The sequence below is a fragment of the Salmo salar genome, chromosome ssa01 (assembly GCF_905237065.1).
Source record: "Salmo salar chromosome ssa01, Ssal_v3.1, whole genome shotgun sequence".
Classification (NCBI taxonomy): Eukaryota; Metazoa; Chordata; class Actinopteri; order Salmoniformes; family Salmonidae; genus Salmo; species Salmo salar.
The window spans coordinates 126,041,023-126,113,111 of NC_059442.1; the positions used below are offsets into that span (position 1 = coordinate 126,041,023).

Here is a 72,089-nt window from a genome sequence, read left to right on the forward strand (position 1 = left end):
CAGGTCAAGACGATAGAATGGTTAACTGCACCCTTTCTAATTCCTCTTTTTCAATTGGCAGCGGGGGAAGAACGGCAGTGGTAGAACATCAGCAGACGAAAAAGCATAAAGCCTCTCTGATTGCCCGTGTTGGTATGTCCTCTGTCACCACATTCTTCAAGAAGGTAGAGCATTCCCAAGAAGAATATGGTTTAGCTGTGCAGGAGGGTGTCTTTGCATACAACACTATGCGACACAATCAGAGTTACAGATCTATGGACTGCACAGCACAACTGACACGGAAGCTTTATGAGCCGAAGTTTACATGTGCTAGGACAAAATGTGACGCCATAGTGAGTAACGTGTTAGCAACATGGGCAACTACTGTGGTATCACAGGACCTAGACCAGGTTGAATTTGTGTCCCTGTCCATTGATGCGTCCAATCATGGACATGTAAAGCTTCTGCCAATAGTAGTCAGATATTGTAAGATATATGATGGCAGCACATCTGTTGAAACCAAACTGCTCGATTTTGTTGAATTGAAAGGAGAAACAGCAGAGGAAATTGCAGCTGAGGTCCTGGTGGTCATCCAAAAATGTAACCTGGAAAACAAAGTCATGACATTCTCTGCCGACAACACAAGTACCAACTTTGGTGGACTGAATAGGCTGGGGAGGGTCAATGTCCATACCAAAGTTTAAAATGCTCTGCAGCGGGAGGTGATTGGCTTAGGTTGTCCTGCCCACATCATTCATAACATGGCCAGAACAGCTTTGGATATGATTCCCCTTGATGTTGAGTACCTGCTCACAAAGATATTTTCATATTTTCATATTTTCACCGTCAGAGTAGAAAGACTGAAGAGCTTTTGTGAGCTTGTTGGCCAGGAGTACCATAACATTTTAGGACAGCAATGTTCGCTGGCTGTCCATGCTCCCTGCTCTAGAAAGAGTGCTGAAAATGTATGTGCCATTGAAATCTTTTTTTCTTCTGAAGACAAATGCCTTGTTGTCCTCCGAACAATGTTCGAAGATCCACTGACTGAACTTTGGCTGGCCTTTGTCCATGGAAACCTGACCGTATTCAGTGACAAGATCAAGATGCTTGAAGGCCAGGACCGCTGTGCTGTGGAGTCAGCTGCAATTCTGAGAAACATTGAGGCAAAATTTACTGCAAGGTGTGAAGACAACTTCATTCCAGTTTTGGTCAGAGGACTTCTGAGAGAGCTAGAGGAAAATGGAGCAATGTCTAAAGAGAGCATTCTCAAAACATCACAATCATTCTTCACTACGGCTGTGAACTACTTGCAATCATGGGGAAAGCACACAGATAATCTAAAAGATTTACATGGTCTCCTTTTAAAAAGGCAACCTCAGCGTGAAGAGATCCAGAAGGCAGCAGGCACACTGCAGGAAAAATGCCCCAATGTGACCATCAATGAGGTTGCATTGTTTGACGAGGTTACTGGCCTGCAAGAGTTCCTAAAGGGGGGATTGCTTGAAGAATGGAAAACATCTGAGACAGTAGTCAGATATGGAGCACATTGGTTACCCACTTCAAAGAGAACAACATCCCACACACTAACCTAGCTAGATTAGCGTCTGTTGTCATGTGCTTACCTGAAAGTAATGCACCAGTCGACAGCGTTTTCTCCCAAATGAATGATATATGGACAGCAGCAAGAAATAGGTTCACTGTTCCTACCATCAAGGCCATGCTTATTATGAAGACAAACTTTAACTTCCCCTGCCAGGAGTTCATGGAGAAGCTGGCCAAAGACAGATCAATCCTGAAGAAGATACATTCTTCTGAGAAATATACAGATTAGGTTGGTATAAGTATATTATGTAGTTACCAACATCACCGTCTTATTTCTTTATTATGTTGTTAAGTATTTCACATATACTATTGTCTGTTTTTTCAATTTTGCTCATGTTCTCTTCTGCTCTTATTCTACCCAGACTACCAGGACCACTGAATGGCTGTTCAGATTGGACAGTTCTGTCTCGTCTGTAGTGTTTCCGTAATATACACTGCTCAAAAAAATAAAGGGAACACTTAAACAACACAATGTAACTCCAAGTCAATCACACTTCTGTGAAATCAAACTGTCCACTTAGGAAGCAACACTGATTGACAATAAATGTCACATGCTGTTGTGCAAATGGAATAGACAACAGGTGGAAATTATAGGCAATTAGCAAGACACCCCCAATAAAGGAGTGGTTCTGCAGGTGGTGACCACAGACCACTTCTCAGTTCCTATGCTTCCTGGCTGATGTTTTGGTCACTTTTGAATGCTGGCGGTGCTTTCACTCTAGTGGTAGCATGAGACGGAGTCTACAACCCACACAAGTGGCTCAGGTAGTGCAGCTCATCCAGGATGGCACATCAATGCGAACTGTGGCAAGAAGGTTTGCTGTGTCTGTCAGCGTAGTGTCCAGAGCATGGAGGCGCTACCAGGAGACAGGCCAGTACATCAGGAGACGTGGAGGAGGCTGTAGGAGGGCAACAACCCAGCAGCAGGACCACTACCTCCGCCTTTGTGCAAGGAGGAGCAGGAGGAGCAGTGCCAGAGCCCTGCAAAATGACAACCAGCAGGCCACAAATGTGCATGTGTCTGCTCAAACGGTCAGAAACAGACTCCATGAGGGTGGTATGAGGGCCCGACGTCCACAGGTGGGGGTTGTGCTTACAGCCCAACACCGTGCAGGACGTTTGGCATTTGCCAGAGAACACCAAGATTGGCAAATTCGCCACTGGCGCCCTGTGCTCTTCACAGATGAAAGCAGGTTCACACTGAGCACATGTGACAGACGTGACAGAGTCTGGAGACGCCATGGAGAACGTTCTGCTGCCTCCTCCAGCATGACCGGTTTGGCGGTGGGTCAGTCATGGTGTGGAGTGGCATTTCTTTGGGGGGCCGCACAGCCCTCCATGTGCTCGCCAGAGGTAGCCTGACTGCCATTAGGTACCGAGATGAGATCCTCAGACCCCTTGTGAGACCATATGCTGGTGCGGTTGGCCCTGGGTTCCTCCTAATGCAAGACAATGCTAGACCTCATGTGGCTGGAGTGTGTCAGCAGTTCCTGAAAGAGGAAGGCATTGATGCTATGGACTGGCCCGCCCATTCCCCAGACCTGAATCCAATTGAGCACATCTGGGACATCATGTCTCGCTCCATCCACCAATGCCACATTGCACCACAGAATGTCCAGGAGTTGGCGGATGCTTTAGTCCAGGTCTGGGAGGAGATCCCTCAGGAGACCATCTGCCACCTCATCAGGAGCATGCCCAGGCATTGTAGGGAGGTCATACAGGCACGTGGAGGCCACACACACTACTGAGCCTCATTTTGACTTGTTTTAAGGACATTACATCAAAGTTGAATCAGCCTGTGGTGTGGTTTTCCACTTTAATTTTGAGTGTGACTCCAAATCCAGACCTCCATGGGTTGATAAATTGGATTTCCATTGATTATTTTTGTGTGATTTTGTTGTCAGCACATTCAACTATGTAAAGAAAAAAGTAATTAATAAGATTATTTCATTCATTCAGATCTAGGATGGGTTATTTTAGTGTTCCCTTTATTTTTTTGAGCAGTATATTTACCGCCGAACTGGAAAGGTCCCCGGTTTTAATTTCAGAAATCTGGTCACCTTACCCCAGTGGCAATAAATTAGTAAAATCAAAAGCTTACCTTGACTTGGTAAGAGTTCCAGTGTTGTGCTGGATAGTCATAGCCAGCTAGCTAACATAGCATCCCTCTGTTTGAGCCGGGTGTTTGAGTAACTAAACTAGCCAGCTGCAAGTAAGTGAAACTGAAAGTGAAAAGAAATTACAATCTCTCTCTCTCGCTCTCTTGCTTCTTCATTTTTGAAGAAATCAATTTGTTGAAAACAGTTCAACTATTGTCTTTCTCTCTCTCCGAGTCAACTACTCACCACATTTTATGCTAACATTTAACATTTAACATTTAAGTATTTAGCAGACGCTCTTATCCAGAGCGACTTACAAATTGGTGCATTCACCTTATGATATCCAGTGGAACAACCACTTTACAATAGTGCATCTAAATCTTTAAAGGGGGGGGGATTAGAAGAATTACTTTATCCTATCCCAGGTATTCCTTAAAGAGGTGGGGTTTCAGGTGTCTCCGGAAGGTGGTGATTGACTCCGCTGTCCTGGCGTCGTGAGGGAGCTTGTTCCACCATTGGGGTGCCAGAGCAGCGAACAGTTTTGACTGGGCTGAGCGGGAACTGTGCTTCCTCAGAGGTAGGGAGGCGAGCAGGCCAGAGGTGGATGAATGCAGTGCCCTTGTTTGGTTGTAGGGCCTGATCAGGGCCTGAAGGTACGGAGGTGCCGTTCCCCTCACAGCTCCGTAGGCAAGCACCATGGTCTTGTAGCGGATGCGAGCTTCAACTGGAAGCCAGTGGAGAGAGCGGAGGAGCGGGGTGACGTGAGAGAACTTGGGAAGGTTGAACACCAGAGGGGCTGCGGCGTTCTGGATGAGTTGTAGGGGTTTAATGGCACAGGTAGGGAGCCCAGCCAACAGCGAGTTGCAGTAATCCAGACGGGAGATGACAAGTGCCTGGATTAGGACCTGCGCCGCTTCCTGTGTGAGGCAGGGTCGTACTCTGCGAATGTTGTAGAGCATGAACCTACAGGATCGGGTCACCGCCTTGATGTTAGTGGAGAACGACAGGGTGTTGTCCAGGGTCACGCCAAGGTTCTTAGCACTCTGGGAGGAGGACACAATGGAGTTGTCAACCGTGATGGCGAGATCATGGAACTGGCATGTCCTTCCCCGGGAGGAAGAGCAGCTCCGTCTTGCCGAGGTTCAGCTTGAGGTGGTGATCCGTCATCCACACTGATATGTCTGCCAGACATGCAGAGATGCGATTCGCCACCTGGTTATCAGAAGGGGGAAAGGAGAAGATTAATTGTGTGTCGTCTGCATAGCAATGATAGGAGAGACCATGTGAGGATATGACAGAGCCAAGTGACTTGGTGTATAGCGAGAATAGGAGAGGGCCTAGAACATAGCCCTGGGGGACACCAGTGGTGAGAGCACGTGGTGCGGAGACAGATTCTCGCCACGCCACCTGGTAGGAGCGACCTGTCAGGTAGGACGCAATCCAAGCGTGGGCCACGCCGGAGATGCCCAACTCGGAGAGGGTGGAGAGGAGGATCTGATGGTTCACAGTATCAAAGGCAGCCGATAGGTCTAGAAGGATGAGAGCAGAGGAGAGAGAGTTAGCTTTAGCAGTGCGGAGAGCCTCCGTGACACAGAGAAGAGCAGTCTCAGTTGAATGACCAGTCTTGAAACCTGACTGATTTGGATCAAGAAGGTCATTCTGAGAGAGATAGCAGGAGAGCTGGCCAAGGACGGCACGTTCAAGAGTTTTGGAAAGAAAAGAAAGAAGGGATACTGGTCTGTAGTTGTTGACTTCGGAGGGATCGAGTGTAGGTTTTTTCAGAAGGGGTGCAACTCTCGCTCTCTTGAAGACGGAAGGGACGTAGCCAGCGGTCAAGGATGAGTTGATGAGCGAGGTGAGGTAAGGAAGAAGGTCTCCGAAAATGGTCTGGAGAAGAGAGGAGGGGATAGGGTCAAGCGGGCAGGTTGTTGGGCGGCCGGCCGTCACAAGACGCGAGATTTCATCTGGAGAGAGAGGGGAGAAAGAGGTCAAAGCACAGGGTAGGGCAGTGTGAGCAGGACCAGCGGTGTCGTTTGACTTAGCAAACGAGGATCGGATGTCGTCGACCTTCTTTTCAAAATGGTTGACGAAGTCATCTGCAGAGAGGGAGGAGGGGGGGAGGGGGAGGAGGATTCAGGAGGGAGGAGAAGGTGGCAAAGAGGTTCCGAGGGTTAGAGGCAGATGCTTGGAATTTAGAGTGGTAGAAAGTGTCTTTAGCAGCAGAGACAGAAGAGGAAAATGTAGAGAGGAGGGAGTGAAAGGATGCCAGGTCCGCAGGGAGGCGAGTTTTCCTCCATTTCCGCTCGGCTGCCCGGAGCCCTGTTCTGTAAGCTCGCAATGAGTCGTCGAGCAACGGAGCAGGAGGGGAGGACCGAGCCGGCCTGGAGGATAGGGGACATAGAGAGTCAAAGGATGCAGAAAGGGAGGAGAGGAGGGTTGAGGAGGCAGAATCAGGAGATAGGTTGGAGAAGGTTTGACCAGAGGGAAGAGATGATAGGATGGAAGAGGAGAGAGTAGCGGGGGAGAGAGAGCGAAGGTTGGGACGGCGCAATACCATCCGAGTAGGGGCAGATTGAGAAGTGTTGGATGAGAGCGAGAGGGAAAAGGATACAAGATAGTGGTCGGAGACTTGGAGGGGAGTTGCAATGAGATTAGTGGAAGAACAGCATCTAGTAAAGATGAGGTCAAGCGTATTGCCTGCCTTGTGAGTAGGGGGGGAAGGTGAGAGGGTGAGGTCAAAAGAGGAGAGGAGTGGAAAGAAGGAGGCAAAGAGGAATGAGTGAAAGGTAGACGTGGGGAGGTTAAAGTCACCCAGAACTGTGAGAGGTGAGCCATCCTCAGGAAAGGAACTTATCAAGGCATCAAGCTCATTGATGAACTCTCCAAGGGAACCTGGAGGGCGATAAATGATAAGGATGTTTAGCTTGAAAGGGCTGGTAACTGTGACAGCATGGAATTCAAAGGAGGCGATAGACAGATGGGTCAGGGGAGAAAGAGAGAATGTCCACTTGGGAGAGATGAGGATCCCAGTGCCACCACCCCGCTGACCAGAAGCTCTCGGGGTGTGCGAGAACACGTGGGCAGACGAGGAGAGAGCAGTAGGAGTAGCAGTGTTATCTGTGGTGATCCATGTTTCCGTCAGCGCCAAGAAGTCGAGGGACTGGAGGGTAGCATAGGCTGAGGTGAACTCTACCTTGTTGGCCGCAGACCGGCAGTTCCAGAGGCTGCCGGAGACCTGGAACTCCACGTGGGTCGTGCGCGCTGGGACCACCAGGTTAGAGTGGCAGCGGCCACGCGGTGTGAAGCGTTTGTATGGCCTGTGCAGAGGGGAGAGAACAGGGATAGACAGACACATAGTTGACAGGCTACAGAAGAGGCTACGCTAATGCAAAGGAGATTGGAATGACAAGTGGACTACACGTCTCGAATGTTCAGAAAGTTAAGCTTACGTTGCAAAAATCTTATTGACTAAAATGATTAAAATGATACAGTACTGCTGGCTGGTGAAGTAGGCTAGCTAGCAGTGGCTGCGTTGTTGACTTTGTTTGAATGTGTAGCTGGCTAGGTAACCTCGATAGTTTCAGTACTACACCTTATCATGATACAAAGGCAACTATGTAGCTAGCTAACATAACACTAATCAAGACGTTCCTTTGTAATGTATTTAGTTTCTACAATGCTGCTCGTCGGTAATAGTTGGCTAGGTGTGGAAATGGCGTCGCGGGGGACGAAAATAGCTGGCCAGCTAACCTCGATAATTACTCTAAACTACACAATTATCAAACTATGACAAACTATGACAAAGACAACTTATTGACTAAAATGACTAAAATGATACAGTACTGTTGGCTGGTAAAGTAGGCTAGCTAGCAGTGGCTGCGTTGTTGACTTTGTTTGAAAGTGTAGCTGGCTAGGTAACCTCGATAGTTTCAGTGCTACACCTTATCATGATACAAAGGCAACTATGTAGCTAGCTAACACTAGCTAACCTGGCTAGCTAACCTCGATAATTACTCTAAACTACACAATTATCTTAGATACAAAGACAGCAAAGACAACTATGTAGCTAGCTAACACTACAATAATCAAATCGTTCCGTTGTAATGTATTAGTTTCTACAGTGCTGCTAGTCGGTAGAAGTTGGCTAGCTAGCTAGCAGTTGTTGACTAAGTAGGAGAACGGTGGCGCGGCGGACGAAAATAGCTGGTTAGCTAACCTCGATAATTACTCTAAACTACACAATTATCTTTGATACAAAGACAGCTAAGTAGCTAGCTAAAATTGCTTTCAGTACTAGATTTATTCTCTGATCCTTTGACTGGGTGGACAACATGTCAGTTCATGCTGCAAGAGCTCTGATAGGTTGCATTCCAGACGTCCTCCGGAAGTTGTCATAATTACTGTGTAAGTCTATGGTTTTGTATTGAAGTCAATGTACCAATAGGAGGACGGAAGCTAGCTGTCCTCCAGCGACACCATGGTGCTACCCTGCAGAGTGATGCTGAGGCTACTGTAGACCTTCTTTGCAAAACAGTGTGTTTTAATCAATTATTTGGTGTCATGTGAATATATTTAGTGTAGTTTTATCTAAAAAGGATAACTTTTTACTATTTTTATTTTAATGAAATTCACTGAGGAGGATGGTCCTCCCCTTCCTCCTCTGAGGAGCCTCCACTGACACATTTAGTGTCTCCTGGTTTCCACGCATAGCCTACAAGCCATTGATACAGAATTTTGGAACAGCTACATTTTAAAAAGTCTAATAAATCCATGTAATATAGCCTACACCATCACAATAAATCCATTATTTTAGACAGTTCTAAAGAAACATGATATGAAGAAAATGTAGTCTATTTCAGAAGAACAGAATAGCATACTCTGAGTTGTCCATAAGTTAGGCCCTGATCTGGCTATGCCATATTGCTGTGGGCTACACGAGTTCATTTAGCAGACAAGATTTGCTTAGAATTCTGTGGCATTATTATAAATTATTTTACAGTATGAAGAATACAGTTGCTCATAACTGAATGAAATAGACAGGATATTTTATCCAAATGATTTGAAGGAGTGCGCACATGCGGCTGTTCTGTGTTGAGCGGTTAACAAAGAAAAAGGTCCTCCTATATGCTTAATTTAGAGTTATTTATGCAACTTTAGTTGTGACACAATCATTGGGCTATATATTTAGATTTTTAATACATTCTAAGGCTGCATGATGCGACTCTATTGATGATTCTAAAAGTCTCATGTAAGGCATGAGACTTTTACACACTATCAGTCTCTCATTCACAATTTGACAAGCACTAGATAATGCCTCAAATTTCCCAGCGGCATCCCCTTTGTGTGGCCGTAATGCCCCCTAAAAAAATCCATGCCTTTTGCGGCCAGTGCATATCTCAGTCGCACTGCTCTCTCATATAGCTACATTTTTATTAGCCAATGCTCGTCACATGATCGGGTCCTTCTCATGGGCTTCAAGTGAAGACAGACATCGGGGATGCAGCTGCACGCATCCTTATCCAATTCCGAGGCGCATATTGAAGATGTTGGAAGAACTGCCCACAATTACTTTTCGTCAGCAAACAAGATGAGTAGGCCTAACGAACAGCAAAAATAACTAGCCTATGTCAATCTACTAACCCCATAGTACAAAAATTGACCTATTCTGTGCAATAAATAAATATTCCACAGTTGTGGGATGGGATAGATCCCAAACTAATACAACCACTAGCATCAAAAAACTGTTTTAAGCAATGAGGCTTATGCAACAGATCAGAAATAGCTTATTACCCGATCTCTTAACATTACAAGCGCAGCAATTCACACACGACAGTAGGCTATAAGCGCGAATGTTCCAAAATGCAACTAATTACTGGGAAAACACCATTCTCAGAAGTGCATTTTTATGGTCCAAATGATCTTCCCCAAACTTGAAACTGTGTATGTATGCAATTGTAAAGCAAATGTATGTGCTTAATTTTAAGAGGTTATTTGGCCACTTTAGATGTGATACAAACCTTCATTCACAAGTGATAATATATCATTCATACGTGGTAGGCTAATATTGTCCCCCATCAGACTATTCTTCATTTAATCTTGTCTTTACATACACTAAATAATATATGTGTGAAATTTGTTTTGATTTAGATTGGACCCTTATCATGCATCTGTCTTGAAACATACATGTCATCTATACACTTAAATAGCAAAAGGAGCACATTTTTCCCGTGGTACATTTTCATGACACCCAGGTAGGCTATACTCCTGTTGTAAAGAGAAGCAATGTGCTTTAATATTAGGAAAGTTGAGTAATAAATATTTTATGCCTAGCCTATAGAAGCTGATGGGAACCCCCTCTTTTTAGTAGAGGCCATCGAAACTCTGTTTTCTCACGCAATTGCATAGACAATAGAAATGTTGTGCAACATGAGCTCATGGGCTCTCATGAAGTGTTTGATTCGATTTTCAATTACATTTGCATTGATGTCAGAGTGATTAGAGGGACAAAAGAGTGTTGAGTACCAGGCAGTTAGCCAGTTTGGTAGGCTACTAATGACCAGCAGCAGCATCAGAGCTTGGAGAAGCCTAATTACCGTGACTAAATGGTCATGTGGAATTTGACTGCCATCATGACTCGTGACCTCCGGTCTGGCGGTAATATGGTCACAGTAACAACTCTAGCTATTGTAATTATTTCCCTTTCACATGGGAGATGGGACTTGTAGATTAAGAATCTTAATGATATTTGTCATAACTCTAATTTGTTGACTGGAGCTACTGATAAAACAACAATAGTTCTCCTGACCCACGGTGAAATGCCACTGTGGCAGATGGACGGATGGACAGACGGCCAGACAGAGCAACTTAGCTATCATGTGTTGTTCAACCCCACCATAACGATAATTAGAGGCATTACCAAACATTAGTACACAGTCATTACACAGGGCTTCATCTGTTCCATCAATAAGGTCCCACCGGCTTTTGTCTTGATGCATCAGGCGTCTTTCCAGGACAGGTGTGTGTGACACAGCCAGGTAGCATGTACATGTTTATAATGCCTTCCGGGAATACACCTGTCCGTCTGTCTGTGTGAGATGGTTTCATAGGCTTATGGATGAGAGTAGGGCGGAATCTATACTGTACTACAGTATGTCTAGCTGACATGACACACTAGTCTCCGTCTCCCAGTCTAACTCAGCTCGAGCCATGCCAATAAAAGAGTTCGACAGGTCTCTGAAAGTGTCCGTTACTAAGGACAGAAGGAGAGACTAGTGTGGCATCCACCCTCATCCGTCAGCCCCCCCTCCCCCCACACACACACACACACATGCACACCCTGGTCTTCTCAGCCTGTGGGGATGTGTCTGGTTGAGAATGGTACAGTGCAGGAAAGAGACCTAGCAGACACCACTCATATTTCCAGTAACTGTTCATTGTGACAGTGATTAGTGTCTGTAGAGACAGTCACCCCCCAAGAAGGGCTTAATGTCTGACTGGGAACCCTCCCCCGACTTCATGTATGCCTTTGAAGAAACACGTACATGACCATACAAGCATATGTGCAGACTGGCAGGGAGGGACACACAGACCCAACCCACATACCGCGACGCAACCAACAGAACCACACAGACCCGGACAGAAACAGCAACACAATCCAAACACTTACTGCAAATACTTATACAAATACACGCACTTACATTGCATATTGCATTCTCCCACCACATATGTACACCCATTTCCACTGTTTGCTTTTCACAGATTAACTAACCATCAGTAACTGATGCCAAGGTGACAGCATAATGGGTTTTGCAGGTAATGGTTATGTCATTATGTTTGTGTAGCAACAGCAAGTGACGCCGGAGACCATGATGATTTACATTATGTACAATGTATTTCAGCTTTACACAGTTTTTTGACTCAGTTGACTTTCAGTTGGTGGAGGTTGTGAACTTAGTAAAAGTTATCTGTCTGCCTGTCTGTCAGTCAGTCCTTTTGTAAAACATCTCAGATTTGTGAAAGAGACAGTCCAAACCCATAAATAACACCCTATGTGTCTGAGTTGTCAGACACAAAGGTAACCTAGCATTGTTGTAGACTACATGCCTACCTACATAGCAGTCATCACACACGCATATGAACAGGCGTAATGATCTGCTCTGACATGCCATTATGCTCATGCTCATGCTTTGTAGTGGACAGGGGAGCTTCATAGTTTTACAAAATGTGTTAAGTATTTTGTGACTATTTATTTTTTACTCTTGAAGTGTGTTAGATAGTTACTGAATGTGTGTGCTGTATTTGAGGTAAAACAAAAAAGAGAAAATTATGACTAACCTTTATTTCAGTCCTTACAGAAGTTCATAGAATACAAACAGACACATGTCGGAAAACAAAACAGAAGAAATGCAATTCAAATGAGAGAGAGATCTACTGTATGGACAACTTGTTCCCTAAATCTAGAAATACATAGTTTCATACACAAAGCAAAACCTTTTATTAAACAACAACCATGACAGAGGAGGGGACACAACCGAGGGACTTCTTAAAATGGATGCTGTAGCAGACATCCCATTCACTTACAGTACACCTCATTATCTCCAGACATGGGGATGAGGTAATGCAGGATACTCCAGAGAGAAACAGAGAAGACTAAGACTCTGATGGGAATAAAACAGACGTCCATGTTAGTGTGAGCCCTTTACGGCCAGTGGGTTGGCTGGCCCTTGTGTCTGACGAAGGCTTGTCAGGTGTTAGGAGTGATGAGGAGGATGAAGATGATTGTGTCCATCTCACTTCTTCTTCACTTGTTCCTCTATCTGCTCCACCTCGCTGGACTCATCCACCACCTTGCCGTTGATCATGGTCTGTGTCACCACCTTCACTATCTTCCTGGTCCACACCTCTGGCTCTTCTGCAACGCAACGAGAGGTAGCGGATGAAGAAGAAGAAGGGGATGGGTTACCGAATGTCACAGGGTCACACTAACACTGTGACACAGGCTCTGGTTTGTAACACAGCCTATGAACTTGCTAGCTTGCCGTTGTTGACTTACCTACTGCTTACGAATGAGTTACGGAGTCCATAGTCTATCAAATAAAGTGTTACCGAAGGGATTGAGTGAGTCACAGGCTTACATTAAGACGTAGTTACAACATTGCGGCTTACAGTATATTTGTACCTACTGTGGTTGCTAGGGACAGATGTGTTTTGGGCGTTTGCTTTGTTTGCAGGTTTATGAAACAAACTGTCATTAGTCTGTAGCCACGGCTCTTGACTTCAAATCAAAGTTTATTTGTCACGTGCGCCGAATACAACAGGTGTAGACCTTACAGTGAAATGCTTACTTACAGGCTCTAACCAATAGTGCGAAAAAAAAGGTGTGTGTGTGTAGGTAAGTAAAGAAATAAAACAACAGTAAAAAGACATTTGAAAATAACAGTAGCAAGGCTATATACAGATGTCGGTTAGTCAGGCTTACTCAGGTAGTATGTACATGTAGGTATGGTTAAAGTGACTATGCATATATGATAAACAGAGAGTAGCAGTAGCGTAAAAAGAGGGGGTTGGCGGGTGGTGGGTGGGACACAATGCAGATAGCCCGGTTAGCCAATGTGCGGGAGCACTGGTTGGTCGGGCCAATTGAGGTAGTATGTACATGAATGTATAGTTAAAGTGACTATGCATATATGATCAACAGAGAGTAGCAGCAGCATAAAAGAGGGGTTGGGGGGGGCACACAATGCAAATAGTCCGGGTAACCATTTACCTGTTCAGGAGTCTTATGGCTTGGGGGTAAAAACTGTTGATGCCAGGGTGGTGGAAGCAGCACAGAATCGAAGTTGTACATTTGATTCTGACATAAGGGAACGCCGCTGACCCTGCTTTGAACGTGTAGTGTAAATAGCAGTTTGCTTTTGTCAGCGAGCAACTTGGCCTGGAGTACCTTACCTTCACTCTATACAAGTCACCAACAGTATCTACACACGCTAGCCTAGGGACGTTTCCTTGCGTAACCGCTCAGAGTATGGTAAAGTTGCTCGTAGACGCTGATCTTGGGTTAGTTTAGCAGTCCCATACGTTAAAGTAATATATGGCCTTATCCACCACACTACCAAAAGTATGTGGACACCCGCTCGTCGAACATCTCATTCCCAAATCATAGGCATTAATATGGAGTTCGTCCCCCCTTTGCTGCTATAACAGCCTCCATTCTTCTGGGAAGGCTTTCCACTAGCTGTTGGAACATTGCTGCGGGGACTTGCTTACATTCAGCCACAAGACCATTAGTGAGGTTGGGCGCTGATGTTGGGCAATTAGGCCTGGCTCGCTTTGTGCGTGGGGTCATTGTCATGTTGAAACAGGAAAGGGCCTTCCCCAAACTGTTGCCACAAAGTTGGAAGCACAGAATCGTCTACAATGTCATCATATGCTGTAGCGTTAAGATTTCCCTTCACTGGAACTAAGGGGCCTAGCCCGAACCATGAAAAACAGCCCCACATCATTCCTCCTCCACCAAACTTTCCAGTTGGCATTATGCATTGGGGCAAGTAGCGTTGACCTGGCATCCGCCAAATCCAGATTTGACCGTCGGACTGCCAGATGGTGAAGCGTGATTCATCACTTCAGAGAACGTGCTTCCACAGCTCGAGTCCAATGGCGGCGAGCTTTACACCACTACAGCCGATGCTTGGCATTGAGCATGGTGATCTTACGCTTCTGTGTGGCTGCTCGGCCATGGAAATCCATTTCATGAAGCTCCCGACGAACAGTTCTTGTGCTGACATTTGTGTGTGTGTTGCAACTGAGGAAAGATGATTTTTACGCACTTTAGTACTCTGTGATCCCGTTCTGTGAGCTTGTGTGGCCTACCACTTCGTGGCTGAGCCATTGTTGCTCCTAGACGTTTCCACTTCACAATAACATCAGTTACAGTTGACCGGGCCAGCTCTAGCAGGGCAGAAATTTGACGAACTGACTGAGCTCTTCATTAAGGCCATACTACCACCAATGTTTGTCTATGGAGATTGCATGACTGTGTGCTCGCTTTTATACACCTGTCAGCAACAGGTGTGGCTGAAATAGCAAGATCCACTAATTTGAAGCAGTGTCTACATACTTTTGTATATATAGTGTATGTGTATTCCTTTTCTATTGAAACATAGTACATGATTGTTAACTTTTATATCATCTGAGGTTAAGATAAATGCTGAGAAGGTATATTTTTTAAATACAAGTCAATATATTAGTTAGCATGACTATTCAAATACAGAGGATGTATTATGTTACTGTACTTAGTTACAGTACTTTATAGTTTTTTACAGCATCTGAGTGAAATATTGATGTTTTGCAGATCGAAATTCACCCAGGCTCGAATGTTACTGGCCCAAAGAAGGTCTGTTTGGCGGAGTTGTCAACCATGATGGAGAGGTCTTGGAGTGGGCAGGCCTTCCCCAGGAGGAAGAGCAGCTCCGTTTTGTTGAGATCATGGCTAGGAGGGGCTCGGCCTTGGGGGTGAGGAAGTAGCTTTCTCAGGCTCAATAGAATTGAGTCTCCAAGTTCGAAGAAGATCCAATCACATTGAGTCATTTTTTGGGGATCTCCAACTCAGAATGCACATATAAGGATATGCACATATAAGGATAACAATGTAGAAAATATTAAAAATAAAGAAAAACCCTTGAATCAGTAGGTGTCCAAACTTTTGACAAGTACTGTATGTATTATTTGTAGCATTGTGCAGCTAAGCCAGAGTCATCTTCAGACCTAACTCAAATTTAAATATCTAGCTGTCCTTATGACTTTGGATAATTATTTGACACATTTAACTTATTTCATTTGAACAATTGTTGGAGGCAAAGCTAAAATGGGAGAATATGGGGAGAAAAAAGAAGTGACCGCCGTAATTGGTGAGTAGGTTTTTGTTCATCGATTGCAAATAGGCATTTTGACAGTGTGAGGGCATCGTCATGACATTGTTTTAAAAATAATATGACTTATAAGTGACTCATGGCAGAAAGAATGGTGAATATGATTCCAGACACAGACATGGTTTAATAAAGGGATACTGAGAGATTTAGAGATTTAGATTGTTTTTCTACTTACCCAGAGTCAGACGAACTCATGGAAACCATTTTTTTGTCTTTCCATGCAGTTTGGAGATTTTTGAAGTTAGCTCACCACAATTACTAGAAGTCTCCCACGGTAGCCAGCTCCTCTTAAAGACCTTCTAACGACTCCAAAGCTGGGTGGTTGGTCATTTATAGTCTTACAAAGCTATACGTAGTAATCGATATTTTACAAATGTGTTAATTTTACTGATAATCATAAGCAACGAGATTCTATCCACTCCCTCATTCCCTGTCCTGTTTTCTCTGTCCCATGGTCGCATAGAAATCGCAGCGTTGTATCTATCTTATTATGGTGTCTGTGTGCGCATGGGCAGAACCATTGAGACAGATACAACGTTGCGATCTGCTGGCAACTGTACCAGCAGACTTTCAGCAATTGTGCTAAGCTAACGATATGCTAACTTCAATCATCTCCAAACTGCAGAGACATAAAAATCGTATTCATGAGATCATCTGACTCTGGGTAGAAAAGTAGAAAAACAACCGAAATCTCAAAATCTCGCAGTATCCCATTAAAAATGAATACAACATAACAGGGTTGGGGTCAATTTCAATTCATAAATTGAGGATGTTAAAGGGATAGTTCCCCTTTTTACACCTTATTGTCAGATGGCTAACAAAAAAACTATGGGGTGATGGGGCAATTAGTCAAAGTTCAATGTTTGTGGCCAAATTCCCTCAAGTTAATAGCGGCTATTTAAACAACTCTGAATCATGAATTACAGTTTCTCTTGGCCCTTGGACTACTTTCAGGGTAAGCCTTTTACTGAGGAGTGGCTTCCGTCTGGCCACTCTACCATAAATGCCAGATTTTTATTTTCTTTTATTTTCTTAACTAAGCAAGTCAGTTAAGAACAAATTCTTATTTACAATGACGGCCTACCCCCCGGCCAAACCCTCCCCTAACCCGGACAATGCTGTGCCAATTGTGCTCCGCCCTATGGGACTCCCGATCACGGCCGGTTGTGACACAGCCTGGGAATGAACCAGGGTGTGTAGTGACGCCTCAAGCACTGCAATGCAGTGCTTAGACCGTAGGTGTCACTTGGGAGTATAGCTCCTGATTGGGGGAGTGCTACAAAGATGGTTGTCCTTCAGGAAGGTTCTCCCATCACCACAGAGCTCTGGAGCTCTGTAAGAGTGACCATCGAGTTCTTAGTCACCTTCCTGAGAAAGGCCCTTCTCCCCCGATTGCTCAGTATTGCCGGGCGGCCATCTCTAGGAAGAGTCTTGGTGGTTCCAAACTTCTTCCATTTAAGAATGATGGAAGCCACTGTGTTCTTGGGGACCTTCAATGCTGCAGAAGTATTTTGGTACCCTTCCCCAGAACTTTGCCTCTGCACAATCCTGTCTCGGAGCACTACGGACAATTCCTTCGACCTCATGGCTTGGTTTTTGCTCTGATATGCACTGTCAACTGTGGGACCTTATATAGACAGGTGTGTGGCTTTCCAAATTATGTCCAACCAATTAAATGTACCACAGGTGGACTCCAATCAAGTTGTAAAACATCTCAAGGATGATCAATGGAAACATGATGCATCTGAGCTCAATTTCAAGTCTCATAGCAAAGGTTCTGAATACTTATGTAAATTAGGTATTTCTGTTTTTATTTTTCATACATTAGCAAAAATGTCTAAAACCTGTTTTTGCTTTGTCATTATGGGGTATTGTGTGTAGATTGACGAGGGGAAAAAAACGATTTAATACATTTTAGAATAAGGCTTTAACATAACAAAATGTGGAAAAAGTCAAGCGGTCCTAATACTTTCCGTCCGAATGCACTGTATATGCCCATATAAAGCACAAGTAATATACACATAGAGATGGAGAAGGGAAAATTGGAGATTGACAAATTCTTAACCCTAAGAATTTGTTCTTAACTGACTTGCCTAGTTAAATAAATGTTTTTAAAGTTTTTAAAAAAGGGCAGAGGGAGGAGGGAAGAGAAACAAAATATTGAGTGGGTGACCAGGGTGGGTCCATGCAGTCCATTTGAGAGGTTAAGGTGAATTGAAGTCTCTCTGTGTGAGAATGAATTAATAGTATTGTTATCACATGCCATGGATGGAATCCCCTCATGTCACACTGATAAAGAAAGTCTCTCCATCCAGGTGAACGGTCACAGCTGAAATCAACCAATCAATGTGTTGCTGTGTGCTGAATGAGTAATGCCAAGCTTTGATGTTTGCTTAGGTTAGCCTGTGTCAATTAAGAAGTGAGAGTGTAGCAATGTGAAGTTAATATACTGATGATACTCACTTTTTGGTGTGGGAACTTCTTTAATCCTGAATGAATAAAGGAAAAAACAAGGTCAGAGTTAAAAAGTGCACAATTACTTGGGCTGAAACAGGCAGAAGATGTTACCATGTATGGTCATCAATTGGCTGGTTTACCAGGAAAGAGCAATTCTCTGTTAGACTCAACTCAACAAAGCAGATAATGTAGTCCTTTGAGAGGAGAACTAGCCTGTGTCACGTGTGCTCCCTCCCTCAGCTGGCTCGATAGGCTCCCACGCCTCAGCTGGTGAACAGCTTCCCGTGCCTCGACAGAGGCAACCGGGGAGGTCTCAGCCGGCTCATCAGGCTCTCGCGCTTCAGCCGGTTCGTCAGGCTGATCCCCGGGATCGTCCCTTTGGTTGGCGTCCTACGGCACACCTGTCACCATCGTTACGCGCACCTGTGCGTCATCAGATTCACCTGGACTCCATCACCTCCTTGATTACCTGCCCTATATATGTCACTCCCTTTGGTTCCTTCCCCAGGTGTCATTGTTTCTGTTTCCTGTCTGTGCGTTGTTCGTGTTTCATGTTTTGTTTATTAAATGATGCACTCCCTGAACTTGCTTCCCGACTCCCAGCGTACACGTTACAGCCTGGATATACAGTACTCACTAAGTATCCCTTAATGTCTTCTTACTGTAGCACAATCATGTTCTGTTACTCAGTTGGTAGAGAGAGCATGGGTCTCTTGCAACTCCAGGATAGTGGGTTCGATTCCAAGGACCAGCTATATGTAAAAATGCATCCACCCATAACTGCAAGTCGCTTTGGATAAAAGCGTCTGCTAAATGGCATATATTATCATGGTGACTCACATCTCCTCTCCCTCCAGTAGTCTTCTGTATGTTGCAATCTCCATCTCCAGGTTCTGCTTGATGCGGAGCAGCTGTTCGTAGTCTGTCTTGTTGCGCTGCAATAAAACACAATACAATAGGATACAATACAACTCGATTGGTCCTTTTGTTCCAGTAAACAGCATAAATATATACAGGTCCGCCTCCTTAGCCGCTGGGCTACCAGTAAGTACCTGCATGTCCAGACGCAGCTGAGACAGGTCCTCCTCCAGCTGGGACAGCGTGGCCTGCAGGCGCTCCATCTCCAGGCTGTACTTCTGACCTGTCTCACTGAGGTTACCCTCCAGAGCTGCCACCTGAGGGGGAGATGTTGTTGATGTCCGCGTGCACATTGTTCAACTAAGGTCTTTGTTGACCTCTGAATATGACTGTTAGAGAGCTACTGCATTTCAGGGCTCTTTACGTAACAAATTCTTCTCCCACCCAAGGTTAGGGGAGGTGAGTGATATTTGCTGTCAACGTTAAGGTTAACATGGGTGGGAACAAAGGGTGAGATCTTAGTGATACTGTATCTTTGAGTGCCATTGTATTTTTTAAGTTCCCCAGTGGAACATAACCCATAGAGGAAAGGTTCCTTCTTGCTATGTGTCACCTACTTATACAGGCTCTCAAACTGTATATTTAAGTTCCCCAGTGAAACAACCCCACAGATGAAAGGTTCCTACCTGTTTGTACAGACTCTCCAGCTCTACCTCCAGGGTCTGTAGGAAGCGTCGTCTCTCTACCAGCTCACTCTGAACTCCCCTCAGAGCCTCGTTAGACTCCTTCACCTCGTTTTGCACCGTGTCCAGCTGTAACACACCACACACACGTTCCTGAACGCTGTAGGCCATGTTACTAGATACCAGACCTGCATTCAAATACCTGGGTTCACCTGGATATAATATCTATGATACGCCTGAATCGTAACTTGAGATACATATGCAATGTCAATGGGAGATTTGCATGAAAATTCTAGTCACACGCACACATCTCAAGTTACAAATAATCAGCCTTGAGAGACAGTAGTGGCTGGTTTCTGGCATGCTGATGCACCCAACAAGCCAGTCCCCAACTGACCTTCTTGAGGTACCACTGCTCAGCCTGGTCCTTGTTCTTCTTGACGATGCCCTCGTACTGAGTCCTGAGCTCTGACATAACTGTGCCCAGGTCAGGTCCACCACGGCCTGAGTCCACCTCCACGTTAACAGTTTGAGCAGCAATATGGCCCTTCATAGACTCCACCTCCTTCAGAGAGACAATCAATCAATTACAGTGAGGGGAAAAAATATTTGATCCCCTGCTGACTTTGTACGTTTGCCCACTGACAAGGAAATGATCAGTCTATAATTTTAATGGTAGGTTTATTTGAACAATGAGAGACAAAATAACAACAAATAAATCCAGAAAAACGCATGTCAAAAATGTTATAAATTGATTTGCATTTTAATGAGGGAAATAAGTATTTGACCCCTCTGCAAAACATGACTTAGTACTTGGTGGCAAAACCCTTGTTGGCAATCACAGAGGTCAGACGTTTCTTGTAGTTGGCCACCAGGTTTGCACACATCTCAGGAGGGATTTTGTCCCACTCCTCTTTGCAAATCTTCTCCAAGTAATTAAGGTTTCGAGGCTGACGTTTGGCAACTCGAACCTTCAGCTCCCTCCACAGATTTTCTATGGGATTAAGGTCTGGAGACTGGCTAGGCCACCCCAGGACCTTAATGTGCTTCTTCTTGAGCCATTCCTTTGTTGCCTTGGCCGTGTGTTTTGGGTCATTGTCATGCTGGAATACCCATCCACGACCCATTTTCAATGCCCTGGCTGAGGGAAGGAGGTTCTCACCCAAGATTTGACGGTACATGGCCCCGTCCATTGTCCCTTTGATGCGGTGAAGTTGTCCTGTCCCGTTAGCAGAAAAAACACCCCCAAAGCATAATGTTTCCACCTCCATGTTTGACGGTGGGGATGGTGTTCTTGGGGTCATAGGCAGCATTCCTCCTCCTCCAAACACGGCGAGTTGAGTTGATGCCAAAGAGCTCCATTTTGGTCTCATCTGACCACAACACTTTCACCCAGTTGTCCTCTGAATCATTCAGATGTTCATTGGAAAACTTCAGACGGGCATGTATATGTGCTTTCTTGAGCAGGGGGACCTTGCGGGCACTGCAGGATTTCAGTTTTTCACGGCGTAGTATGTTACCAATTGTTTTCTTGGTGACTATGGTCCCAGCTGCCTTGAGATCAATGACAAGATCCTCCTGTGTAGTTCTGGGCTGATTCCTCACCGTTCTCAGGATCATTGCAACTCCACGAGGTGAGATCTTGCATGGAGCCCCAGGCCAAGGGAGATTGACAGTTCTTTTGTGTTTCTTCCATTTGCGAATAATTGCACCAACTGTTATCACCTTCTCACCAAGATGCTTGGTGATGGTCTTGTAGCCCATTCCAGCCTTGTGTAGGTCTATAATCTTATCTCTGACATCCTTGGAGAGCTCTTTGGTCTTGGCCATGGTGGAGAGTTTGGAATCTGATTGATTGATTGCTTCTGTGGACAGGTGTCTTTTATACAGGTAACAAGCTGAGATTAGGAGCACTCCCTTTAAGAGTGTGTACCTAATCTCAGCTCGTTACCTGTATAAAAGACACCTGGGAGCCAGAAATCTTTCTGATTGAAAGGGGGTCAAATACTTATTTCCCTCATTAAAATGCAAATCAATTTATAACATTTTTGACATGCGTTTTTCTGGATTATTTTGTTGTTATTCTGTCTCTCACTGTTCAAATAAACCTACCATTAAAATTATAGACTGATAATTTCTTTGTCAGTGGGCAAACGTACAAAATCAGCAGGGGATCAAATACTTTTTTCCCCTCACTGTACATCAGTTGTCACAAAGTATTTCACAGTAACCTGGCCTAGGACCCCCAAAGAGCAAGCAAGACAGGAAATAGAAACTGTTAGGCATCCGTGTTTTATTTGTGTTTCAGTTTCTAACATATTTTTCCCCCGTGTTTTTCTCTATGTCATCGTTTGCATGATTTTTATGAATATTCTCTGTTTGTTTATTAGTCCTCCAAAGTGTGTGTTCTCCAGTGAATTCTACACCCCATAAGAGAGAAGGCGAGACCCTCTACTTTATTAACATCCTCTCCATAAATACTTGATGGAGTTGAACTCATGTTACTCCTAGTGTGTGCCTTGATCACTGTTCCCTCCCACTATGCCCTTTCTCTGTGTGTCACATACAGCCTAATAGATAGAACATATGGTACCACTGCATTGGCACCACACACCACACCCTGCTTTCCAAACATACCCAGCACTTCTGGTGCCAGTCATTGACTTAAAAGACACACACCATAGGAAAACAAGAAGGGTTGAGCCTACACACACTTGCAAGCGCCGCACTGCACACACACATGCACACACACACATACACACACACACATCATTCTACCCCTCGCCACAGACAAGTAGTACAGGTGAATTATGTCTTCACACAGGTCTGAAGTGTGCCTATTCAGAACAGAGCAACCAGTGAGCAAAGATGTTATCAGAGGGGCCTCTATGGAGACTTGAGTAAAAAAATCTAAGACCTGAGTTACTCTCTGGCTTCATGTTGCTTAACACAAAGGGACCTCCGGTGTTGGGTTTCAGACTCCGAGCAGGTTCCAAGCTTCCCAGGGCATCCCAGCTTCCCAGGGGGATGCAGAGTGATACCACCACCGGTGCAGAAAAGAACAGAGGACCACTCTATTCTCCTCCTTCATTGCTTCCCCTCTCAGACCACTTATTCTATTCTGTGGTCTTCGTGATTATCCAGCTAATGGCCAGCTAGAAGAGGAATGGTGACAGAGGACATCCTTGTGTCTCTCCAGTCAGAAATACCTCCTCATACCAGGAGACCAGGGAAAACTCTGGGTTCGAGTGATAGCGTTATGACCTGGCCTAAGGATGAACACCTGGCCCCACTATCTCAATGTGCAAAACGAGTTGAAATTACATAGTGATGACATAACGTCAACTAGTTTTGTCTGCTGGGATATCATCATCCTTAGGGGAGTTGTCCTCTTACTTTGTTACTTTCACGCTTTTGGATAAATAAAGCCCTGATCTACGGAGCTATCTCCTCTTACCTCCTCATGGTTCTTCTTCAGAAAGTAGAGCTCTTCCTTCAGGCTGTCCAGGTCTCCTCTCTGGGACATGATGATCTGCTCATGGTCCACCTTGGCCTTCTTCAGGGCCAAGCAGTCCCTCTCCACAGACTGGGACATGCACATCTCTGTCTCCCACCTGGGAGGGAGGGAAGAGATTGGGAGAGATTGCGAAGTGAGAGAATGGAAGTGAGAGAATGTGAGAGCTTGGGTGACTAAGACTTTAAAGAATTCATTACACACAGGAAGGGAACATGTAAACTTGAAAGAAGGGGTGGGGTGAAGGAAGGCGGGAGGCCGGGAGTGCAGTCACAGGACTAATCGCAGTTGCATACGCATATGCACAAGCACACACTGGCACACACGCAGTTACACATGTAAGTTCCCAAATGTTTGTCTACTAAGTGGTGTTTGCATGGTGCCAGTCAACATGTCCTGTAGACTACAAAAGACACGTACAGTACACACTGGCCTTTGCCTAAACATACACCTGCAAACCTGCTTCACGCGCTTTACCTGTTGCAGCCTTCGCCTGAAATTAAACAGAGCTACAGATGTACTGAACAACAGAAGCAAAGATGCAAAGACATGACAAACAGAGAGGTGCACGGCACCAGTCTCGACACTCACTTAATCCTGAAGTCGTCAGCTGCAAGTTTAGCATTGTCAATCTCCAGCATGAGGCGAGCGTTCTCCAGTGTCTTCCTCCTCACCTGAGAAAAGACATGGTCAGCATTCAACTTTTACATATCTACTACATACTAGTAAGATTTTACAGTTGAACGTTTCTATCATCGCTCATACTTTCACTGTCACCTATAAGGTGCATTTGCCCTCACTGACAGAAACACTGACTCCAGAAACATCCTAGAGAGACTGGGTAACACACTCCATACGTGGCCTTAGTTTGACCAATCTTTAACCCACAGTCTGCTGTGTCGGTCTAGTGTAGGTTAACTAAAAAGTAACATTTCCACTAATGTTAAACTCCTATTAAATAGAGTGTTGGAAACACGTACGTGTATGGCCACACGTGTATGTGCCATGTGACTATCCAGGCTATGTTTACAATGTATAAATCCATATCATGACTCATACATAGACACAGTGTGTCCTTGTTGTACATGCTGCAAGAGGTAAGATAAGGACATGAGGAAATTACATGGGGTGAGAGAAAGGGATCATGGGAAAGTAGGGACGTTGGGAACCCACCTCCTGTTCCACCTGGTGGGCCTGGGCCATCATGGTTTCGAAGTCGTGACCTTTAGGGATGCGCTCAATCATTATCTGCTTGATCCTCAGCTCCAGATCTGAATTGGACTTCTCCAGTGAGCGCACCTTAGAACAACAAGAAGTTTATTGTCCATCATCTTTTAATACCTGCAAGTGTCTTGCTCAAGGGCACAACAGCAGGAAATGGCATCTAGTATATTGATACCAGTAACTCTCTGGTTGCCGGCTCACTTCCCACCAGATTTCCAGCGGATCTGGGATTTGAACCAACAACCCTTCGGTTGCTGACCAGCTTTTCTAACCTCTAGGCTACCTTCTGCCTACCTTGTCCAGGTAAGTGGCCAAGCGGTTGTTGAGGCCTTGCATGGCCTCCTTCTCGTTGGTATGGTTACCCAGCTGCCCATTGAGGTTCAAGGTGACGGGCTGGCTGTTCATGTCATGGCTGACGGATGCAGAGCGGGTCAGGGGGCTGGCGGAGGCAAAGGACACAGCAGCTCTGGAGTGGGCACGGCCACTGTCTCTCAGAGATAGACTAGAGAAGGAGGGCTGGCGGCCCACAGAGAAGCTCCGCAAAGACAAACTGGAAGACATGACGGCTCTGTGTGAGAGATGACAAAGAGGAAGAAGACCTAGTTGAAACACATACAGTATTTGCTAATAACATTATAAAACGTGAACATGGAATTAAACTGAATAGGATTTGGTCTTTCACTATATCATTCAATCTGAGATGTAGGCTAGACTTAAAAAACATGACAGATGTGGCCAGTGGTGGTTCTAGCTTGTATGGCTCCCTGGGTGAACCCCCCCTTCAGCGCCTCCCCCAACAACAAAAAAAGCACCATTCTGCACTAACTGTAATTTAAAACTTTTGAAATATACAAATATATACAAAAATAAGACTCATAAATATCAAAAGAAGTAACAAAGACAAATAGAAACAAATTGTAGTATATAAATACAAATTAAAAAGATAATCAAATTATTACACTATTACCTTATTGCTAACAAAAAACACACAAATAAAACTAAATTGCACAAACCCTATATCACACAAATAGACAAATAGAATAACACACTTATAAAGAAGAGAACATGTTTGTTACACTATTGCGCTTTAAACAAGGAACACACAAACTAAATTGCACAACTAATTGCATTACTAATTTCATTAGTACTGTACAAAGTTAGAGGTGCGTTGTTTGATAGATTCTCGGGCTTCTAGTGGGGAGACCTGAGGTCAATCTACCCCCCCCCCATCTCGTACTTCTGAGTGGGAGACCTTCCCAGGCAGTAGCCTGCCTAGCTCACAAACTAGAATAAGGGTGCCCACTCCAACAAGGTTAATTAACCCACAGTCCCACATGGTGACATGATATCATTGCACGTGACGTGCAAATGAGCGATGGAAAACCGATCGCGCAAATGTCACCATTCTGAATATTTTTTTTCTCATTTTTTTTTTTTTTTGTGCGTGCGCCCCGTGCCGCCTTGGGCAGCATCTTGTGAAAGCTTTGTGTCAATTATTTATTCTTACAACATGCAAATAATTATTTTAGGCACACAAACCTTTGGCTAGGGTCCAAAATGGTAATTTTCACCCATGCAGGAGCCAAAAGAACACGCAGCCTGTGGGCCATTTTGAATGAGCCCACCGTTGTTGTCTATTCAAACTTAAAGTCAACCACAGACTGATAAAAAATGCCAATGGTTGACTGGTTACCCAGCTGCCCATTGAGGTTCAAGGTGACTGGCTGGCCATTATAACTACGAAACTGTCTGAGCTCCACTCAAGCATTACTTTATCCAAGTTCAGCGTACAATCATCAACATGTAAATGACTAATCCTCTATCAGAAGAGCTTCCCAAGAACTGTGAAGAAAACCCTCATATCTTACATTACTATTTTTAATTGTTATTGTTCATAATATATTCCTATATTTGTAGGTCTTTGTCAATAACCAATAAGAGAAATCACAAAAACAAGAACTAACACGAGGGCAGAGTTATGTGGAGGCTCTGTCTAAAACAGAGCCTTACCTAGTGACTGAGTAGTTGCCTAGTATTGTTTAGTGCCAAACAGATATTCTACACAGCCACTGGGCTGTTCAATAGGGATTAGTGGGCTCGCGAACCGCTCTCTGTCCTCTCTGTCACATAATACTCTGAGTTTCTCCCACCATCACCAGGACTAAACATTAGAAAAAATAAAACATTCCTTTGTTGTGGATGAGTAGAGAAATGTATAGAAGCAAAGTGACAACAGTATATAAAATATATCTAGAGGGGGAAAAAAAAACAAAGATGGATCATTGAAATATTATAACTTAGTTAAAAAAAAGAGATTTGAGTCATTACACATTTACAGTTTTCAAAATGTACAGTTTTCAAAATGTGTCACACAAACGTATGTATCTTTCATCTTTTTGATATTTGATTAGTGTGTTCAATAAGAAGCAATTAAATTAAAACACATACCTGGATTATGTTCTCTTCAGTGAGAGAAAGAGGGAGAGAGGGATCCTGGAGAATGGATCTTGGGGAATGGATCCTGGGGAATGGATCCTGGGGAATGGATCCTGGGGAATGGATCCTGGAGAATGCTGTCTACCTTGAGACCGATGCTACAGCTGAATTTATATGGAGACGAGACAGGGGGAGAGGCCACGTAACGTGTAAAGTAGGTGGAGCCTCTATAAGACATCGGAGTCCTTCTCTCCTGTGGGTAGGTAGGTAACCTGAACTTCACTCAGGAAAGTAACATCAAATATTCAACAATGTGTTGAAAGAAGGAAAGGGATTTGGTCTAATCAAACAACAGAAGGCTATGTACATTCTAAGGAGTTCTAATGTGTGTTATGTCAATTCTTAAGTGTACAGAAGGTGTTTGGCTGTTGATTCTGAGGAGTTATTGAGGCGTGTGATTGTATTTCAGACCTTTGAGGCTACAGAGAGTTGACTGCTTGGTTAGTCATCCTTATTTGGTGGTTTGGCATTCCCTCACTTCTTATCAATGTAGTCACCCAAAGTCACACTCCCATGAGGATCTAAAGATGCTGATCCATTTAATAAAAAATAAAAAAAATTCTACCAATGCTAAAAAATGTAACACACAACAATGAGAGAGAGAGAGAGAGAGTCAGAGAGAGAGAGTCAGAGAGAGAGAGTCAGAGAGAGAGAGTCAGAGAGAGAGAGTCAGAGAGAGAGAGTCAGAGAGAGAGAGTCAGAGAGAGAGAGTCAGAGAGAGAGTGTGGGTTTCCTGGTCTTCGTGTTGGTGTCCTTCCCCTGTCTCTCCCAGTCTCTCTGCGATGTTAATCAGGTTGATAACACCCAACACAACAGGTTGATAACAGCTAACACACCTGCTCTCCAGTAAGGTCCATCCCGACATGATGACTTGCTGCTGCCCACAACATCTCTGGCATGTCTCAGCAGCTGCCTGAGGCTCCACAGTAGCTAGTACTGGCTTCACACTGTGAGGCTGCACATTTTTCTATTGGCATAATAAACACATTCCATAAGGACTCCGCATCCAAAAAGCTCCAAACCTTAGGAAAGACAACAAACATTTCAACAAAAAGTGGTGCGACATACTCAACAAATTTTCCCCGGATCTGATAATCCACATTATTGAGGAGGTCTCACGCCAGAAAGAGGACGTCAAAGACATTTCAAACCAGAAGACTCTGAAGCAACAGAAGTTTGGAAATGATTTCACTGTAATCCACAATTCCATTAAATAGACACTTAAAACATTTGAAGAAGAATGGCTCAAAAGTTCAGGAAATACAAGAGGGACACAACTGATTACCAGCTTAACCACGTCTACATGTGGACATATGAGGACACCACGAAACAACATAACCCACGAGAGGGTGGCCATCCCCAACTCCAATCACACTTTGCAGAACGACAGTGACTTTCCAAGTGACTCAGACTCCAATCAGAGAGGCTATTATCACCAAGACCGTGGACACCAGCGATTAAAAAACGGCAGACGGGGCACAGGAAGACGAGCAGGGGCAACAGGAAACCACACTCCCGGAATCATGCCCCTCACCCGCCAACAGGCGAGGATACTGTAATCAACCTTGATTACAGCAAGGATGCTGTAATCAAGGTACTTACCACATATCAGGTGTCTGCCTTAAGTTAAGGCCTCTCTTTTGTCCCCACATATGACAGTAACTCTTTTGAGATAAAGACTGATCTTTTTTTCTTTTTGGCAGGTTTGGCAGGTCTAATGACTCCAGTGATACACAAAGGCCCAATATGCCTGTGTTCAAACCAGTGGCCATTTTAGCATGTGAATCTTGGTGGGGGGGGGGAGCCAGCAAAGCCACTACATGACAGAACACTAAACAATACAATAATTGCACTATACCGGTGACAAACAGTGCCTACAAACTGTTAGGGCCTACATAAAGCTGTCCCAACAGCAGTCCTAACATCTTACCACTGCTACACCTGGCTGTCAGCAAAGCACTGACAGAATTCAGGACATGGGCCGTTCTTACAGTGTTCTCCCTGTACACCAAGTCAGAACTGTAGGATAAATAAAGGAGGCATATAAGCAGACAATGAAAGCTCTTACAATATTCGATGATTACATTTCTCTAAAACAGGTTATCATCTTACTACACAACATACACTCAGTATTACTTTCTTAGCTACAGTATACATATCTCCCTGGCATATTACATAATTTATGCAGCAGCATACAATACATTTTTGGACTCACCTTGTTGTGCTGTACTCACTTGAACAGGAAGGTGGCGCGGTGGTCCTTCGTGGGCAAATTTTGTCATCAAAGTCTGGCATTCTCTGACTTTATGGCGCTTTCAAAACAATTGGGAACTTGGAAAAAAATATGTTTGAATCATGATGACGTCATGGATCTTCATGTCGTAGCTCTAGAAAGAGGCAGGATTTACAAATCTGAGTTGGATGACTGTTCAAAACGCATTTTCCCAGTCGGCGCTCATTTATTCTCGACTTCCCAGTTGTCTTGAACTCACTGAAGTCAAGTTTCCGCAGTTCCGATTTAACAGTTGTTTTGAGCGCGGCACAAATCATGCTTCATTGACAGCACGGCCATTGTTGAATGTTTATCATTTTAAATTTGGAAAAGAGCCCTTTAATCCCAGATTTAGGACACCACAGCTACTCCACTGAATAGCAGGCTAGTGATTGCTTGGCAATGCTTGCAGTTATCCACTGTCACTAATTCCATCAAAACCACTCATTGTTGAATTTGCGATTTCCAACTTGTTGTGTAATGTATATGTCCAATGGCCGATGAGCACCGATACGTTTTATCTACAATTTCTCTTCATTACTTCTCTTCATATGGTAAGGATTAAAAATGACTTGCCAGCATATTGTCGATTTGATGCATGATGATGACTGCTAGCTAAGATTTTGAAAGTATGATGTTGATATGATCAGTCCAATCAAAGCTACTGTACATATAACATGATTTGATGTCATTTTATCTGTGGCCAATGACCTTGAGCATTCTTGGATGGGCACTTGTAATGTAACTCTCTGGCAGCACCCAAGGGGCTAACATTTTGTAGCTCTACACTTAGACTTGGCGGTGACGTAGTGTCCCCATGAGTGACAGAACACTGAGTCAATCACGCCGCAATGCTCTGTATTTTCTTCTGGCTTGCCCCACCACCACAGAAAGCACTGAGCTAGGCTGAAACACGTGTATTTTGGAGCTGCCTTACTCAAGAAAACAAAAAAAAGACCATGTTTGTATGCGGCTTTATTAACTCAATGATATATTTTTTTCTTTACATTGTTTCTAAAATAACATTCAAAACAGGCAAGCCTTCCCCCCCACAAAAAAAATAATTGTATTACTTTTTTTGCTAAAAATGTGGGGCTCAAAGCCCCTCCTGTCCTGAATGACGGGTCGACACTGGTTCAAACCCAAGAGTATACAGTGCATTCGGAAAGTATTCAGACCCCTTGACTTTTTCCACATTTTGTTACGTTACAGCCTTATTCTAAAATGGATTAAATTGTTTTTTCCCCTAATCAATCGACACACAATACCCCATAATGACAAAGTAAAAACATGTTTTTATAGATTTTTGCAAATGTATTAAAATGTTTAAACTGAAATATCACATATACATCAGTATACAGACCCTTTACTCAGTACTTTGTTGAAGCACCTTTGGCAGCGATTACAGCCTCGTGTCTTCTTGGGTATGACGCTACAAGCTTGGCACACTTTCATTTGGGGAGTTTCTTCCATTCTTCTCTGCAGATCATCTCAAGCTCTGTCAGGTTGGATGGGGAGTGTCACTTCACAGCTATTTTCAATTTATTGGACATGTGAATAGAGGTTGCTAATGGGGAACTTATCACCACTCTAAACCTCGCCAGGATATACAAAAATAAGTGTTAAAACTTCTAAGGAGTTCTCTTACTTGCATTACTACATTCACCCTCAAAGCCTTTATGATTAAAAACATAGTGATGAAACATTGGCACATGCTCACCTCAGACCCAACACTCAGCTAGGAATTCAAGGACCCCCCCCTATTCGTCTACAAACGAGGTCCCAATATTCGCAGTAGACTAGTCCAAGGCAGCCTCAACATGGTTGCTAAACAAACCTTCCTTACTCCCCTGAGAGATGGAAACTACCCTGTGGCAATTGTGCTCAGTGCAGCGTTAAAGGTGTGATCACACACAACACAAAAAATGTGATTTAGATCCTACTCTGTGTTTGTGGGCAAGACATCCAGATGCTTGAAACAGAGAATAAGTGAACATAAGAGTTCTATAAGACGCAAGGAGGAAAATGACCCTGTTGCTTGTCACTTTGTCCAGTGCTCTCAGTGTGTCTTCTCTACAATTCCATGGCATTGAGAAGGTGGAAGTGTCACCAAGAGGAGGCGGCAATGACCGTAAACTCTGCCAGAGAGAACTCTTCGATATTCATCCTTTAGGCACCCTATTGCCATTAGGACTTTTTTTTTTATATGAGGGTCATGTTGTAATTCCTCATTTTAGCTTCACAAACACACCCTGGTATTAGGATGTCCTGTATTCATGACGGCCCTAGTGGTCTGACACTTCCCAGGTTACCTTTATCTAGTTGTTTTCTGGATTTCTCCTGGTTCTATAGTATATAGTGTTGTATACATTTTCCTTTTCTTTCTTTTCTTTGGTCAGTTTTTTACTTTATTGCTCTCTCTTTGAGAGTATGGGTCCCTTCTACTAACACCACATTCACGTGTTTTGTTCTAGTAGAAATACATCTATAACATGTTCTTTTCTATCCTGTATTTCTATCTGATATTATGACATCTAGTGGCCCTTTTGGGTACTTGAGATCATCACAAGTGTCTGCAATTACCTCTAGCTCACTAGGTGGCATTACCTGTCCCGCTATTGTTTGTGGAGATATGCTCTGATGAAGGTCAACTGACCAAAAACTCAGCTATAATTAAACTTAATTTGAATCTGACTGGAAGTGTGACTTTTTCCTGTTTCTCCAGTTTTGCCTTTTGCCTCCAGCACCAAATCAGCTTTGGGTGTGCGGTAGACTCTGGCTATTGTCTGCCCCATTGTAAAATATGTAGAATTGCAGGAAATTTGCTTTAAATCAGCACATTTTTGCTCAGCCTCATGGCAAAATGTCTAAAATAGCATGAGATGAGCTATAAAACTGAAAATGTTCATCTCTGCACCATGACAAAATTTGTAGAACTGCAGGAAGTTAGCCATTTTCCCAACAAACCAAAAAATCCCAAGGGGGGCCTGTCATGCCAAATAATGTTATGTCCCCCGGCCAAATAGTGTCCCCCTCTACGTCACAATTGGATTCGATGAGCTCTAATTTATGTTGCTAGGGCTGTTACTAGAATTTGCTATATTCTGACCGAATTACAAATGAACCAAAGCGTCCGTTGCTATGCTGTGTTGCTTGGTTACCTCGTAGCGGTAGGGCAGGAAGGAGGACGCCGGCAGTTTTAGTTATATTTCACCTCAGAAGCGCTCGCTCAGTCCGCGCAAAATTATTACCTCAGTATTGCTCTCCAAGGACAGTGTTTTTGACGGTGTCAACCTGCTGACGACCTGCTGCTTCAGAGGACCGAAAAGACTGGAAAGAGAACACTATGTCTTTACCATATATTTGTCTTTATATAAGAAAATATTGTTAAACAGGAATAAATAATTGAAGCTGTTTTTAGATGTATATTGACATTGTTAACGTTAGTTACTTATTTATCCAGTTTTATTTAGCTAACGTTATCTAACTTAGCTAGCTAACTGTTATTGTAGCTGCTTTATGTTTATCTAGCTAGCTAACTGTTATTGTACTAAGTAGTAGCTGCTTTCTGTTTGTATGTACTAGAGCTTGCACTTTAATGGCGTCCCTTATTGAACCCATGACAGAGATTTTCTTTTATCTTTCCAACCAGGCAAAGTACTATGAGGCACCACTGATCTCACTGATGTGATGTAAATGTAATGATCTCGACAAGAGGCGCAACATTCGTAGGGGGGCAGAGAAATTCACAATTCAGGGTAACGTTAAGCAGTTCATTTCTATTACTGTTAGATAACTGGAAGGATTTATGTACGACCATTTAACAACCATTTTTCATCTAGCTAACGTTAGTTGGTCATCTACATGTCGCAACGCTAGCTGGCGTTATACAGTTAGTTATTTCTGACACATTGAGGTATCTAGCTATAACTTAACCCAGATAAATCAAATGGATAGGTGTAAACAATTATGGTAACTCCAACTGCCCTTAACTAGGTGTCCCTAGGTGACAGAGAGACCCATACAGAAAGAGAGAGAGGAAGAAAGTGACAGAGGGAGAGAGAGATGGAGAGCGAGAGAAACAGAAAGAGAAAGACAGCAGTGCACATTTACTTAGACTTTAGTATTTCAACTGTTATCTTCCAACTTGTTAGGCAATCACATGTACCTACCGGGGAAGGATGGCCAGCCACACAGGAGGGTGATTTTCACTGAGGAGAAGGGGGCCGTGTTGACAGAGATGCATACTAGACATTAAATATGATTTTTAATTTTTTTTAATAATGAAAATGAAATGTATGTATTCACTACTGTAAGTCGCTCTGGATAAGAGCGTCTGCTAAATGACTAAATGACTAAAATGAAATGACCGGCTCTTTTGCAGGTGCAGCATCCAGAAGTAGGAGGCCTCCTCGTGGTGGGCGGCATCGCCATGCTGTCAGCAGTACCAACACTGGCCCAGGGGTTTGTACAGACAGTCAATCTGAAGGCTAACCACTGGGTCACGGTAAGTAACCTTCGGTGCCAGGTAGGAACTGTTAAGGTGTATGACTCCAGTGGTCATGACACCACCCCAGAGTTTCTCTCACAACTCACCTCTCTCTTATCTTTTCCAGGGATCTCTGTGACTGTGGAGTGGCTGGCAGTCCACGGCAGAAAGGGGGCACAGATTGTGGGCTGTTTGCTTAAGCAAACAGTCATACTCTCTGCAGAGATGAGGAACCCTCCATGACACGATACCATCAGAAATCCGTGAGAAAACATATTTTCTCTTGTTTTCAGGCAGGGCACCTGGCACCATTTCCCCGTCCCGATTCCAGTCTCCATCCTGGGTCCAGGCCTCCCAAGGTGTCCACACCCAACACAACAGAGGTCAGTGTCCACTGCTTCTGTCGGAAATATGTGAGAGAAGGTAAGGAGGTGACCCGGTGCAGGAGATGCGTTAAGCATTTTCATGTGTTTGTCTCATGTCGTCAATGTACGTGAATTTGTCTGTCCATCATCTGTTTTGTCTGATGTTTTCCCCACACTTGTTTTCACTGCTTGGCCGGCTCCCCACCTCAAGACGGTAGGTATTTTACTACATTGCATCTTGTTGTATATTGTATGTTATTGTAAATAACCTTAATAACCTGTTGTAATATTGTTTTACATTTGCAGACATTGGCTGTGAAGTTGGTAAGTTGTTTTGTTAGTATATGTATGTATCTGTCTTGTATTCAAAGTAAAGTTTACAAGCATGTAATATGAAACTTGCTTAAATTGGCTGTAAATGTAACATTTGCATATTAAATGTATTCATTGCAAGTAACATTTTCAATTGACTGAAATTGACAGTTCAATTGCCCAGTTCCTTACTGGTCCTTAACTTCTCTAGGGTAGGGGGCAGTATTTTGACGTCCGGATGAAAGGCGTTCCCAAATTAAACTGCCTGCTACTCAGGCTCAGAAGGTAGGATATGCATATAAAACACTCTGAAGTTTCTAAAACTGTTTGAATGATGTCTGTGAGTATAACAGAACTCATACGGCAGGCAAAAACCTGAGAAAAATCCAACCAGGAAGTGTGGAAATCTGAGGTTTGTAGTTTTTCAAGTGATTCCCCATCCAGTATACAGTGACTTAGGGTTCATTTTGCACTTCCTAAGGCTTCCACTAGATGTCAACAGTCTTTAGAACGTTGTTTCATGCTTCTACTGTGAATATGGAGCGAACAAGAGGGCCTGGAAGTTGATGAGAGAGAAAATGACATGAGCTCAGAGGTGCGCACTCACATGAGAGTTAGCTGTGTTCCTTTTCTTTTCTGAAGACATTGGAATTGTCCGGTTGGAATATTACTGAAGATTTATGTTAAAAATGTCCTAAAGATTGATGCTATACATCGTTTGACATATTTCTACGAACGTAAATAGAACTTTTTTTGACTTTTCGTCGTGACATTTGCGTAGTAGTGGACTGAACGCGCGAACAAAAAGAGGTATTTGGACATAAATTATGGACTTTATCGAACAAAACAAACATTTATTGTGGACCTGGGATTCCTGGGAGTACATTCTGATGAAGATCATCAAAGGTAAGTGAATATTTATAATATTATTTCTGAGTTTTGTTGACTCCACAAAATGGTGGGTTTGGTTTCGTGTCTGAACGCTGTACTCAGATTATTGCAAAATTTGCTTTCGCCTTAAAGCTTTTTTGAAATCTGACACAGCGGTTGCATTAAGGAGAAGTGTATCTATAATTCTTTAAATAACTGTTGAATATTTTATCAATGTTTATGATGAGTATTTCTGTAAATTGATGTGCTCATTCACCGGGAGTTTTGGGAGGCAAAACATTTCTGAACATTACACGCCAATGTAAAATGGGGTTTTTGGATATAAATATCAACTTTATCGAGCAAAACATACATGTATTGTGTAACATGAAGTCCTATGAGTGCCATCTGATGAAGATCATCAAAGGTTAGTGATTAATTTTAGCTGTATTTCTGGTTTTTGTGACGCCTCTCCTTGCTTGGAAAATGGCTGTGGGGTTTTTCTTGTTTAGGTGCTGTCCTAACATAATCTAATGTTATGCTTTCGCCGTAAAGCCTTTTTGAAATCAGACAATGTGGTTGGATTAACAAGAAGTGTATCTTTAAAATGGGATATAATAGTTGTATGTTTGAGAAATTTGAATTATGAGATTTTTGTTGTTTTGAATTTGCCGCCCTGCTATTTCACTGGCTATTGAATAGTGTGTCCCGCAGGTACCCCAGAGAGGTTAACCCCTTCTCCCTAACCATTAATATTTTGTGCCCAATTCCAAATCAAATTTTAGGCCAGGTTTGGTATGGAATTGGACATTGGTTTTTAGTTAGTGTTTGCATATCTGGAGGTTCTAGATTTGTGTATGTAATATGGGCAGAAGTCTCCTGGAGTCCATTACACAGCAAGGTTGAGTCATCACCATATTGCTACACCTATCCAAGCCCCATCAGGTCAAACACTACAAATATAGAGTAGAGGGTTAAAGGCCTTAATTAAAAACGAAATCCTTCTCGACCTGTACCTTGACGTGGTGAGAGGGCTTCCAACTAAACCAGGCCCATGTTATTGAACCCATGACTGAGACTGGGTGCCTGTTGAGGACAAGTGACAGGAAGAACTAGCTGCAGCACCTGATCAGGCATTTCTTGATTCTGCCTCTTTCCTCTCTCCTCATCTTTTAACTCTTTCTCTCTCCCTCCAGACGAAATGTTGCATCTAGCGACATCTGATTGCCCAACAAGCTGCCTGCTCATCCCATCCATCTCATTACGTCATATACAGCTACTGTTATTGTCATGTTTTCATTATCTGCTAATAAAGTTCGCTAGCCGTATCATACTGGGCATATAATATGTGAGATACACAGATGAACTAAAAACCACTAGCACTGCAAACACTCAGAACAAAGAGAGCAGCAGTGCCTGGACTTCGCAGTCTTTCCAAGTCCCTCTTCTGAGACTGCCTGTTGAGAACAAGTGACAGGCAGAACCTCCCAACCACACAGCACCCACCTCTTTATTCCACACACCAGAATTAAGTATTTCAGTCTGATTGCCATGTGAGTACAATTTTTTTGTGTGAAAATTAATTAATGACACAACTACCAAAAAAACGATCAGTTTATGTATTAAAATCTTACATATTGCCAGGTTGGTTTTCACAGCTGTTTCATAAGGTGTTAATTATTGCAAGTTGTAAGGTATCATGTGATGGTATTTATTTGTTCCACATTATTCCTTGTTGTATCCTAGGACCTGTGTTGGCATGTGGACTAATATGTTGTTGAGTTGTGTTCTTACACTGGTACAGTCATGCCCTATGAGATGTATGACTGCGCATGTGCGAAAATAAATAAAGTGCATTTTCCCCATTCTGGTTAAAACACCAATGATGAACATGTGTGTTTATTCCTCCGTTAAGTAAACCGGTATTCCTGTCCTGAAGATGTCAGCACCAACAACCTGCAAGGGTGTACCAATGAGCTATGCAAGATAGAACATTTTTTATCATACTAAACTCAGCAAAAAAAGAAAAGTCCCTTTTTCAGGACCCTGTCTTTCAAAGATAATTCGTAAAAATCCAAATTACTTCACAGATCTTCATTGTAAAGGGTTTAAACACCGTTTCCCATGCTTGTTCAATGAACCATAAACAATTAATGAACATGCACCCGTGGAACGGTCGTTAAGACACTAACAGCTTACAGACGGTAGGTCTGTAACAGTTATGAAAACTTAGAACACTAAAGAGGCCTTTCTACTCCCACGGGGGGCCAGTACAAAAGAAAATGCATGAAATGAAAAAAATGAAATGTATGTATTCACTACTGTAAGTCACTCTGGATAAGAGCGTCTGCTAAATGACTAAAATGTAAATGTAAAAATGTATTGATTTTGAAAAACACCAAAAGAAAAATGCCCAGGTTCCATGCTCATCTGTGTGAATGTGCCTTAGGCATGCTGCAAGGAGGCATGAGGACTGCAGATGTGGCCAGGGCAAAAAATTGATATGTCCGTACTGTGAGACGCCCAAGACAGCGCTACAGGGAGACAGGACGGACAGCTGATCGTCCTCGCAGTGGCAGACCACGTGTAACAACACCTGCACAGGATCGGTACATCCGAACATCACACCTGCGGGACAGGTACAGGATAGTAACATCAACTGCCCAAGTTACACCAGGAAAGCACAATCCCTCCATCAGTGCTCAGGCTGTCCGCAATAGGCTGAGAGAGGCTGGACTGAGGCCTGTAGGCCTGTTGTAAGGCAGGTCCTCACCAGACATCACCGGCAACAACGTCGCCTATGGGCATAAATCCACCGTCGCTGGACCAGACAGGACTGGCAAAAAGTGCTCTTCACTGAGGAGTCGTGGTTTTGTCTCGCCAGGGGTGATGGTCGAATTTGCGTTTATCGTCGAAGGAATGAGCGTTACACCGAGGCCTGTACTCTGGAGCGGGATCGATTTGGAGGTGGAGGGTCAGTCATGGTCTGGGGCGGTGTGTCACAGCATCATCGATCTGAGCTTGTTGTCATTGCAGGCAATCTCAACACTGTGCGTTACAGGGAAGACATCCTCCTCCCTCATGTGGTACCCTTCCTGCAGGCTCATCCTGACATGACCCTCCAGCATGACAATGCCGCCAGCCATACTGCTCGTTCTGTGAGTGATTTCCTGCAAGACAGGAATGTCAGTGTTCTACCATGGCCAGCGAAGAGCCCGGATCTCAATCCCATTGAGCACGTCTGGGACCTGTTGGATCGGAGGGTGAGGGCTAGGGCCATTCCCCCCAGACATGTCCGGGAACTTGCAGGTGCCTTGGTGGAAGAGTGGGGTAACATCTCACAGCAAGAACAGGCAAATCTGGTGCAGTCCATGAGGAGGAGATGCACTGCAGTACTAAATGCAGCTTGTGGCCTCACCAGATACTGACTGTTACTTTTGATTTTGACCCCCCCTTTGTTCAGGGACACATTATTCAATTTCTGTTAGTCACATGTCTGTGGAACTTGTTCAGTTTATGTCTCAGTTATTGAATCTTGTTATGTTCATACAAATATTTACTCATGTTAAGTTTGCTGAAAATAAACGCAGTTGACAGTGAGAGGACGTTTCTTTTTTTTTGCTGAGTTTAGAGGACTACTGAAATGATATTATTTCAGTGTAGACAAGGGAAGGGCAGGTTAAAATAAAAACATGACAGCCAGACAAGCCAGTGTATGAGTCAAACGGATGTGCATATGAATGGAGTGGAAAGTAGCTGACTTCCTGATCTGTAAGGTAAGTAACTTTAATGTGTCAAGCAGATTACACGTTTTCTTTGCCATTTCCGACATGTTAACAAAGTAGCAAAAAGTAGTTAGAATTAATGTTTTCATTTTATTAGCTAAACAAAACTTGTTTAAACAGCGAAATTGTCGCGGAAATCAGCCTTGCTTGCATAGCGATGATGAAAAGAACGTCATTTAGGCTGTAGCGATCTCCAAAATTCTATTCATTACGTCGTCACACCGTTGATAAAGCAACGGACGCTAATAGTTTATCAAATCCCATTGTGACGTAGAGGGGGACCCTATTTGGCATGACAGGCCAAAGGTAGATGCCCCTGGGACCCAGATGTGGTAGTCCGGCCCTGATAGTAGATCAAATCATCTCCTGTCATTAACTTATCTTTGTATTTTATACCGAACACTTCCGTGAGGTCATGAGTGTTTTGCATCCTACTGTAATCATCATTCTACACTGTGCAAAGGAGGAGAACCATGCATATGTTGTATTTGGCCTGAACCTGTATTTAGGTTCAGTGGTAAGATACATGTGTTAATCATCCATATAATAATAAATGCTAAAGTTTTTGGGAACAGAATTCAGGACAAACAACACACAGCATTTGTTGTACAAGCTTTGAAATGATAGAAGCCATTTAAATCAAATGTTCAAAAATGGCAAAAAAATGAGGTTGCCATCATTTTGATGTTGCCACAATTTGAATTGGAGAGATAAAAAATACACCATCCATTGAATCTGGCTCATCGTTTATGATTTGACTATCGGTGAATGTACAGTGGCTTTTGCTTCGCAACCATCCCAGCACAATCCAATGACAGAAGTTCTGAGACGTCTTCATTATCTGTAAGGAATTATTGCCACCTTGTGGTATATGATGGTTAGTACAAGTTCTGTGTATCACTGTGTTTAGATTGTAAGTCTGATAAAGAGAGAGGAAGAACACAAAATATAAAAGTAATATTGAAAGTCTTTGTAACGCGGAATACACTTGCTCTACATGAGAAAGATGATAGTTTCAGGCTAGTGACAAAGACGATGGAACGGTTTGAAGGAGGATATCGCATGAGCCAGATCTTCAAGACTACATCACATCTCCAAAAGAGGGCAGTAGCAAACTTCGTACCAATGTGCTGTCATTGCATTGTGACTACTAATGTCTAGCTGCAGAATCTCACAACTCTATCTTACCACAAGTATGATGTCTTTCCACCACAAAATATCTACTTTTTTTTAAAGCTGATAACTGGTTACAAAATAAGGAAAGATGATTTTATAACCAGTTGGTACGAAGTTTCCCCCCCAACACACACAAACAAACAAACAAACCAGTTTGTGCATGTCCATACTCACCCATGTTAACTGAGAGGAGTCAGTCAACATGGATTCAAGTTGCTGTTAAATCAATAAGTAAATGATTAGGGTTAATGCAATGTCATGATACAGCCCCTGACACCACTTGACCCTTCCTCACCCCTGTCATAGTGATTATACCAGCAGAGGGACACCTCCCTAAATAGACCCCTACAGCAAAATATACACTCCCCTCTGTATTTATTTGGACAGTGAAGCAAAAATGTGTACATTTGTCTCTATACTCCAGCATTTTGGATTTGAGATCAAATGTTTCATACGAAGTAAGGCGACAGTACAGAATGCCACCTTTTATTTGAGGGTATTTTCACACATAGCTGTTTACAGTTTAGAAATAAAAGCACTTTATCTATCTAGTCCCCCATTTGAATTTTTTTTTTTAATCCAGTATTTGGACTATATTGTGGATGATACCATGATTATGAATTGTGAATAATGATGAATCAGAAAGTTACAAGAACAAAGCCCCCCCCCTCCTCACCATTACCATTACCAATGCTAACCTCTCACCATTACTAATGCTAACCTCTCACCATTACTAATGCTAACCTCTCACCATTACCAATGCTAACCTCTCAGCATTACCAATGCTAACCTCTCACCATTAACAATGCTAACCTCTCACCATTACCAATGCTAACCTCTCAGCATTACCAATAACAGGGGAGGTTAGCATTTTTTGGGCAATATGATCTTTGTTCCCCCGTAACTTTCTCACAAATCATTATTCATGATTCATTCGTGATAATCACGGTAGCATCCAAATGAATATAGAAGTGTAGAGAAACATCTTCTATTCGTATTTACAATAAAAGTGACTCCAAAATGATACAATACATTATTCACCATTCAGTTACTACTGGGCAAAACATCATCTGAAACACACACAACCAAAAAACCAACTGCAAACAAATCCATTTGTAGAGTCACAAGCGTGATGTAGTCATTGCGTGCTAGGAATATGGGACCAAATACTACACTTTTTACTACTTTAAGACACTATAAGTGAATTTGTCCAAAATCTTTAAATAGGGGGACTAGATACATAAAGTGCTTTCATTTCTAAATGGTAAAACAGATCTATATGAAAATACCCTAAAATAAAAGGTGACATTATGTACTGCCGCCTCATATGAATAATTTGATCTCAAATCCAGAATGCTGGAATATAGAGCCAACTGTACATATTTTAGCTTCACTGTCAAAATAAATTAGGATGGAGGTTTGGGTTACTAACATGTGGATTTGGTACACAATTTCTAAATGTATCTTAGTTTAGTTTATTTAATTTATATTGAAATTGGGATTACACTTCTTGAATACGAAAGGGCTATATACATTGTGTAAAAGCAAGGTGTCACTCACAAACCACAATACAACAAAAAGGGACAACAAATCAGCTAAACTAGCACTTCAAGAGGCTGTTTTTTTTGTTGTTAAGTGATTGTTTCCTGTTTGCCCATACCAGCTGTACTGGGCTCTATGCCCTGTTATTGGGACAGATGGGCAGACAGACAAACTGACCGACCGACGACACAGACTTGCCCTCGGGGTGTTTTCTGTTTGCGTTCCAAAATGCACAGTGACCACTCAACACAATTACTCCGGTGATATCCAGAGAAGATCTACAACACAAGTGCTCCAAGATGCATGGCATGGCCAGGTCTGGTTCAGGGCCAGTGTTCGTAAGCTCAGTGCACTGTGCACACACACACACATTTTTCTGGCCTTTGATTGGCTTCCAGTTGGGTTGTTGAGGGTTGAGGTGGAGGTTCAGAATGGGCTGGCGGTACACTGACGAATCAATGATAAAGATCTCTGGTGGAGAAATTGCAAGCAGATACAGACAGATGTGAACAACTCAGGAGGTCAGCACCTGCACTCCTTTGCCTCGCTCTTTCTTTTCCTTCAGTTTGGGGTTTTTATTGTATTTTTCCCCCTGAGTACAGGTTGTTTTTGTGTTTGTCAGACAGCTTAAAATGTGTGTGGAGATTTTTATCAGTGGAGTTGGTAACATTTAGAGTGTAGTTTGTGACCATATGAGGAAAAGTGAGTGAGGGTGTTTGTGGTGTGTGCCAAACACGGACGACGCTGGGCCAATTGTGCACCGCCCTATGGGACACCCAATCACGGCCGGATGTGATACAGCCTGGAGTCGAACCAGGGACACCTCTTGCACTGAGATGCAGTGCCTTAGACACCGTGCCACTCGGGATCCCTACTGTTACTAACAATTAAGTGGAACTTAACAAGTATTGTGTCTTATTTTAACACAAGCACATCTATGCTTTAATATTTGAAGAGTTTATTTCCAAAACGCTATACCCACCAATTTTTCTACATTTGTGTTTTCACCAATGATTGCTACATACAGACCTCATATTACTGTATTGATTCATTTTTTTTCAAAACGTTTGCACAGTTATCATTTGTGTAGTTATTTGTTACATTTGACTGTGTAAAAGCTAGCTGTACTACTTATTTCTCTGAGTGATGCAGATATACAGTGGTTCCTCCTGTATAGCCTTTTGCAACAAAAAAAAACAAACATGATTATTTGTCCCTCTGAAATGAAACCATCAAGCGATAGATTTTAAACATTGAACAACCCCATGCCATGATTAGATCATGAAAAAACACACCAATCTCTCCAATCTCTCAATTTACAAACATTTCTGAAAATGGATATATAGCGTTTTGGAAAGAAACTCTTAATTTACAGTGAGAGATACAGGCAGTAGAAATAGGCAGTAACACAACACTTCCAACAGGTACAAACCAACAATAGCAGTGAGGATTAAAGGAGGTATTGGAAATTACTTTTGGCTGTTAATACATAAAATAATATGTCTTGTGTACAACATCTATTGGCATGTTGAAAATAAATAAACAATAACAAATAAATAAACAATTCTAATCAACAGTTATAATATCCCTCATGTGGATTACTCAATTCACTAATTACAAACTTTTAAACAAAACTGGAATAACATGCATATTAGTTTACTTGTAGGTATAATTTATTACTGGCAATAAAGATTGATATAGGTGTTAGCTAATATATACATATATTATATTTAACAAGATATAAAAAGTGACCATGTTCTAAAGTGGCCTTGATAATCAACATAGTGTAGAGTTGATTGCTAAGACAAAACACAGCATACATGAGTTCTGCAAGGACAATGAGCAATCATCAGCTAATTATAACAGCAAGCCTTCTAAAGCGTTCTCACAACAAGTATGATAAAAGTATAGTAGCCTACAAATATAAAATACAAAGTAGTACACATTTAACAATAGGACAAAGAACAAAATGTTTGTTCCTCAGACCCCTTAATTGTATATGTCCATAGTCAAAACTTCTGAGATTCAGCAACATTGAATTCCTTAAAAATGTTCTTTAGAAAAACTCTCAGTAAATATTGGGTGCGACTGAGAGCTATTGTTTGAGCAGCGAAACACAAGACAATAATCATACACTCATATGATCCAGGGATAATGTGATTGTAGTCTGTTTGTTTTGAAAGGCAGGCTTAAATCCAGTATTGCTCAGCTTTACTTGATTTGGCAACATTAAGCTTTGGCGGATATGCATTTTTCCATTGTTGTTGAATGTAGTATTTTTATATCCATATTACATCTCTTTTTCATGTACTGAATGTACTTGAAGGACTTTGCTTTAGGGATTAATTCTCAGTAGTACGCCTACATTTTTTATAAAATAAATTATGCAATCATCACTTGAATAGAAAGATGGACTAATATTTGAGTGATCACAGAACAGCTTGGTAAAACAACAAACAATGACAGAGAATGCATGTGTGTGTGTGTGTGTGTGTGTGTGTGTGTGTGTGTGTGTGTTGGATGTCAAATGAAAACGATAGACATTATTTATTTTATTGTGTAATAGAATAGAATGATGAAGTATGATACTATTTTAACAGGACTAGCAGTGAGCAACAGGAGAAAAAGCTTAATTAAAACAGAAGTTATTTTTATTAGTAGTATTCTTCTTCTTCTTCTCCTTCTTCTTCTTCTTCTTCTTATTATGTAAATATAAAGGGCTAGTAGGCCTACTTGGTCAATGGATGACAGAATTTAAATGTTGTTTTTTGTTGGCCAGCTTATTGGAAAAAGATTGACAATAAGATTTCAATTTATTTGAGAAGAAATTGGTGAATGGAATAAAACATATCCAAATAGGCAAGTATTGCTTTAAAAATAGTTTGTTTGACAATATCCTGCACCACAGTGGGTAGGCTGTGAGGGGCAAGCGCACGTCAGCCCATACCTTCACCTTCAGACAGAAAAGGTATGATGATGCTCTCTTTTTTTCGCGGTTCATTCACCGTACATTTCAGCACTTTAAAGTTGCTCAATATGCAAAACAGCAACGATGAATATGCACGAGCCCGAGGGGTCTGGTAATTGCACGTCAGGGTGGCAGCACGGTAATTTGGCGGCTCCGGAATCCTGCAATCAGCGTTCTATTCATTAACGCGGGAGCCATTTCATATGCGGCCACTCGAGCCTGCCAATCACCCCCGCAGACACATGACATTAAAAAAGCAAAATGAAAAGTTTCAATTACCAGCCAGGCCGCGCGTGGTGTAATAACTCTAAACACTATATTTAGGCCCGCTTTATGTTGCTGAATGGTTCTTACCGCATCGTGAAAGGAGAAGGGGAGACAAACTTAATGAAACAACATCATCTCATACATTTACATAGACACCTTTATCTTCATGCTGCGCTGCGGGGTTGCGACGGAGAATGTTATTAGGCCTATGACGTGCATGGCCTACTATATTTCTTAAACCAATACAACAATTGCCTCAGAGCACAAAAGGAAATATGAAGAAAAAAAGTTAAGGTTTGAGTGAAAGCTGGCACTCAAGGCTATTGTCTCAGGAGTGAGAGAGGGACATTCTACCCTCTGTTGCTGGGAGGGGTGCCAGAGGGCAAGGAGGGTAAAGGCCAGCATCTCTCCTTACAATTAGATTGGGTGAAGTAGTCCACTGTACCAACATAATCTCCATAATAGGATTTGGATTTCTATTATATCTTGAACACCTGTGGTCTATTTAAAAACCTTTGGCTGTGCTTTACAAAGCCTATGTCTTGCTGATCTGCTGGTGGCTGCGCAATGCTCCTGTAGGAGCCTGTATATACACATCTAGCATGTGTCCATTGTTGACTCTCCCCATGGCAAGAGAAAAGACCCCTCCTCTTTTCTTGCCTTCCTTATACGTCCAGTCAGGTCTGGTCTAAATGTCTCTCTCTGACCATAAGACATTTGAGAGAAAGGGGAAGCCTGTAGCTGACGTGCAGTCTGATGAAGGAGAGGAGAGGGCAGCTAACTCCCCTATCCTCTGCCTGCCAATAGCAACCCCAGAGTGTGCTGCGGCTGGGGGTGTGCTCTGCACCACAACCCCATGGACCAGCGCTCTGGTCAAAAGTAGTGCCCTGTGTAGGGAATAGGGTGCCCTTTGGGACACAGGCTCTGCCTCTGCTCTGGAGGCTCCACAATGTGGAGGGAGGCTGCTAAAGCTATATCTCAGAGTCTGATGACATGCAGGCGTGTGCTGGGTAGTCTGGGCCTCAGCCCTACGTCAGAGGTGAAACACCTTCCGCTCCCTCTGCCCGCTGAACAGGGGGATGTAGACCGGTCTTTTCTGTTTCTGCCAACAGTGCAGCAGGTCAGGAAGGGAGTTCCCTCCCGGCGGGCCCGGTGGTAGGAGAGGAAGAGAGGAGTTTTCAGGAGTGCAAGCTACAGATCAGGGGACGCGGGGCGCGCTGTGAATCCTCTATTGTTCCCTCTCCTCTGACACCCGGCCCCACATTTCCTCCCTCATAAATCTGCCCCAGCGAGCGACCCTGGAGGTGTCCCCCCTCCGTTCCCTACTGCCCCCCCATTGTCTCTGAAGAGGAAACCTGTATTGAAGGAGGAGGCCTGCCCTGGATGGACTTGTCTTCAGCCCCGTCAAAGGGCAGGGGAGCAGGGGGGGCGGCCGGAGAGAAAGCATAGCACAGGACAGGAGAAGTGACTGATAAAACATATAGGTGGAGGAGGCTTCTCCGAATGAGATAAGATACTGTAGATAGCTGGTGACTTACTCATTTAAAAAAAGAGTCACTGACTGCTATCACTGCTGAGATGAAGTTGTCGGAGTGTATGCTTGGATGTCAACCCCAATATACTGTATGTTCATGCAGCGGTGGAAAAAGTACCCAATATTCATACTTGAGTAAAAGTAAAGATGCCTTAATAGAAAATGACTCAAGTAAAAGTGAAAGTCACCTATTAAAATACAACTTGAGTAAAACTCTAAGTATTTAGATTTAAATATACTGAAGTATCAAAAGTAAAAATAAAAGTATAAATAATTTAAAATTCCTTATATTACAGGTGCATTATGCAGAAATCGGTCCACCATTTCCTGTTTGCTAAAATTCGAATAGTTTGCCTAATTTCAGTTTATGTGACAAAATAAGTATAGTGTAGACGGAGCATCAACTAGATTCAGCCGCGGCCAATTTTTTTCTGGAGCGGATGGTCGGGGTGCCAGAATATAATTACAAATCATTTGTAGACTGCAAATTGACCGCAAGAAGCTCAAACAGATATAATATTTGACTAAAACATAATAATTTCAAACCTTGCTTACATTTGTATTCGATCACGTCTCTCTATTATTCGTGGAAATACCTGGGAACAGATTTCTTAAATTAAAATCACTTGGAGCTGATTTCCTGGTGTTTTTACAGCCCTTTATGTCCAACAGTGCAGATTCCACACAAAAAAAAGATTATTATATATATTTTCTTTGCTCAGAAAACTTGGGGGGCCAAATAAAACCACCCTTGGGCCACATTCAGCCTGCGGTCCGCCAGTTGGGGAACCCTGGTGTAGAGAATGATCGTACCATCTAAACTGCAGGGAAATATACTGTATTTCCCATAACCAAAAATATTGTATTTTCAACTGTTTAAAGCTGGTGTACAAACCAAATGTAAAAGATGCAAAAACAAAACTTATGACTGGGAAGCATAGAAATAGTGCACATAAAACAGATCTACCGCTTCTTCGACTTGCTTTCAATAAGAATGGTAGATCTATAACTCACTTTTCTTATGAATTTGGTTGAGTTGCCCAAAAAGTTACATATTGCAGCTTTAAGCAAACCAGACTACACCATTTTCAGTTTTTTATTTATTTACGGATAGCCAGGGTCACACACCAACACTCAAACATAATTTACAAATAAAGCATGTGTGTTTAGTGAGTCTGCCAGATCAGAGACAGTAGGGATGACCAGGGATGTTTTCTTGATAAGTGCGTGGACCATTTTCCTGCCCTGCCAAGCATTCAAAATGTAACAAGTACTTTTGGGTGTCAGAGAAAGTACATTATTTTCTTTAGGAATGGAGTGAAGTAAAAGTTGTCAAATATAAATAGTAAAGTACAGATACCCCAATAAACTACTTAACCTGTTATGGCTAGGGGGCAGTATTTTCACGGCCGGATAAAAAACATACCCGATTTAATCTGATTATTACTCCTGCCCAGAAACTAGAATATGCATATAATTATTAGCTTTGGATAGAAAACACTCCAAAGTTTCTAAAACTGTTTGAATGGTGTCTGTGAGTATAACAGAACTAATTTGGCAGGCCAAAACCTGAGAAGATTCCTTACAGGAAGTGCCCTCTCTGACCATTTCTTGGCCTTCTACACTCTCTTTATTGAAAACTGAGGATCTCTGCTGTAACGTGACACTTCCTACGGCTCCCATAGGCTCTCAGAAGGCGGCAAAACGCTGAATGATGCCTTAGCAGGACCTGGCTGAAAAACAGTAGCGCATTTGGATAGTGGTCGATCTGAGAACAATGAGACTGAGGTGCGTGCACGACGTGACTCCATGTTTTTATTTTTTCGTCTTTGAACGAAAACAGGGTTTCCCGGTCGGAATATTATCGCTTTTTTTACGAGAAAAATTGCATAAAAATTGATTTTAAACAGCGGTTGACATGCTTCGAAGTACGGTAATGGAATATTTTGAAATTGTTTGTCACGAAACGCGTCGGGCGCGTAACCCTTCGTCACCCTTCGGATAGTGTCTTGAACGCTCTTGAACAAAACGCCGCTGTTTGGATATAACTATGGATTATTTGGAACCAAACCAATATTTGTTATTGAAGTAGAAGTCCCGGGAGTGCATTCTGACGAAGAACAGCAAAGGTAATCCAATTTTTCTTATAGTAAATCTGACTTTGGTGAGGGCTAAACTTGGTGGGTGTCTAAATAGCTAGCCCGTGATGGCGAGCTATCTACTCAGAATATTGCAAAATGTGCTTTCACCGAAAAGCTATTTTAAAATCAGACATAGCGATTGCATAAAGGAGTTCTGTATCTATAATTCTTTAAAAAATTGTTATGTTTTTTATGAACGTTTATCGTGAGTAATTTAGTAAATTCACCGGAAGTTTCGGTGGGTATGCTAGTTCTGAACGTCACATGCTAATGTAAAAAGCTGTTTTTTGATATAAATATGAACTTGATTGAACAAAACATGCATGTATTGTATAACATAATGTCCTAGGAGTGTCATCTGATGAAGATCATCAAAGGTTAGTGCTGCATTTAGCTGTGGTTTGGGTTTATGTGACATTATATGCTAGCTTGAAAAATGGGTGTCTGATTATTCCTGGCTGGGTACTCTGCTGACATAATCTAATGTTTTGCTTTCGCTGTAAAGCCTTTTTGAAATCGGACAGTGTGGTTAGATAAAGGAGATTCTTGTCTTTAAAATGGTGTAAAATAGTCATATGTTTGAAAAATGGAAGTTTTCAGATTTTCGAGGACTTTGTATTTCGCGCCACACCCATCATTGGATATTGGAGCAGGTGTTCCGCTAGCGGAACGTCTAGATGTAAGAGGTTTTAAGTAGTACTAAAATTATTTTTATTAGCTAGCTGTGCTACCAGCTTGTACAAAAGGGAGTTAACCTGTTAAATGCTTTCTCTAATCCTGAAAAAGACAACTTCTAATTATTATGCAGCGAAAACAATCAAATATCCTGAACAAAAATATAAAACGCCACATGCAACAATTTCAAAGATTTTACCCTTGTTATAGTTCATATAAGGAAATCAGTAAATTTAAATAAATTCATTAGGCCTTAATCTATGGATTTCACATGACCGGGAAAACAGATATTTTTTTAAATGTTTAACCTTTATTTACCTAGACATTTCAGATAAGAACAAATTCTTATTTACAATGACAGCCTAGGAACAGTGGGTTAACTGCCTTGTTCAGAACGACAGATTTTTACCTTGTCAGCTCGGAGATTCGATCTAAGTAACCTTTCGGTTACTTGCCCAACGCTCTAACCAGTAGGCTACCTGCCGCCCCACAGATACCTTAAATACCTTAAAGATACCTTAAAAGAAAAGGTAGGGTCAGAAAACCAGTCAGTATCTCGTGTGACCACCATTTGCCTCTTGCAGCGTGACACATCTCCTTTGCAAAAAATTTGATCAGATTTGGTTGTGGCATGTTGTCCCACTTCTCTTTAACGGCTGTGCGAAGTTGTTGGATATTGGCTGGAACAGGAACACGCTGTCGTAAACGTTGATCCAGAGTATCCCAAACATGCTCAATGGGGGACATGTCTGGCGAATATGCAGGCTATGGAAGAACTGGGACATTTTCAGCTTCCGGTAATTGTGTACAGATCCTTCCGTCATGGGGCCGTGCATTATCATGCTGAAACATGAGGTGATGGCGGTGGATGAATGGCACAACAATGGGCCTCAGGATCTCGTCATGGTATCTCTGTGCATTCAAATTGCCATAGATAAAATGCAATTGTGTTCGTTGTCCGTAGCTTATGCCTGCCCATACCATAACCCCACCCCCACCATGGGGCACTCTTTTCACAACGATGACATCAGAAAACCGCTCACCCACACGACACGATACACGTGGTCTGCAGTTGTGAAGCCAGTTGGACGCACTGCCAATTTCTCTAAAATGACGTTGGAGGCGGCTTATGGTAGAGAAATGAACATTCAATTATCTGGCAACAGCTCTGGTGGACATGCTTGCAGTCAGCATGCTAATTGCACACTCCCTCAAAACTTGAGACATCTGTGGCATTGTGTTGTGTGACAAAACTGCACATTTTAGAGTGGCCTTTTATTGTCCCCAGCACAAGGTGCGTAATGATCATGCTGTTTAATCAGCTCGATATGTCACACCTGTCAGGTAGATGGATTATCTTGGCAAAGGAGTAATGCTCACTAACAGGGATATAATTCAATTTGTACACAAAATATGAGAGAAATAAGCTTTTTGTGCATATGGAACATTTCTGGGACCTTTTATTTCAGCTCACGAAACATGGGAATAACACTTTACATGTTGCGTTCATATTTTTGTTCAGTATATATCCAAATCAGATTTTAGTAACCACATTGTGGGCCTGTTAGACTACATAAATCATGACAGATTTTACAAATATCCATTTTGTTAGATCAGATTTTTTTAATGGCCTTCAGTGACATCATCCTTGCACTTTCACCCACGGTCTGTGTTCCATTGACCTCTTAACATTGACCTCTTTACCGCATGTATAGATGGATTTCAACAAGCGCATATTGTGCAAATGTATTTATATTTCAATAAACATTTGTAGACTATAGTAGACTATAGGGGGAGTACCAGGGAAACTATAGATAGGTGTGTTGTTTAGCAACAAAGATGATGCTTGCGCATCTTTGGGGCAAAACAGACAGGGATGGCTTAGATATAAGAATCATATCATATTGACAACATGTAAACTATATTTAGTCTTCCACCCTGCACTCCTCCTGTACCGCTCAACAAGCCAGGGTAATACAGTCTAAGAGCAGGATTGCTGATTAAGAATCAGTTTTGTTTTTAGAACACAATGAATAAGGATACATGGGCGGGGGGGGGGGGGGGATCTGATTCTAAATCAGCACTCCTACTCTAACAAGCCCTCCATGGTAGTCCTGACACAGTCCTCCTGCTGTACTTTTCAGCCTCAACCAGCCTGGTTACAGTTTAATCATGGCTCCCCTCTGGAAACCATCAACGGGAGCCAGGCCCCTCAATCATCCTCTAAATCATGCCCTTGTTCCCCGTCACCGTACTGTAGCCACCGGGGCCTCAACCGGTGGCCTCTGAGAAAGAACTCAAAGTAAACAATACAGACATCAACAGAGAGGGAGAATGCTCACGGTAGCGATTGGAGGCCAGCAGGAAAGCAGGCAGGCTGCATGAAAAACTATTAAGATACTAATTAGGTGTATGGTCGGAGTTGAGGTATTGAGGTCGTTGCCCACTAAAGTCAGATTTTGTGATGTTGTGTCTTTCTGTGGACAGGAAGGACTTGTCTCTCATTATCGGTTGTAGCTGATTAAAGAAGCCACTTAAGTTAGATTATTTTGATTTATGTGAACGCAAATGTTTATTGTAGAAAGAATTGAGGAGCAGCATGCGTGATATTTACTGTTTGAATGGCACACGTGTGGGCCTTACAGTTTACAATACAGTAGTCTGTTTGATGAATTTGTCTGTTGTGAATTATAAGGGTTATTTAAAGAGTAACTTTCATGAAAAAAAAAGTAAATAATTCTCCATCAAATCTGATGTTTTAGGCTTAGTTATAGTGAAACACATCAATTCTGGCAGTTCATTTTGACAGTTTGTTGCAAAAGTGATATTTTGGTCTTTTAGAAGTAAATCTAGCTATTTTTGGCACTAGCGGTTCAACTCTACCATTGAAATCGTGATGTTGTGGCACCTTGAGAAGTTTCCTCTACGTCATCTCAAGGAAGTGGTTTGGTATGAAATACACTCCCTTCTAGATGTGCTGGGTGGTACCACCTTACTATAAAAGTGAGTGAGAGCACACCTTATTTGGTAGTGGTCTTGGTAAGTGGCGTGTGCCAATATATTTTGCATGATGCTTCCTTGACTAGACAACTGACATTACACAAAATTCAAAAGGCAGTAAGTCACATTTCCGCATATGACCAAATTCTACGTTTTTTGCTTACCGTTTCATACACATCTACAATATGTGCTTTTACAAAGAAAAAACCATGTAGGCTATTAGGATTATATGTTTATATTCATAGCTACATCCATTGTAACAAGAAATAGATAATGGTGGTCATGTCAAATTTTTGTATTTTTTCCCCAACTGCTATGACTGATTACTGGCGCTCCATGGGGGATTCGAATTTAAACCGCAAGTGACAATGGATATCAGAAAGTCGGTGCATTACCACTGTGAGCTAAATGTTCAGAGTCGTATTTGATAGCGATGCACGTCATTTTATTATCAGAGCGTGCCAGTGGACTTCCGGTAAGTAATGCTTTAGTAAGAAAATGTTGGGATCAAGTCCAACTACGTTCACCCACACCCAAAATGAATATTTATGAGCAATTCCCCCCACCAACAACTTCTCACCTGAAAGCATTTTTAGAAACTTTGAAGGTGTTGGGCAAAGGCTGAAATTGGGCTTGAGTTATCCTTTAAACGGTTGAATACACTGAGTGTACAAAACATTCCATGACCTAGTCAGACCAGGTGAATCCAGGTGAAAGCTGTGATCCCTTATTGATGTTAAATCCACCGCAGTCAGTGTAGATGAAGGGGAGGAGACTGGTTAAAGAAGGATTTTTAAGCCTTGATACAATTGAGACATGGATTGTGTATGTGTGCCCATTGAGAGGGTGAATGGGCAAGACAAAATATTTAAGTGCCTTTCAACAGGGTATGGTAGTAGGTGCCAGGCGCATCAGTTTGACTGTGTCAAGAACTGCAACGCTGCTGGGTTTTTCACACTCAACAGTTTCTCGTGTGTATCAAGAATGGTCCACCACCCAAAGGACATCCAGCCAACTTGACATAACCGTGGGAGGCATTGGAGTCAACATTGGCCAGCATCCCTATGGAATGCTTTCGCCACCTTGTCCATGCCCGACAAATTGAGGCTGTTCTGAGGGCAAAAGGGGATGCAACTCAATATTAGGAAAGTGTTCCTAATGTTTTGTACACTCAGTGTATACTTATGAGGGGATTTTGGGTGATTCTGGGTGATTTTGGGTGACTCCCCCATATTTGTGTGTGTGTGTGGTCCCCTTGCCACTGCACACGTATAACAACTCTCTTTATAAATCAAAAACACCATGACCATCCCCTCCCATCCACTTCAGCTGTGTCTGTGTCATTGTGACTAACCAGACTTGCAGCTGTCAGAACTCCACAATAAGAGGAGAGAAAAGGTGTTTGAAAAGACTCCCTCCACACGAGAGGAAAGGTGTGTGAACAGTATGCCAGCTGTGTCGCAATACCTGGGCGTGAATGAGAGCGCCTGTCGAGTCCACCACTTTACCTGTGGCAACCAGCTAGCCCTAGGCCCCTCCCACTGACACACCCCGACTACCTACCTGTCATTCTCACCCAGCACAGTGGGTGGCAGTGGAAAAGGATTATTTCATTTGACAGCAGCTATTTCACTAATTCAAAACAACAGATGTAAGGTAGGAATGAGTGTGTGAGGGAGGGTAGAGGGGGTTATGAGGGGGAGTTAGAGAGGTGAGGTGTGGGGAGGCGCATGTAGGCCTAAGGGAATAGAACCTAACACTTGTATAAAAAAAATTGACAAGGCAGACGAAGAAAAAATGTATGTGAAGTGTGAGAGAGAGAGACCCCAGGTTGGACCTTACCTTGCTGCCAGTGAGATGTAGCATAGCTCAGGTCCAAGAACCGCACTTATAACATAAGTGTATGTGCATGCATGTGTGTGTGCTCTGTTGACCAGGTGAGGTCCGTGGTCGACTGGGTCGACCGACAGGGTTGCTGCTCATATTAGCATTTAGCCTCAGACACCGGAGACTGTGTCAGAACAGGTGAAAATAATGACACTATCCGCACCGAGCACTGCGGGTCATTACACATCTGGTTAAGTTTTGGGAGAGAAATATTTTGTGGGGTGGTCTTCCTGTACAATATGCCTGCCCTGTTAACACAACAGGCCTCTGGAAGTCCATCAGAGTGCAAGGTCGGATATTAGCATCCCGAAGGAAACCTTGGCATTCAGTTCATTGTAGGCTGAATCCCTCTGAACCATGGGGTTCAATCCAATGTAATGTAGGCTATAATCACATTCACTCCATAGATAAGAGGTTATAAACACTGTATGATTCCAGAAATGGTTGCAGTGCCTAATACTGTATGCCTCTGTAGTATTCAAGAATATGTCTGCTTTGTCATCCCATGGCGGATGTTCCTGATTGTAACTCTGATTCAACGATATAACAACTGGGTTTTTATCTGTGTGTGTGTGTGTGTTTGTGTGTGTGTGTGTGTTGATTCAGTTACTTTGACAGATATCGGATTGTATAAACTGAGGTTGACTTGGGCGCTATGTGGCCAACATGGACAGCATCACTGAGTATTATAAAGTTACATTTGGGACCACTGCAAGGCCACAATATTGCACTATTCCCAGCCAGCACAGTAAACCTAGGAGGTTATTGTACTATGGAGCTGTGGTTTTTGAAGGCTTATGATACAGTATATTCTATCCGTTTCCAATTAAAGATGATCTCCAAGGCTTGCACTTCAAGGAAAGAAATTATGCCATTTGCGGTGATCCAACAGTTCCATTGCTTCCATGTTCCATCCAATTCCTCTACTCCCAATGACCTGTCTGAACCACAAGGTTCTCTAGCTCTACATTCCACTACACCGCTGTACAGACTCAGATTCTCTGTAAGTTCTCTTCGGCCAAGAGCCGTTAACCTGAGAGTCTGTCTGGCTTTGAGACTTGGCTGTGAAGACTGGTTCCTGTTGGTTTGGCCTGGAGAAAACATTCCCAGAAAATTCCCTGACCATGTCTGGCTTCTTTCATCTTGGGTACTCAATGTCTTTTCAAATTTCCATAGTTATGAGACAAATTTCTGTTTCCTTTTTCATTGATGAAGTTTGCTGATGAGGGCAGGCAACTCAATGTTTGGTCATGAATGCAGGCTGTCTTTGCAAAAAGAGACTAGTCTGAAAGGTAATGGACAGTGACAGTTTCAAACACAGGGATGTGAGTGATTGGTAGTTGAAGCCTTAAAGGGCTCGTCAGCCGGTAACCGACAACGTCTCGACAGCATTACTCAGGTAACTCCTAAAAAGTTTCCCTGAACATTCTGAGGTTCCAAAGTTCCCGAGGCCTACAACAAACAGTCATGTGACCTGGGGATCTTTGAAGACTGCCATTCAGATCTGATTGCGGGGCTCAGTTGCCCGGGCAACCCACACAAAGCTAAGCAGCTAGTCCCTGCCTCGCCAGCGTCTTGACTCAGAGACGTAAGTAGCAACAGATGGCGATGTAGGGCTGACCTCAGTCGCTTCCTGGAAACGCAAATTTGTCAAAATGGGGAAAGAAAAAAGGGGAGCAGTTAGTTAGGTTAATGCAGTCAGTAAAGGCTGAGGCTCCCTCTCAGAGTTAGGGTATATGAGCAGAGCAAGGTCACAGCAGTCCTGTGCTGTGTAGTTTAACTAGACATGTAGCTACATTTCTTCCAAGTAGCACTAAGAGCGAAAAATCCAGACGTACTAAACTGGACTGTTAGCATAGTCCTTTACTTTACGACCAGCCAAATAGACAGAAGGGCTTGTTCTGTTTAGTACTAGTACTACAGTACATGAAAACCTTGCTCACCCCTGGAAATGCTTGGAATTGCCAACAAACCACACTCTCACTGAGTTTTTATCTAGAAAAGATGTGATCTTACCATGTCTAATATAGTCCAATTTCCTGGTTGTGTAATATAAATGACAAAAAAAACACAGGATTGTTGAATGCTATTGTTTAGGTGGCTCACGTCCAGGGGTAGTTTGTGATAGGCTAGCGATAACACCATGTTTTGATGTGTAGTGTATGTTTGCACATAATTTAATGCTGTAATGCTTTGCGGAATCTACCACCGTCTTCCGATTCCGGAAGCAATCACGGTATCACAAGAACACGCTGACCACAGCATGATATCACCTTCTAAAATGCAGGAGGAGGAAACACATGCCAGTACACTCATATGAGATCAATTATTTCACAAAAACGTATAGCAGAAGGACATTTGTGGAGCCATTAGCTCCCAGAGCTTGGTATCATACTAGGGGTAATAGCAACCTCATAGAATAAACACATTTGGCTAATAGGTCACCAGGACCTTCTGTGTCTCAAATGGCACCCTATTCTAAGAAACCCTGCCTAATACAGTGCAATGGTCTGGTCAAACGTAGTGCACTACATAGGGAATAGGGTGCCATTTCAGATGCTGGCCTGGGTTATAGGGTTGAAAAGGTGCAGTGGTTATAGGGAGGTTAACGGGAGGGGAAGTGTCACTTTAGAGTTTCTAGTCTACACCCCCCAAGCGTGTGGCAGAATGAGACTCAAATCACCTCTTATTAACAGAGGTCAAAGTTTCTCCCCCCTAATTTCATGACCTTTAACCCTTGACGAAGTGCCTGCTACAAGCCATAACCCCCACAGCTATAGCAGTGCTATTGCAAACACAAAGCCACAAAACAGAAACTCCATTGAGATAACACAGTACTAGATTACCTGGCTAACTGCCTCTTTCCTGAAAGAACAGACTTTAACTAAAAAAAAATGGACACACCACATAATTTCAACGTGGATAATTGGATAATATTTGGTTGAGACATCGTGATTACATCTTATACTGAACAGAAATGTAAACGCAACATGCAACAATTTCAACGACTTTACTGAGTTACAGTTCATATAAGTAAATCAGCCAATTTAAATAAATTCATTGTAACCTAATCTATGGATTTCACATGACTGGGCAGAGTTGCAGCCATTCAGGAGTTTTTCCCCACAAAAGGGCTTTATTACAGACAGAAATACTTTTCAGTTTCATCAGCTGTCCGGGTGGATGTATCTCAGACGATCCAGCAGGTGAAGAAGCCGGATGTGGAGGCCCTGGGCTGGCGTGGTTCACCTGGTCTGCGGATATGAGGCGGGTTGGACATACTGCCAAATTCTCTAAAACAACGTTGGAGGCGGAAATTAACATTCAATTCTCTGGCAACATCTCTGGATGATATTCCTGCAGTCAGCAGGCCAATTGCACAATCCCTTAAAACATCTGTGGTAAAACTGCACATTTTAGAGTGGCCTTTTGCACCTGTGTAATGATCATGCTGTTTAATCAGCTCTTTGATATGCCACACCTGTCAGGTGGATGGATTATCTTGGCAAAGGAGAAATGTTCACGAAGAGGGATGTAAACAAATTTCGGCAAAAAATGAGAAATACGCTTTTTGTGCGCATGAAACATTTCTGGGATCATTTATTTCAGCTCATGAAATATGGGACCAACACTTTATATGTTGCGTTTATAATTTTGTTCATTATATATTCGCCCACTCAAAAAGACAGCCAAAATGTACTTGTTTCCAATGTGTTATCACTATGCTTTCAACCATCTAAAACCACAACCAAATTCCAATGGAAAAACCACCCAAATGTCACTGCGCTTTCAACCATTTAAAAGCACAACAAAATTCAAAATGGGAATACGTCAGATATTGTTTCTTTATACAACAGATTAATGTGTTATCACTGTGCATCATCTAATAGCAGAACTAAATGACCTGGATTGCAGTTGAGATTACATTAAAATACATGGTCGAACGGATTAATGCCATATCGAGATTCTGCGACGACCTACGCATGCTAATTTGAATATGCACGCTTTGTATGATTACACATTTACAGTAACCTAAATGTGGCCATGGATGCGTTACACATTTTTTCAAGGTTGAATGTGTTACATTCTCACAAAACAAACAAAACATTTTTGCTTACAACAAAGGGAACTAACAATGAAAATCACTGAGGACCAAAGAAAACAGAAAGGGGTTCAAAAGGGTTTCTGAAAGGCAGCCATGTGGGGGCCCAATGAAAGTTGGCAACGCTACTAGTAAGGGTTTCTAAAAGACCTCCATGTATGCCCACTAGGTTTGCCTCCGAAAAGACAAACTAAAAGAAATACCCACAACAATTTAGGAGAGAGAGTAAAAAGAAAATGGAGCAAAACAAATAGGAGAAGCACCAACACTCAGGCTTCTTTCAAACTTAAACAGGTTGAGCTTGAACTCGCAACACAGCTGACAAAGTGTAGCTCTCCTCCAACATCTCTCAAGCTCCACTAAAGCACTGGGCCAGCTACCCCTAAATAGCACCTGGGCCAGCTACCCCTAAATAGCACCTGGGCCAACACTGGTGAAACACCTTCCCACTAACGAGATGGCAACTAGCACAGGTGTAAGAGATACTGACTGACGAGGTGACACCAATCAGTACGTGCTAACGAGCTATACGTGCTAAAGTCCAACCTCAAAACATAAATGGAAAAACCAAAGCCTGTAACAAATGTTACATTAGTTTGTAACATACACTATTCATTCTAATACAAAACTGTATTACAATTATGTTTTGGTTGTCAACCAAATATCAACATTTGAAGGAGATGTATCTTCTGCTTGGATAGTTCCATCTGTGCCACTGACTTAGGGCTGGATTCAATCTGTATCGCAAGTACTGTAGCTCGATTTAAATTTAAAGGTAATGTTTCCATGTTCGCTGAAACTATATTCACGGTAAACGCTGCATATCTGAAATTACCTTTACCTTTTAATGTGGATCTTCCGCGATACGGATTGAATCCAGACCTTAGTCTGGCTTTAATTCCAGTCTACAAATTAATAATTGATATGTTGGATTCACGTCTCCATCTCAACCAAAAATCTAAGTTAAAGAATAGGTCTAAATCAAACTTGAAATGCACTTTTAAATAAAGTTTGATTTAGTCCTATTCTTTAACTTAGATTTTTGGTTGAGATGGAGACGTGAACATGTCAATTATTCATTTGTAGACAAACTGGAATTAAAGCCAGACTAAGTCAGTAGCACAGGTGAAACTATTCAAACAGAAGATAAATCACCTTCAAAATGTTGATATTTGGTTCTGTTGACAACCAAACACAATTCAATATCATTACATTTGAAATCACCCAGAGCTTGAAACCCTAGGCCTCTCTATTGTCTATTTCTAGTTGAATCCAGGGTTGAATTGAAACAATAAATGTTGATGACTTTGAAAATGCTATATAGGCCTAAATAGCATAATTGATGATATAAGTGAATATTTGTTCTCTAAAACCTTTGTTATTAGGTGGAGATCTCTCACAATATTTATTTTTCAAAGTTAGGAGCGGCAGAAAATTGAGCGTGTTTCTTGGCTCAAGCAAGTCTCTTCTTCTTATTGGTGTCCTTTAGTAGTCGTTTCTTTGCCGCAATTCCACCATGAATGCCTGACAGTTGATGTTGAGATGTGTCTGTTACTTGAACTCTGTGAAAAATGTATTTGGACTGAGGCTGGTAACTCTAATGAACTTATCCTCTGCAGCAGAGGTAACTCTAGGTCTTCCTTTCCTGTGGCGAGTGTGCAAAGCTGTCATCAAGGCAAAGGGTGGCTACTTTGAAGAATATATATATATATATATATATATATATATATATATATAAGTTAATTTTACTCAAAACTTGAGGGGCCAAATAAAATCAACTGCAGGCCAAATTTGGCCACCAGCCATCAGTCGGGGAACCCTGCTCTATGGCACTTGGAAACAATTGTACAGTGAAGCCTTTTCATTAAAACAATTGTTATCTGGGAGATTTTTTTCAAACTCCTGGTTGCACAGCAAAATATTTCTTCCCACCTTGTGAGCAAAAAATCTTTTAGTGGCCTCCCTCGTGACAACGAAGAGAGGGGTAAAATGTTTTAAAGTTAATTTCCTGCAATTCTTCACATTTTGCCATGGGGTGAGATTTTGCCATTATAAAACTATACTGAACAAAAATATAAACGCAACATGTCAAGTGTTGGTCCCATGTTTCATGAGCTGAAATAAAAGATGAAAGGCTGAAACGTTTGTATTTATGCACTTTCTTGCACTATGATATATACTTTGGGCACCATGATGTTTCAATAAACATCTTTATTTTGCATTCAAGCTGCAGTTTTTTTGACAGTGGGCGGGTCTCTATTTCTTCCTGAAATAAAAGATCCCAGATCTTTTATTTCACACAAAAAAGCTTATTTCTCTCATATTTTGTGCAGAAATTTGTTTACATCCCTGTTCGTGAACATTTCTCCTTTGCCAAAATAATCCATTCACCTGACAGGTGTGGCATATCAAGAAGCTGATTAAACCGCATGATCATTACACAGGTTCACCTTGTGGGAAAATAAAGGGCCATTCTAAAATATGCAGTTTTGTCACATAACACAATGCCACAGATGTCCACCAGAGCTGTGGCCAGAGAATTGAATGTTAATTTATCTACCATAAGCCACATCCAACATCGTTTTAGAGAATTTGGCAGAACGTCCAACCGGCCTCACAACCCCAGACCGCGTGTAACCACGCCAGCCCAGGACCTCCACCTGCGGGATCGTCTGAGACCAGCCACCCGGACAGCTGATGAAACTGAGGAGTATTTCTGTCTGTAATAAAGCCCTTTTGTGTGGAAAAACTCATTCTGATTGGCTGGTCCTGGCTCCCCAGCAGGTGGGCCTGGCTCCCAAGTGGGTGGGTCTAAGCCCTCCCAGGCCCACACCCCTGCCCAGTCATGTGAAATCCATAGATTAGTGTCTAATAAATGTATTTCAATAGACTGATTTCCTTATATGAACTTTAACGCAGTAAAATCATTGACATTTTTAGATATTTTTGATCTGTATAATTTCTTGCAAGTCTACACATTTTGCCATAAGGTGGAGGCAAATGTTTGCAGTTTTTAATATGATAACTGATGATCAATGGGCCCCACCTCGGTCGGTATTTCGACCATGCTTACTACAAGTTTAGATAGCTGCCCACTAGACTAATTTACCAAGCTACATTTTTTTTTTGCTGAAATGGGCTAATTGAGTGACTGCTGAAGCACAACCAAATGTTGAAATTGCACCTAATGTATTGTATTATTCTAACTCTTAACAGTAAGTTCAGACCCCGACTGAGTTCCAAAAAAAAAATAAAAAATTAAATATTTAAAGAAATTAAATACAAATTCACACTACTGAACTCTGCAAAACCAAGCAGAGCCAAGCTGAACTGCACTGGCCTGGTTACACATCCACCGTATATTAGTTGCTGAAATCGCACTGAAAAGGACAACAACGTGAAAGGAAATCTAACCCAGCCAGCACATTATGGTTTGGGTCGGCACACTGGGGTAAAGGGGGTGATTCAATGATTCCCTGGTAAGTGCAGTAGGCTTCAGCTCAGCTTGGCCCAACTCGGCTCAGTAGTGTGAAAAGGGTAAAACTGTCTTGCGGTGCCCTGATCTTCAGGTCACATGACATAGCCCAGGCCTGTAGCTGCAGGCCTGTGGACTGGAGCACTGGGCCTGTCCCAATATCCTGTCCTCTTGTCCTGTTTCTCTGTCTGTTTTTTCTTCTAGCAGCTCGGCCAACCCCTAGGCCCAAAGGAGCAGCGTTCTCAGGCACAGGCCAATTCTCCACAGAGTTAATATCAAAATAGTTTAAAAAGGAATCGTTCTGATAGTTCCCAGCGAACTGAGCCTGCGAAACGCTTCCAGATTCTCTTTGAAGGAAAATGTAAACACACTAGCAACGCTGGGAGAGAAAATAACAGAGTGACAGAGTGTAGTGAACCTGTTGTGTTCCCCTGTCCGCAAATGGAGGGGTTCCATGCCACTGGATAGAACCGCAGGTCACCTGGTTACACACACACACACAGATCACCATCACATTAGCCCGGTTCCAGATCGGTTTGTGCTGTCTCGCCAACTCCTATTGGCAAGACAGCACAAACAGATCTGGAACCAGGCTACCATCACATAAGAGGCCCTGACATATTGCCGCTTCAGCATTTTAGAGTAATTCTTATCAACAAAATCAAAATGTTATTTGTCACATGCGCCAAATACAACAGGTGTAGACCTTACAGCGAAATGCTTACTTACAAGCCCTTAATCAACAATGCAGTTTTAAGAAAATACAAAAACAAAAAAAAAGTAAGAGATAAAAGTAAGAAATAATTAAAGAGCAGCAGTATAATAACAATAGCGAGTACATAGTCGGGGCACCAGTGTCGAGGTAACTGAGGTAATATGTACACTACCGTTCAAAGGTTTGGGGCCACTTAGAAATGTCCTTGTTTTCTGTCCATTAAAATAACATCAAATTGATCAGAAATACAGTGTAGACATTGTTAATGTTGTAAATGACTATTGTAGCTGGAAACGTCTGATTTGTAATGGTATGTCTACATAGGCGTACAGAGGCCCATTATCAGCAACCATCACTCCTGAGTTCCAACGGCACGTTGTGTTAGCTAATCCAAGTTAATCATTTTAAAAGGCTAATTGGTCATTAGAAAACCCTTTTGCAATTGAACTGGCAGCTTCATCAAATAGTACCCGCAAAACACCAGTCTCAACGTCAACAGTGAAGATTCGACTCCGGGATGCTGGCCTTCTAAGCAGAGTTCCTCTGTCCAGTGTCTGTGTTCTTCTGCCCATCTTTTATTTTTATTGTCCAGTCTGAAATATGGCTTTTTCTTTGCAACTGTGCCTAGAAGGCCAGCATCCCGGAGTCAAATCTTCACTGTTGACGTTGAGACTGGTGTACTATTTAATGAAGCTGTCAGTTGAGGACTTGTGAGGCGTCTGTTTCTCAAACTAGACACTCTAATGTACTTGTCCTCTTGTTCAGTTGTGCACTGGGGCCTCCCACTCCTCTTTCTATTCTGGTTAGAGCCAGTTTGCGCTGTTCTGTAAAGTTTGTTTGTTGGTGATGTGGACGCCAAGGAACTTGAAGCCCTCAACCTGCTCCACTACAGCCCCGTCGATGACAATGGGGGTGTGCTCGGTCCTCCTTTTCCTGTAGTCCACAATCGTCTCCTTTGTTTTGATCACGTTGAGGGAGAGGGTGTTGTCCTGGCACCACACGGTCAGGTCTCTGACCTCCTCCCTATAGGCTGTCTCATCGTTTTCGGTGATCAGGCCTACCAATGTTGTGTCATCGGCAAACTTAATGAGGGTGTTGGAGTCGTGCCTGGCCGTGCAGTCATGAGTGAACAGGGAGTACAGGAGGGGACTGAGCTTTTACTGCCATTTGAAGCTGGTGGACCAAAATTGAAAGTACAAGGCTCAAGTGCGAGTCTCTGTCACATTATGGGGAAATGGGATGCGGAGGAGGGGGAGATTTGTTTTGAATGGAGCCTAGTGCGAGTGCAACCGAGCTTCCACACCGAAGAAAATCTGAGAAATTCTAGGATAGCACCTTTATTTGTCTCTCTACTCCAGTATTTTGGATTTGAGATCAAATGTTTTATATGAGGCGACAGTACAGAATGTTATCTTTTATTTGAGGGTATTTTCATACACGTTTTACCGTTTAGAACTGAAAGCACTTTATGTATCTAGTCCCCCCATTTGAAGGTGTCATACGTATTTGGACAAATTCACTTATAGTGTATTTCATTTAGTCAAAAGTTTAGTATTTGGTCCCATATTTCTAGCACGTAATGACTACATCAAGCTTTTGACCATACAAACTTTTTGGATGCATTTTCAGTTTGTTTTGATTTTGTTTCCAATTATGCTCTGTCCAATAGAGCTTTGAAGCTGGTGGACCAAAATTGAAAGTACAAGGCTCAAAAATGTAAATAATGTATTGTGTCATTTTGGAATCACTTTTATTGTAAAGAATAGAATATGTTTCTGAACACTTCTACATTAATGTGGATGCTACCATGATCATGGATAATCATGAATGATGAGTGAGAGAGTTACAGATACACAAAAGATCATGCCCCCAAAACATGCTAACCTCTCACCATTACCAATAGTCCAGCAGATAGGTGAAATAATTGTTCCATTTTATGATACAAGTGTCAAACTTGGTACACTAATCAGTGTTAGTGGGTACTGGAGACCAGCCGAGACTGGAGGGGTAAAAAACTCATAATTATCAGCTTCCATTTAATAAGTGCATAAAACCGCTTTGCTAGACCAAATATATACGCTCCTTTCTTGAAACATTAATATCTTAACAGCCTTTATATCTATTATAGACTTGTTAGTACAGTGTTGAACCGACAGGCTTTCAGTGTGTGACAAGTTTGTGATGCTGAAAGGACAGCAACGGTAATACCAGCGCACTCATGTAGGAGAGTGCACTTTTTGTAAAACAGAAAGGGCCAGTGAAGTAGCGGAGGGTATAGGCAGGTCTCCGCCATATACCCACTTTTCTTTCAGTGGGCATTGCGTATACTCACTTCTTAATTCCCACTGTGTCACGTCCTGACCAATATTTAGGTATTATTTCTATTATATTTGGTCAGGACGTGGCAGAGGTATATTTGTTTTGTATTATGGGGTTTTGTGTGTGGTGTAGTGGGGTGTATTAGTTTGGTATAGGTTCTAGGTTTGTTTTTCTATGTGTAGTTTTGGGTGCTGGACTCTCAATTGGAGGCAGGTGTTTCTAGTTGCCTCTGATTGGGAGTCCCATAAGTAGGTGTGTGTTTGTTTGGTTTTCGTGGGTAGTTGTTTTTGCACTGCGTGTTGTGTGCCTGCAAAACTGTTCCTGTCGTATATATTGTTTGAATTGTTAAGTGGATGCTCTACTCCTTTATTTTAATTAAAGATGAGTATTCACATACCTGCTGCGCCTTGGTCCATTTCTACAGAAGACAGCCGTTACACACTGTTGCGTATCAAAGTAGTGTACTGGAGGTATACGACTTATCAATGATGTAGTACAATCATGAAATCATTCACAAAGTAGCCTACACAATCGCAAAGAACGTGAAATATATTCACATGCCACCGCACACAGCCTAGTTTCAGCAGAATATCATCTGCAGGCAGCAAGAGAAATCAGCTCTCAACTGGTTTTGGCATGGAGCAGCTCACAGAAAAATGTAATCGGTAGCCAGTAGGTAGGAAAGACGTTTCAAGGTATGATTTCTACCAGTAAATGCTAACTAAGGCAACAACGGGTATGCAAACCAGGTATTGAAAAAGTTTGGTCCAAATCCAGTGATTCTATGTCAAACAGTTTTGTTATATTTCAGTTTTCTGTGATGTATATAAAGTGTAATATTGGGATGCAAACTAAAAATGGAATACATTTCAACTCTATCTGACATGGTACAGGTATCTTTGTTTTAAGCCCATAACATTTTGTGTGAGCTGTATTCTTTTGTTTCAAAGTAGATTTTTTTAACTACCAAGAATCACTGTGACCATGATTTAGGCCACTGCAGTAAAACGTTACTTCTTGTTGAAAGTTACTCTTGAAAAGGGAGAAGCTAACAAATTAGCAACAACATCCTCTTCGATAACACCTGCTGCAGCCGCTGCAAACTAGCTTACGACAAAACATATCGGGGAAAACTACTTCTTGCTATTGCATGTTGGCCTTTGAGAAGGCAGAAGTTTCACACATTTTTTTTGTAAAATAAACACCCCAAATGTATTAGGACAAAAAAATTCTAATTTTGACTTGTAATGGGTGGGACTCCCAAGTCAAAATGTGTTTGGTTGATTCCACTGGCACTCCAAAATGTTGCCCTAATACAGTTTAATGACAGATGTCTTCTATCTAGTTTCAGATGACCTAGCCAATGGATGACTTAGCTAGCTAGATTGATCTCCCCAGAGACAAGCAAAGAAAAATCCTGATTGGATCTTTTCTTCCGACAAAAACTGAACAGATTAAATCAGAATATCATTGAAAAGAATAATATTATTATTATTACTATTATTTTATAAATCCTTAGCCCTTCTCTGAAGGTGTAGAAGGGCCTCATTGTTCCACACTGTGTTTGGGTTAGTATTAATTTGTAGTGGCTCTATTTGCACTCTGCATGCATTTCTTTCACCATTCTGAAAGTCTAAAGAATTTATGTTCTTCTGAAATATGAACACAGAAATACTGTATACATTTTGAACTCTTATTATGGTGGCGATTTGACAAAATTACAATCATGGTCTTGAATTGGACTCATATTTTTCTTTTATCAGGCTTGACTCAGTCTCGGGCCCATTGTCCACCTCATGGTCTCGGTCTTGACTCGGTCTCGACCCCCCTCCGGTCTTGGTCTTGACTCGGATTTGATTTGCACCCGTCTTGAATCGGTCTTGCTTTAGGTGGTCTCGAACACAACACGGGCACTAATACTACATACCTTAAGGAACATTTTAAAGATTGGAGGCAGTCTGGGAAGCCTGTCAGTCAACCAGGGCGGCCATTTTTTATAAAATGGCTGCCATCCGGATTTCCTGATGGAAGAAAATAAGATAAAATCATTCCAGACAATATAAAAATTACTTTGTAATGTTATCTTTTTTATTTATTTTTTATTTAACCTTTAACAAGGCAACCCAGTTAAGAACAAATTCTTATTTACAATGACGGCCTACCCCTGCCAAATCCGGACGATGCTGGGCCAATGGTGCGCCGCCCTATGGGACTCCTAATCACGGCCGGATGTGATTCAGCCTGGATTCGAACCAGGGACTGTAGTGTCGCCTCTTGCATGGAGATGCAATGCCTTAGACTGCTGCACCACTCAGGAGCCCACTAAATAAACCCCACAGATAATATAAACAATCATTCTGATCATAAAGTACTCAAGACCTTAATAGGGGTCATATTGAGGGCATTTTGACCATTGTCCAGCGGCTACGTGACATTTTTTTACTTTGTGATAGAGCCACCATATTTCACATGGCTAGGGCAAGTCTAAATAAGTATTTTTGACTATTTTGTTTTTATTTAACTAGGCAAGTCAGTTAACAACAAATTCTATTTACAATGACGGCCTACACCGGCCAAACCCTCCCCTAACCCGGACGACGCTGGGCCAATTGTGCGCTGCCCTATGGGACTCCCGATCACGGCTGATTGTGATACAGCCCGGGATCGAACCAGGGCCTGTAGTGATGCCTCTAGCACTGAGATGCAGTGCCTTAGACCACTGCGCCACACGGGAGATGGCATTGCACTATAGTGCCATTGCAGATTTTGTCCATTACCACCCGGCAGTAATTTCCAATATGGCTGCTGAAAAATAGGCAAAGAAACCCAATATAGGTAAGTGGTTGGATAGATGTAGTCAGGGGTACTCTCCTCGGGTCAGAGAGCAAGAAGGTGACAGACAGTGCCAAAGTTTACATATTTATTGAGGACTTGTGGTTGGATATGGTAAAGTTGTATTGTTGTGTGGTTCTGCAAAAGAGACATTATAAGCAGGTTGCATTACATAGAAGGTAAAGGTGATAAGGATTAATCTATTAAACCAATATATCTGAAATAAGGAAAATAAGGAAATTACATGACATCTTAATGTTATGACTTAACTAAAATATACATGGAAAATGGGAAACAAGCGTACTCTTAACTTGGACGCACACAACTGGAAAGAAACTGAGAAACGGCTCGACAGGATTTAAATACAAACTGAAAGGTGTGAATGAGCTTATCAGGGCAGTCCTGATATTTAGTGTGTGACATTGAGAGAGTCAACAGGTGAAATCAACTTGGTTGATCAAGTTCATCTGAGTAGTATGCTGCTCCACTCCGAGGGTTTTTGTACAGCTGCCAACCAGCTGCATGGGGCCGTATTGGACACGATTCATATGGGCAAATCTCCATAAATAATTGCTACAGACAGCCCGATGATGACTTTAAATGTTTGAGAGGGTCTAGAAAACACAAAAATGGCCCAAAGATGCCACATAGTGCCTTCAGGAAACATCCCTTGACATATTCCACATTTTGTTGTGTTACAGCCTGAATTCAAAATGGATAAAGAAAATAAAGAAAAAAAATCTCTCCCATCTACACACAATACTCCATAATGACAAAGTGAAAACAGGTTTTTAGACATTGTAGCATATCTATTGTAAATGAAATACAGAAATATCTCATTTACATAAGGACTCACACCCTGAGTCAATACTTTGTAGAAGCACCTTTGGAGGCGATTACATTGATATGTCAGCTTTGCACATCTGGATTTGGGGATTTTCCCCCCCATTCTTCCTTGCAGATATTCTCAAACTCTGTAAAGTTAAATGGGGAGCGGCGGTGAACAGCAATCGTCAAGTATTCAAGTCTGGGCTGGGCCACGCAAGGACTTTCACATTCTTGTTCTGAAGCCATTCCAGTGTTGCTTTGGCTGTATGTTTGGGGTCATTGTCCTGTTCATTTATTTATTTTACCCCTTCTTCCTCCCCAATTTTGTGATATCCAATTGATAGTTACAGTCTTGTCCCATCGCTGCAACTCCCGTACAGACTCGGGAGAGGCGAAGGTCGAGAGCCATGCGTCCTCCCTGCCGCACTGCTTCTTGACACAATGCTCACTTAACCCGGAAGCCGACCGCACCAATGTGTCGGAGGAAACACCGTACACCTGGCGACCGTGTCAGCGCTCGCTGCACCCGGCCAGTCACAAGAGTTGCTAGAGCGCGATGGGACAAGGACATCCCGACCAGCCAAACCCTCCCCTAACCACAGACGACGCTGGGCCAATTGTGTGCCGCCTCATGGGTCTCCTGGTCACAGCCGGCTGCGACACAGCCTGGAATCGAACCAGGATTTGTAGTGACACTGCGATTCAGTGCCTTAGACCGTTGCGCCACTTGGTAGACCCGAGCTGTGCCTAATTTTCTCCAGACATAGCGCTTGGCATTCAGGCCAAAGAGTTATATTTGTGTCTCATCAGACCACCGAATCTTTTGCCTTATGCTCTGAGTTCTTCACGTGCATTTTTGCAAACTCCAGGTGTGCTGTCATGTGCCTTTTTCTCAGGAGTGGCTTCCATCTGGCCACTCTCCCATAAAGCCCAGATTGGTGAAATACTGTAGAGTCTGTTCTCCTTCTCGCAGGTTCTCCCCTCAACCAAGGAACTCTGTAGTGCTCATTGGCTTCTTGGTCACTTCCCTGACCAAGGTCCTTCTTGCCCGGTTGCTCAGTTTGGTCAGACAGCAGAGTCAGTTCCATATTTTTTCAATTTCCCATGATGGAGAACACTGTGCTCTTGAAAACCTTCAACACTCTAGAAATGGTTTTATACCCTTCCCCAGATATGCCTCATCACAATTCTATCTCAGAGATCTATGGACAGTTCCTTGGACTTGATGGTATAGTTTCTGCTCTGATATCCACTGTCAACAGGTGTGTTTCTTTCTCAATCATGTCCAAACAATTGAATTGGCCACAGGTCGACTCAAATCAAGTTGTAGTGACATCTAAAGGATGATCAAAATAAATCGGATGAGCCTGAGCTCAGTTTGGAGTGTCGTCGCAAAGGGGTGTGAATACTTATGCAAATGAGATCATTCTGTATTTCCTTTTCAAGAATTTAGCAAAAATGTCTAAACACATTTTCGCTTTGTCATTCTGGGGTATTGTGTGTAGATGGGTGAGAGCGAAACATCAATTTAATCCATCTTGAATTCAGGCTGAAACAATAAAATGTGGGATATGTTAATCATTCATTAAGTAAACTTCAGCAGCCCTACACCCCAGATTATACTCAGTTTTTCAAAATGACCACCAACTAGCTCCATAGGGCCATATTGGCCAGGATTTACAATGGCCTTATCTCCATAAATAATTGGCCCAATGATGGCTTCAAATGTTTGTGGGGGTCTGGAGCACACAATACAATTGCCCAAATATGCCATATACACTGAGTATACCAAACACTAGGAATACCTTCCAAATATTGCGTTGCACCCCCCCCCCCTCCCCCTCCCCCCCCCCCCCCGGACTCTACAAGGTGCCGAAAGCTTTCCACAGGGATGTTGACTCCAATGCTTTCTACAGTTGTGTCAAGTTGGCTGGATGTCCTTTGGGTGGTGGACCATTCTTGATATACACAGGAAACGGTTGAGCGTGAAAAACCCAGCAACGGGTGTGCTTAGCACCTACTACCATACCCCGTTCAAAGGCACTTGAATCTTTTGTCTTTCCCATTCGCCCTCTGAATGGTACACATACACAATCCATGCCTCAATTGTCTCGAGCCTTAAATCCTACCTCCTCCCCTTCATGTTTATTTAACAAGTGACGTCAATAAGGGATCATAGCTTTCACCTGGATTCACCTGGTCAGTCTGTTAGGGAAAGAGCAGGTGTTCTTAATGTTTTGTATACTGTGCATACGTATCCTTTAAATATTTGTTTTGTAAAGTGGTGAACATGTTCAGTATTTTACATTTAAACACTGTCAAATGGTTGTTCCTTAAAGTCTACCAATTACAATGATATAAAATAAGATATTCCGTATTTTTCAATTTCAAGAAATGTGACAATTAACATTCCCTGTACTTACTTCCTTGTACTTAGAATGTTATTTATTATTTGTATTATTTATGAATTATTTATGAAGATATGGCCATGTGAATCATGTCCAAATAGAATGTAGCTGGTTGGCGGTCATTTAGGAAAACTTTTCTTTTAGAGTATAATAGATTATTAAATCTGCAATGGGATTATAGCTAGACATCTTTATGTAGTAGTTGGCTCACTTTGTGTAAAGACTGAAAGGTATCATCATAATGGGTTACCTGTGTCTCTGCTGGACATAATACATTCCTATGGGATAAAATTTAGACAATGCATAATATCATATTATATAATTGCAATCAGTAGACTTCAGGGAACACCCATATCCTTTTTTAGAGTGTTTAAATGTAATCTATTGGTACTAAGCATGAAAACATTTGCGAAAAACTGTAAATTGGCACACGTTTCCACCACTTTTCTATTAAAATGTTAAAGGATACGTAGAGAGTGTCCTCAGAAAATAATCATATCCCTTAAGGATGATTGTGTTAAATGGTCACATTTTCTTTCTCATGTTGCAGCCAAAACATAACAGCGCACCGTAGCTCGGATGGAAACAGTACAGGAAGGCTAAACTGTAGTTAATATAATCTGCTCTGAAATCCGCTCAGAGTATTTACTCACATCCCTCAAGAAGATCTAAATGCATATTCTCATGTAACTGAGTGAGATCAAATGGTTATGGTCGACACTCAGATGCGGCTTGGACGTTTCACCCATAAAACGAGAAAAATTATCATTCAACTATTGACAGTGATGGCATATTTTGAAATTAGGTAGGCCTAATTTGGTGTTTGAGGGCTTAAAATATACAAACATTTGTTCAAGTCAATCTGTGTAAGCATAGGCAAATGTTGCATTTGGATGATGCGTTTTATGCATATGAAATTATATTATTCAACAGGCTACTGTGCAAACGTTGATCAAATCAAATCAAATATTAAAGAACAGGTGTGGACTAACAGTAAAATGTTTCCAACAATGCAAAGAGCAAGAAAATGTATTAAAATAAATAAAAACGCTTTAAAAAAAAAAATGTTTCTCATTAATCTACACACAAAACCCCATAATGACAAAGCGAAAACAGGTTATGTTTGCAAATGTATTAAAAATAAAAAACTGAAATACCTTACTTATATAAATATTCAGACCCTTTGCTATGAGACTCGAAATTGAGCTCAGGTGCATCCTGTTTCAATTGATCATCCTTGAGATGTTTCTACAACTTGATTGGAGTCCACCTGTGGTAAATTCAATTG

At 42.4% G+C, this 72,089-nt stretch overlaps 1 protein-coding gene and 1 long non-coding RNA gene across 5 annotated transcripts; one reads left to right on the top strand and one right to left on the bottom strand.

Moving 5' to 3' along the window:
• Positions 1-12,003: 12,003 nt before the first annotated feature.
• si:ch211-243g18.2 (Keratin, type I cytoskeletal 18) lies at positions 12,004-26,897 on the bottom strand. The gene is made up of 11 exons (NM_001140503.1): positions 26,792-26,897; positions 24,638-24,911; positions 24,293-24,418; positions 23,711-23,793; positions 23,063-23,219; positions 20,003-20,170; positions 19,609-19,734; positions 19,117-19,239; positions 18,905-18,999; positions 18,071-18,096; positions 12,004-12,591 (listed from the first exon to the last, which is right to left on the bottom strand). The coding sequence occupies exons 2-11, from the start codon at positions 24,902-24,904 to the stop codon at positions 12,470-12,472; spliced, it is 1,293 nt and encodes a 430-aa protein (NP_001133975.1). The 5' UTR covers positions 24,905-24,911; positions 26,792-26,897; the 3' UTR covers positions 12,004-12,469.
• Positions 26,898-32,277: 5,380 nt separating this feature from the next.
• LOC106561693 (uncharacterized) lies at positions 32,278-36,481 on the top strand. 4 transcript variants are annotated; one of them, XR_006757077.1, is made up of 8 exons: positions 32,278-32,459; positions 32,764-32,869; positions 33,108-33,312; positions 33,496-33,618; positions 33,728-33,983; positions 34,272-34,289; positions 34,489-34,562; positions 36,344-36,481. It is a non-coding gene; the product is annotated as an uncharacterized lncRNA (long non-coding RNA). The 4 variants fall into 4 exon arrangements; XR_006757080.1 differs by having other exon boundaries at positions 32,280-32,459; positions 33,266-33,312; positions 33,496-33,983; XR_001318883.2 differs by lacking the exon at positions 33,108-33,312 and having other exon boundaries at positions 32,287-32,459; positions 33,496-33,983.
• The last annotated feature ends 35,608 nt before the right edge of the window (positions 36,482-72,089 follow it).

Coding starts and splice junctions, on each gene's coding strand:
- si:ch211-243g18.2 (NM_001140503.1), bottom strand. CDS start 24,904: ATGTCTTCCAGTTTGTCTTTGCGGAGCTTCTCTGTGGGCCGCCAGCCC. Junction 19,735..20,002: donor AGCAGTGGTACCTCAAGAAG/GTCAGTTGGGGA, acceptor GGTGTGTTACAG/CTGGACACGGTGCAAAACGA. Junction 19,000..19,116: donor AGCTGCGTCTGGACATGCAG/GTACTTACTGGT, acceptor GTTTTATTGCAG/CGCAACAAGACAGACTACGA.